The sequence below is a fragment of the Brassica rapa genome, chromosome A08 (genome assembly GCF_000309985.2).
Source record: "Brassica rapa cultivar Chiifu-401-42 chromosome A08, CAAS_Brap_v3.01, whole genome shotgun sequence".
NCBI classification, from domain to species: Eukaryota; Viridiplantae; Streptophyta; class Magnoliopsida; order Brassicales; family Brassicaceae; genus Brassica; species Brassica rapa.
The window spans coordinates 8,757,261-8,826,678 of record NC_024802.2 but is presented as its reverse complement, the minus strand read 5'-3'; the positions used below and the strand labels follow the sequence as shown (position 1 = coordinate 8,826,678).

The 69,418-nt window shown below is 34.2% G+C and overlaps 8 protein-coding genes across 14 annotated transcripts; 3 read left to right on the top strand and 5 right to left on the bottom strand.

The window, feature by feature from the left end:
- Positions 1–5,102: 5,102 nt before the first annotated feature.
- Positions 5,103–6,088, bottom strand: LOC117127498. Its single transcript, XM_033278041.1, has 2 exons — positions 5,617–6,088; positions 5,103–5,563 (listed from the first exon to the last, which is right to left on the bottom strand). The coding sequence occupies exons 1-2, from the start codon at positions 6,086–6,088 to the stop codon at positions 5,103–5,105; spliced, it is 933 nt and encodes a 310-aa protein (XP_033133932.1).
- A 9,171-nt stretch (positions 6,089–15,259) lies between these two features.
- On the top strand, positions 15,260–20,044 carry LOC103833810 (mediator of RNA polymerase II transcription subunit 34). 2 transcript variants are annotated; one of them, XM_033276715.1, is made up of 21 exons: positions 15,592–15,655; positions 15,728–15,957; positions 16,058–16,204; positions 16,291–16,506; positions 16,581–16,685; positions 16,911–17,015; positions 17,103–17,225; positions 17,344–17,432; positions 17,540–17,576; positions 17,652–17,685; positions 17,782–17,834; positions 17,909–17,986; positions 18,072–18,137; positions 18,334–18,400; positions 18,487–18,540; positions 18,720–18,827; positions 18,921–18,985; positions 19,083–19,161; positions 19,336–19,541; positions 19,644–19,879; positions 19,941–20,042. In XM_033276715.1, the coding sequence occupies exons 1-20, from the start codon at positions 15,592–15,594 to the stop codon at positions 19,833–19,835; spliced, it is 2,118 nt and encodes a 705-aa protein (XP_033132606.1). In that variant the 3' UTR covers positions 19,836–19,879; positions 19,941–20,042. The 2 variants fall into 2 exon arrangements, with proteins under 2 accessions (XP_009108119.2, XP_033132606.1); XM_009109871.2 differs by having other exon boundaries at positions 15,260–15,655; positions 19,644–20,044.
- LOC103833809 (pentatricopeptide repeat-containing protein At1g31430) lies at positions 19,863–26,748 on the bottom strand. The gene is made up of 2 exons (XM_009109870.3): positions 24,023–26,748; positions 19,863–20,830 (listed from the first exon to the last, which is right to left on the bottom strand). The coding sequence occupies exon 1, from the start codon at positions 25,822–25,824 to the stop codon at positions 24,139–24,141; it is 1,686 nt and encodes a 561-aa protein (XP_009108118.1). The 5' UTR covers positions 25,825–26,748; the 3' UTR covers positions 19,863–20,830; positions 24,023–24,138.
- A 248-nt stretch (positions 26,749–26,996) lies between these two features.
- On the bottom strand, positions 26,997–29,721 carry LOC103833808 (SH3 domain-containing protein 1). Its single transcript, XM_009109869.3, has 10 exons — positions 29,361–29,721; positions 28,962–29,075; positions 28,811–28,880; positions 28,585–28,733; positions 28,401–28,502; positions 28,126–28,326; positions 27,979–28,041; positions 27,560–27,898; positions 27,407–27,481; positions 26,997–27,340 (listed from the first exon to the last, which is right to left on the bottom strand). The coding sequence occupies exons 1-10, from the start codon at positions 29,418–29,420 to the stop codon at positions 27,212–27,214; spliced, it is 1,302 nt and encodes a 433-aa protein (XP_009108117.1). The 5' UTR covers positions 29,421–29,721; the 3' UTR covers positions 26,997–27,211.
- A 4,000-nt stretch (positions 29,722–33,721) lies between these two features.
- LOC103833807 (phospholipase SGR2) lies at positions 33,722–39,056 on the top strand. The gene is made up of 22 exons (XM_009109868.3): positions 33,722–33,934; positions 34,006–34,224; positions 34,304–34,404; positions 34,500–34,682; positions 34,795–34,950; positions 35,082–35,153; positions 35,245–35,397; positions 35,548–35,598; positions 35,713–35,883; positions 35,973–36,122; positions 36,267–36,332; positions 36,439–36,963; positions 37,127–37,187; positions 37,273–37,391; positions 37,471–37,543; positions 37,615–37,717; positions 37,801–37,894; positions 37,968–38,030; positions 38,115–38,163; positions 38,268–38,371; positions 38,480–38,526; positions 38,609–39,056. Exons 2-22 carry the CDS (start codon positions 34,026–34,028, stop codon positions 38,859–38,861), a joined length of 2,793 nt encoding a protein of 930 aa, XP_009108116.1. The 5' UTR covers positions 33,722–33,934; positions 34,006–34,025; the 3' UTR covers positions 38,862–39,056.
- Positions 39,057–39,869: 813 nt separating this feature from the next.
- Positions 39,870–42,731, bottom strand: LOC103833806 (glucose-repressible alcohol dehydrogenase transcriptional effector). 2 transcript variants are annotated; one of them, XM_033276738.1, is made up of 10 exons: positions 42,479–42,731; positions 42,160–42,275; positions 42,003–42,043; positions 41,748–41,797; positions 41,366–41,435; positions 41,096–41,220; positions 40,907–41,010; positions 40,676–40,814; positions 40,457–40,604; positions 39,870–40,385 (listed from the first exon to the last, which is right to left on the bottom strand). In XM_033276738.1, the coding sequence occupies exons 1-10, from the start codon at positions 42,670–42,672 to the stop codon at positions 40,080–40,082; spliced, it is 1,293 nt and encodes a 430-aa protein (XP_033132629.1). In that variant the 5' UTR covers positions 42,673–42,731; the 3' UTR covers positions 39,870–40,079. The 2 variants fall into 2 exon arrangements, with proteins under 2 accessions (XP_033132629.1, XP_009108115.2); XM_009109867.3 differs by having other exon boundaries at positions 40,676–40,811.
- Positions 42,721–67,172, bottom strand: LOC103833805 (alkylated DNA repair protein ALKBH8 homolog). Of its 3 annotated transcripts, XM_018653440.2 has the most exons (7): positions 67,012–67,172; positions 44,178–44,588; positions 43,857–43,958; positions 43,548–43,763; positions 43,195–43,476; positions 43,035–43,100; positions 42,721–42,956 (listed from the first exon to the last, which is right to left on the bottom strand). In XM_018653440.2, the coding sequence occupies exons 1-7, from the start codon at positions 67,021–67,023 to the stop codon at positions 42,894–42,896; spliced, it is 1,152 nt and encodes a 383-aa protein (XP_018508956.1). In that variant the 5' UTR covers positions 67,024–67,172; the 3' UTR covers positions 42,721–42,893. The 3 variants fall into 3 exon arrangements, with proteins under 3 accessions (XP_018508956.1, XP_009108114.1, XP_009108113.1); XM_009109866.3 differs by lacking the exon at positions 67,012–67,172 and having other exon boundaries at positions 43,857–43,952; positions 44,178–47,868; XM_009109865.3 differs by lacking the exon at positions 67,012–67,172 and having other exon boundaries at positions 44,178–47,854.
- Positions 52,461–56,330, top strand: LOC117127214. Of its 3 annotated transcripts, none has more exons than XM_033276740.1 (6): positions 52,461–53,757; positions 54,021–55,092; positions 55,165–55,276; positions 55,352–55,509; positions 55,577–55,697; positions 55,791–56,330. In XM_033276740.1, the coding sequence occupies exons 2-6, from the start codon at positions 55,031–55,033 to the stop codon at positions 56,022–56,024; spliced, it is 687 nt and encodes a 228-aa protein (XP_033132631.1). In that variant the 5' UTR covers positions 52,461–53,757; positions 54,021–55,030; the 3' UTR covers positions 56,025–56,330. The 3 variants fall into 3 exon arrangements, with proteins under 3 accessions (XP_033132631.1, XP_033132632.1, XP_033132630.1); XM_033276741.1 differs by having other exon boundaries at positions 52,461–54,588; positions 54,658–55,092; XM_033276739.1 differs by having other exon boundaries at positions 52,461–55,092.
- Positions 67,173–69,418: the final 2,246 nt, after the last annotated feature.

The window sequence follows — 69,418 nt, the reverse complement described above, 5'->3', positions numbered from 1 at the left end:
TGGTAAGAAATAAACTGAGGAAGTTATTATATTATGCTATATGCCTATATATATAAGGTCTACTGGTTGCTGTAAAAAAAGGGGTCTATTGGTTCCAACTTCCAAACGAACTAATTTGCTGAACAACATATACATAAAGTAACTCAGTTTAGCTTATTTCTTAAATCACCTTATATATGTTTTATAATACGAGTTAAATGAATTAGTTTTTGAACTGTGCCAAATAAATATTATAACAAGAAAAACTAAACTCAGTAAGAACTCAAAATCCAAAAAAAAAGAGTATTGTTGACCAAACAATTAAATTATCTCGACTCTGAAAATTCTGATTTATATGTTTATTTATTCCCATCGTTTCGTTTGGCACTTCCCATTATACACAATGTGTTGTTCCATTCTCTTCGCTAGCTCTGCATCGTTTGTTTCACTGCGCCGCTTTAATTTGGAGCTATTAGAGGTCTATCGGTTACAAGAATCATGCAATCACGTGTGTTATGAAATCATGCAAAGCTTCGCTGTTAGTTTCAAGTTTCATCTATTCTAAGATTCAAAGGATTAAATGACGCAAGCGATGACGCAGTTAGCAAAAAGGTAGATTTGTCGTTTACTGCTTTTATATATTCCATGAGGTATGGGGGATTAAATCATGCAAAGCTTCGCTGTTAGTTTCCAGATTCATCTATTCTAGATAAGTTTGAAAGGATTAATGACACAAGCGATGACGCAGTTAGCAAAAAGGTAGTTTTGTCGTTTACTGTTTTATATACTCCATGAGGTACAGGGGGGATTGATTACTTATATTCGGTATGGGTCGCAGCTTCTAAAGCTGTCCTAAAGCTGTTTGGTCCCGACATGTTTTTCAATTTTAAAACTATGGGTCTAACTTGTGAAATGTGAGAGTAATATAAGTAGAGTAATGTAGAATAACTGAGAAAAAAGTTAGGAAAAAAGAGAAAAATATAAATAATTATCTTTTGTTATAATTATATTATGTATTGTTTATTTTAAGATACGTAAAACGTCTTTCTTATCTATTGCATGAAGATCATAATTATAGTATATAGAAAACTACGAAAAGAAAAGAAGAGAGTTGAATACCAAAACGAGAAAAGATGAAGTTATTATTATTATTCGAAAGGGGCATCATAAAATGATCGCAATACAATTCCTTATATAGAAGAGGTTTCGACAATTGTTACTGTGAGTTTTAAATGATATGGGCTCCATATCAACTCTCACACGAAAGTGTTGCTGACTTTCGTAACACTCCCCCTTGGAGACCAGTATCATTAATGTCTCATGTATATCATCTCTTGTTGCCTCATTAAAAACCTTTCTTGGAAAACCCAGTAGGAAAACCCATAGTAAGGCAAAAAGAGTACAACTCAGAAGCTCCCCCTCGAATAGACGATCGTTACAGGTCTTGTTGATGACGCATTCCAATGTTGTAAACATGTTTTCTGAATGTCGTAGTGGATAGTGACTTCGTAAAGAGGTCTGCAGCATTATCACAGGATCGAACATATCTCACTTCAATTTCTTTATTCTTCTCGAGTTCTTGGGTATATGAGAAGAACTTTGGTGGAATATGTTTGGTTCGGTCACTTTTGATGTATCCTTCCTTTGTTTGAGCGACACATGCTGCATTGTCTTCATATATGATGGTCGGTTTTGAGTCGACGTTGATCCCACTACTTGATAGGATGTGTTTACTTATTGATCTGAGCCAAACACATTCTCTGCTTGCTTCATGGAGAGCGATTATTTCAGCATGGTTCGAGGAAGTGGCTACAAGTGTTTGTTTCTGGGATCGCCATGATATAGCGGTTCCTCCAACCGTGAAAACGTACCCTGTTTGTGATCAAGCTTTATGAGGGTCAGATAAATATCCTGCATCTGCAAAGCCAACTATTTCTCCGTTAGTATTATTAGGATAAAATAATCCTAAATCAATCGTTCCTTGGAGATAGCGAAAGACATGTTTGATCCCATTCCAATGTCTTTGCGTAGGGGATGAACTAAATCTTGCCAAAAGATTAACAGCAAATGATATATCAGGCCGAGTACAATTAGCAAGATACATAAGTGCTCCTATTGCACTTAAATATGGCACTTCAGGACCAAGTATATCTTCATTTTCTTCGTGTGGTCGAAAGGGATCATTTTCGACATTAAGTGATCTGACGACCATAGGAGTACTAAGTGGAGTCGATTTGTCCATGTTGAATCGTTTCAACACTCTTTTCGTATATGTAGACTGGTGTACAAATATACCCTTTTGAGAATGCTCAATTTGTAGGCCAAGACAATATTTTGTTTGTCCGAGATCTTTCATCTCAAATTCTCCTTTTAAATAATCAGATGCCTTTTGTATTTCGACTTTAGTCCCAATAATATTTAGGTCATCAACATATACGGCAATGATAACAAATCCAGATGATGTTTTCTTGATGAAAACACATGGGCATATAGGATTGTTTACATATCCTTCTTTAGTTAGATGTTCACTGAGACGATTATACCACATGCGTCCAGACTGTTTTAAACCGTATAATGATCTTTGCAATTTTATTGCACATAACTCTTTAGGTTTAGAACTTAATGATTCTGGCATTTTAAATCCTTCAGGGATTCTCATATAAATATCAGTGTCCAAAGATCCATATAAGTATGCAGTAACAACGTCCATTAGACGCATCTCTAGATTTTGATTAGCCGCAAGACTCATCAAAAATCTAAATGTGATTGCATCCATAACAGGAGAATATGTTTCTTCATAATCGATTCCAGGTCTTTGAGAAAATCCTTGAGCTACAAGACGAGCCTTATATCTCATAATCTCGCTTTTCTCATTTCGTTTCCGAACAAAAACCCATTTGTAACCAACTGGCCTTACAGCTTCAGGTGTGATTATAATAGGACCAAATACCTCTCGTTTGTTAAGTGAATCGAGTTCAACTTGTATTGCATCTTTCCATTTTATCCAATCATGTCTCTTTTGACATTCCAAGATAGATTTTGGTTCAGGGTCATCATTCTCTTCATCTATTTCCTTCGAAACAAAGTATGAGAAAAGATCATCAACACCATTCACTTTGTTTCGATTCCATAATTTTCTATTATGAATGTAGTTAATAGAAATCTCATGATTTTCTTCAGAATCATGATGTTCAACATTCTCATTGACCTCGCTGTTAATCTCTTCCAACTTTTCTGCTATATTGGAAGAATTTTGTTTTTCTGACTCCTTTCTTTTTCTAGGATTCTTATCCTTAGAACCAATAGGTCTACCACGCTTCAAGCGTATTTTAGACTCTCGTGTATTATCTTCTACTCCACGTTCATGTGGCATTTCTAAGCGAGCAGGAGTATTTGCAGCCGGTATATGGGATTTTGTAACCAATTTGGTGTCTGCAAAAGCATCGGGTAGTTGATTTGCGATGCTTTGTAAATGCATAATCCGACGGACCTCTAATTCCGATTGTTTTGTAGGAGGATCAAGGTGTAGTAAAGATGGTACACACCATTTGATATCCTTTCCTACTTGTTTATTTTCTCCCCCTAGAACTGGGAATACTTTTTCATCAAAGTGGCAATCAGCAAAACGTGCCGTAAATACGTCACCAGTTTGTGGTTCTAGGTATCGTATAATTGATGGAGAGTCACAACCAACATATATCCCTAACCTCCTTTGAGGTCCCATCTTTGTACGTTGGGGAGGTGCAATCGGCACATATACAGCGCAACCAAAAATTCTTAGATGAGAAATGTTTGGTTCTCGTCCAAAGGCTAACTGTATTGGAGAGTATTTGTGATATGCACTTGGTCTTATTCGAATCAATGCTTCTGCATGCAAAATAGCATGTCCCCACACAGAAGTTGGGAGTTTAGATTTCATAATCAATGGTCTTGCAATCAGTTGCAGACGTTTAATTAATGATTCGGCCAAACCATTTTGTGTATGAACATGAGCAACAGGATGTTCAACATCAATTCCAGTTACCATACAATAATCATTGAATGCTTGGGAGGTAAATTCACCAGCGTTGTCCAGTCTAACTCTCTTTATCGGATAATCAGGAAACTGAGCTCTTAGTTTGATTATCTGAGATAAAAATCTCGCAAATGCCATATTTCGAGAGGACAATAGACAAACGTGTGACCATCTACTCGACGCGTCGATCATTACCATAAAATAATAGAATGGTCCACAAGGTGGATGTATAGGTCCACAAATATCGCCTTGAATTCGTTCAAGGAACTTTGGTAACTCTTTATCTATTTTGGTTGGCGATGGTCTTATAATCAACTTTCCAAGAGAACACGCAGTACATGTCATTTTATTCCCTTGATAAACTTCTTGGGGTTTCAGTGAATGACCATGTGAGTTCTCGATGATTTTTCGCATCATTATAGTGCCTGGATGACCAAGACGATCATGCCATAGTGTAAAATCACTAGAATTTTCCTTAATCACCAAATGTGATTCAATGGCACTTATATATGTATGATGTAGACCAGAAGAGAGTTTTGGTAATTTTTCCAATACCTTTTGTTTTTCCGATTTCTCAAGAGTAATATACATATACTTCTTTCCATCCTCAGTTGCAGACTGAGTATCAAATCCTTGAAGATATATGTCTTTAAAACTCAACAAATTCCTTTTAGAATTTGGAGAAAATAGTGCATTATTTATCGAGAATTTTGTCCCGTTGGGTAACGTGAAATGGGCTTTACCAATTCCTTCGATCAAGTCTGCAGGACCCGATATTGTATGAACAGTGATATTTGTCGGTTTTAGTTCAGAAAAATATTTTCTGTGCTTCAGAATAGTGTGCGTTGTTCCACTATCTGGTATACAAATATCTCTAGCATTGATCTTGGTTGATGTTCCATTTGTAATGTCCATTTCTGAGACAAACAAAAAGAATTAACATAAGATAATATTATTCATAAAATATTATACATCATTAGCAAACATTAAACACACAATAATTATACATAAGAAGGTGAAAAGCACACAATAATTATACATTAATCTTCCACAAACAACAATTATTTATGGTATAATTGTGGAATTTCAAGAGTCACATGATGGGCACTTAGGCTTCCGGGATAGCGGTCTCCTCGAAATCATTCACAAAGTCAGACGCATCGAGGTGCGTTGTACCCTCAGAATGTTCCGCAAAGTTTACTTCCTTTTCTTTTCCTTTGACGGACTCTTTGTATAGAGCGCAAAGGTGTGCAGGGGTACGACATAAACGAGACCAATGTCCCTTAGTACCGCATCTGAAACAAGCTTCTTCTCGCTTCTGGGAGGTATTTCCTTGGTGTTCTTTTCCCTTAGGGGTTTGCTCAGAGCGGACCCACTGGAATGACTTCCTATCTTGTGGATTGTACTTTCGTCCACGTCCACGGTAGTTTTGACGACCACGACCGCGACCCCAATAGGCTTTATTTTCCTTGACTGGTTTCTTTGCATCTAACGCGTTTGCTTCAGGAAACGGTTTTGAACCAGTTGGACGAGTCATGTGATTCTTGATCAGAAGCTCGTTGTTTTTTTCTGCTATGAGAAGCGCCACAATTAATTCTGAAAATTTGGTATATCCCCGCAACCTGTACTGTTGTTGTAGGGTGATGTGGCTCTTATGAATGTGGTGTATGTCTTCTCAAGCATTTGAGATTCGGTGATTGTTTCACCACAATATCTCAATTTGGCCACAATTCCTAACACAGCCGAGTTGTAATTCATCACTTTGTCGAAATCTTGAAATCTCAGACTCTGCCATTCATCCCGAGCAAGTGGAAGTGTTATGTCTTTCTGATGATCAAAACGATCTTTCAGAGACTTCCATAGCTCTTTAGGATCTCTCATGTTGGCATAGTCATAAATAATACTTTCATCAAGGTGTCTTCTAAGGAAGATCACCGATTTAGCCTTTTCTTGAGGCGTTGAAGTATTAATCTCTTTAACGGTCTCGGATAGACCAAGAGATTCAAGATGAAGTTCGACATTTGTAACCCATGAAATGTAGTTGGTGCCGGTGATGTCTAGAGCGGGGAATTGGAGCTTCTCCATGTTTGCCATTGGATTTCTAAAATCAAATAATATATTAGAATTTCATAATTTTAAAATGAACCATTTATATTAATAATACACGCAATTACAAGGAGAAACAGCGCATAGAAAAGTAAACCGACATTGAGCGTAAATTCTTCAGGAGCAAATTCTCCAATAAAAAGACCGTACATAGAAGCAAAAATTAGAATTGCACATACAACCAAAAATATGCGAATCATCTTTTTTGTAATGAAAAACCGGAATGGAGCGATTTGAAAATATTTTAGAGAAGATGAAATGTTTTGGATGAAGTAAATGAGTAAGAAATGAGTATATTTATAGATAAAAAACTGTTCATAGCCGTTAACTAGCCGTTTAGAAAGTAAAATTTTTTTTTATTTTTTATTTTTTAATTTAAATTTATATATGACCGTTGGAGGTAAAAGAAAAACACAAGATAAAAAATTAATCATAAACAATCAGTGAGCAATTATAAAATTTATCAATTTAAACACATATATAAATATATGTGCCTACTTAAATGTATTTAGTTATCTATGGTGATAAAATTATCCGTCAAATTTGAAAGCAAAAATATTAAGGTGATCAAATCTGTAAAATAATAAATTATGATAATGGACTCAAATATAAAATAACAAGTTAAATGTTTAGGCGGTATACCAGCCATTATGGTGCCTTAAGCAACCATTGTAAAATTAACAATAAAAGGCGGGGCGGCAGGGCCGCACTCCGGTAATCATAAACAAATAAAATGGAGGCCCCACTCCGAACATAATAATCAAAAGAAAGAATTATAATAATAGAGTGATCGTGCTGATAACGTGTTATAATTATATTATGTATTGTTTATTTTAAGATACGTAAAACGTCTTTCTTATCTATTGCATGAAGATCATAATTATAGTATATAGAAAACTACGAAAAGAAAAGAAGAGAGTAGAATACCAAAACGAGAAAGGATGAAGTTATTATTATTATTCGAAAGGGGCATCATAAAATGATCGCAATACAATTCCTTATATAGAAGAGGTTTCGACAATTGTTACTGTGAGTTTTAAATGATATGGGCTCCATATCAACTCTCACACGAAAGTGTTGCTGACTTTCGTAACATCTTTGGATTTTTGTGTTATTCTGGATTTTTTATAGAGAAGAGGAAAATATTGCCATTAAACACAAAATATAAACATTTTTTTGTCATCAAAAGAGAAAACATTTTTCAAAAATAAAATGAACTTTTTTTTTTCATTTTACCTTGTTGGTAAAATTTAAGGGGATCGAAACGAAGTAAAAGGATTTATTACTCTAAACTTTTAGATTAAAAAGATCTATAAGAATAAAAAAGTTATACAGCCAGACCTTAGTTATATAAAATAATTCTAGTGTCTTGTCTCTGTTATTATTATTTTTGTTTACTTTTAAATATAAGAATATAAAATTATCTGGTATTGATAAATAAGCTCATGAAAATTAAAATAAATTTAATTTGTGGTCTGTTTTAGAAAAGTTGGATCACTAAAAGCAATATTGACTTCATTGGAAATATACGGATCCAATAAATTTAGTCTTTTATATATTATGAAAATATATAGACCTTCAATTATTTTATTTTAGTTTTTTTTTTTGCAGCAAACGGCTATTCTTTTATTTTAGTTATTGTTGTTTTCTTATATATTGCTACTAATTTACTATATACTAGTATTAGCTCCCATGCTATGCATGGGTCAATTTCATTGTTTTCTAAATTATCTGATCAAAACTTAATAACTATAAAACATCAAAACAAATTATTATTTTAGTTACCTATCACTGTAATAGATAAACCAAGAAATATAAAATCTCACTTATATAAGTCAATATCAACATGATTGTTTTTTACTTTAAAAGTTATATGAATTAGAATCTGTTCTCATTTTTTTCTCAACATTTCTAGTAAAAAACCAAGAAATATATAATTCCTATTCAAATGGCCTTTCAACAAATCTACGAAGTTGTCGTATATCAGTGTCATGGAAACCATGCAAAATATGATCATTCGTTAGGACAAAAAAGTTAGTAAATACTATAATATACCTGTAATTTTAGTTTGCTGATAGTTTTCTCGATAAAGCGTTGGAGTTTCTCTCTTTTTACATTTTTCAGTTTCTGCATCAATCAATACTAATTAGTAATGGGATACGATCTCTTCAAGCATATAAACGTTAGAAAAAACCAGAATAGAGATTTTTGAAAGGGAGCAAAATAGAAAGTAACTTTTTCATATTTTCAGAATATAAGCTTGATCTTTTGAAGAAAACCTTGAATGCGAAGAGTGACACTTGATTAAAGGCCGTAGAAGAAAATAGATGAAGCAAGAGCATAAAAATGACACAAATTAACTATTTACCTTTGGGAAGAATCAATCCATACCCACATCAGATTTGTGATTAGAGAAAGAGACAAAATGTGTCAGTTAACAATCGGTCATTGGATAACTTCAAAAAGTATTTAAAGGAAATAGAGATAGTTATTAGGAGAGTGAGTGGTGATCATGGAGTTTAGAAAGAGGAACTGCTCCGCAAAATGGAATGATAATATTTTTGATTTTTGTCTCTTGCGTAAATATTTTTGTTTTGCATTTTTTCATTTTTGTTTTTGTATTTAAACTCTTTTATTTCTTGATCTATGTGGCAAAATATTATTGGTGTAGTGACTTGTGATTTAGTATATAAGAGATAACAATGAATATGTTTTCTTTGTCAATGAATATGTTCATTATTTAGAAAAGCCCCTTCCTTCAATGAATATGTTTTCTTTGTCAAGATTTTGATCCGGTGAGAGTATTTGTTTTAATTTTTAAAAAATACAATTTATTGTACATAAATATTGTTATATTAGCATTGGATTATTATTTGTATTGGATGTTGTTTTATTTTATTATTATATACTTCTTCCGTTTCAAAATAGATGATGTATAATCAGAGCCGGTCCGCATATTTACCGGGCTTGAAGCAGAACTAAGAAAAAATGGCCTATTTATGTTTAATTATTTAAAAAAGAAACTACTTAAAAAAATGTCACTGCATATTGTTTCGAACCCTCACCTTCACATAGCTCAAATTTCACCATTTTTGGATAAATATTTTTAAAATGTGGCTGCTAACCTTGATAAATTAATGACGGCTGGAAGCAGTCGCTTCTCCCGCTTACCTCCAAGGACGGCTCTGTGTATATAATGGAGTTTTTGATGTTTCAAAATAGATGATATTTTTATATTTTAATATAACTTTTAACTTTATCAAAAATTAGTAACCAATAATATTTTGTAATCAATTTTGTAACTGTTTAAATAGTTTTTAATTTATAATTAATCTTACTATCTTATATATTATTGAATATGGCTACGCAAAAAACCTGAATTTAAAGACCCGAACCGTACCCAATCCGAAAAAGTAGTACCGAACCCGAACCAAAATTTACATATCAAAACGGGTTTAAATTTTGGTATCCAGAGAATCAGAACTAAATCAGATCCGAACCGAAGTATTTCGAGTACCTCGAATATATCTGAAATAGATTTATATACTTAAATATATTAATTATATTTAAATTTAATATATTAAAAATATCTAAAGTACATAAAATATTTTAAAGTTTTCAAAAATACTTAATATATATATATAAATAATAAAATATAAATATCTAAAATAGCTAAAATATACTCAAAAACCAAAAAACTGAGAAATATCTATTGATTCTCTATCCAAACATTCAAAGCCAAACTAATTCATATGTTAAGTTTAGGTATTTTATTCAAATTTATATGTAATATATTATATTGATTATCAATTTTGAGAAATTTAAAGTATAAAATGATTTAAAAAATTTTAAAATAATTTAAACGGGTTGTCCGAATCCGAACTAAACTTGAACCGGAATTTATAAATACCCAAATGAGACTGAAATATTTAACCCCAAAAAACTGAAACCCAAATAGATCCGAACCAAACTCAAATCGATACCCGAACGCCCACCCCTAGAACTATTGAATATTGTTTTGTATTGAATGTATTTTTAAAGACATAATTGATATATTTTTGAAATTATTTATCATTTATAATATAAATGACAACTTAGTTCTGGACAGTAAAATTGATAAGTTTTAATCTTTAAGTAATGGAAAAAATAATTTATATCATACTATATGTTTTAAATATATATATATATATAATTAATTACAGGTAAAACTAATTAATTATTTAATTTATAAAATATTTTGTTAAGATATGTTGTCATTTGAAATAATCGTTAATGTTGACCATATATAAAATTAATTTATTTTATATTTTTAAATCAAGATTTTCTTAATTTTAATTAATGCTGAAAATTATGATTAATTAATTTCTGGTGGCATTAATCATAATTAAATTGTTAATTAAGGGGTTAATTTATTTTTGTACTTCGGTTTTAATAAGATAGATAGATAGATATACACGTATCTTTCAAAAATTAATAAATATTGCTTTAATTTTTCTAGTTAATGAATATTTGGTTAGTTGATATTTTACTATATATTAATTGAGAAGTCACTGTAGTGATTTTTGCTTACGTGTCAATCATATGTGAACTCTTACAAAATTGTTATAATTTGATTGGTCAATCATTTTTTATTTATTTTAATTAGATATAAAAATAAAATGTAAATCTTTAACTAATTAATATCACTTGCCAAAGAAAAAAACATAAGTCTATTAACAGTTAAAATCTATATAATATTATAAATAATTATTTATGGTGACTAATTGTTGAAACTATAGAAAGAGTAATAATGTGTGATCATTTTTATATATTTATAAACTTCATAAAACAGTATACAAAAACTTTATTATTAGCCATATTTTGGTTAAAATATTAATATAATAATAATAATCAAGGTTATCATGAAAGAGTATTCAAGTGGTAAAAGTGTGTTTTTTTTTTAAGTTTTTATGCTCACATTGTAATCTGAAGAGTTACAAACTAATGATATGTTCTTTGTTGAATTTCGTTGGCTGAATATATGAGAATTATATGGTTTAGGTTTACCATACAAAGGTTATAAGTTTATAATGGAGCAGTGTACGGTAAGAAAATGCCATTGTACGTACTCGTCCTTGCGGCTTGAATCGTGGCTTCTTGTAGAATTAACATTTTTTTAACTTCTCATCATCTCTCCGGTAGATCATGCAATTGTCGATGCAAATGTCTATCATCTCCCAAGGCAACCCAAGACTATAAACTAGTTTCTGAATCTCATAATAAAAATCAGCAGACACAGTGTCTTCCGGCAAATACTTTTTAAACAAGTCTACCCATTCATTCATGGAACTTTCATGTATATTGTGATTAGTTTTAATATTCATCATTCTAGCAGCCAACGATAATTTAAAGAGACCTTCTCTACAACCACTGTAAAGTAGCTGATTCGCAGCATCTAACATTTCATAAAACGTTTTTGCATCTATGTTAGGTTCTTCATCTTCATCATGCGCTACATATGCATCAGCTACCATATCATGAACCCTATCATAATCTACCATCTGCTCCTTCTCATGATAACTATATTCATTATGCAAATGATGATCAATCGGTTCTTCCTGAAAATTGCTATTACTACTACTAGCTTAATTCTCATAATTATAACCTTTTCCATGTTGAAACCAGATATAATAATTTGGCGTGAAACCTCTATTTATTAAATGCTTCCAAACATTTTCACGATTTGCCAATTTCGAATTATTGCATTTCCGACAAGGCCAGAACATCTTACCGCTTTCTTGGGTGAGCGGTGTGGAATCTGCTTGATGCATAAATGTCTCCAGCCCTTCGAGGTATTCTTTCGTCACTCTCCTGTTAGCATCTCTGTGCATATACATCCACTTCCGCATCTCGAAAATATTTCCGGAGCCCGACATTTTTTTTTCTTTCACTTTTTTTATTTTTTTCTTGTTGGTATATTTAAAATGATGTTCAAACGTCCATATTTATAGGAAATTTTTGAATCTGGTAGTTGAAATTTACGACGAAATTTAGTTAGGTAGCCGAAACAAAAAACGTGTTACAACTAAAAAAATTGGTGGACTCGAAATTTTGTCGTTAAGTAAACGTAAAATATTTCCTCGTAAAGTAGACGCTATTGTTACGTTGAGTTTACGAGGAAACCATTTTTCCTCGTAAAAACCACGTTATGTTACGTCGTTTTTACGAGGAAATCGTTTCGTCGATATTTTACATCGAACTAACGTTGATTTTAAATTTCCTCGTACGATACTCGTAAAGTCGACATAAATTTACGAAGATTAAATTTTCTCGTTAATTTTTGTCGCTATAGTTGTTTTTTTTGTAGTGGTTAAACATGGTTTAGGACAATGGCATAGACTTGTAATACTTGGAGCTAATTGAGGGTAATTCCAACATGTACTTCAGTTTTAAGAGATCTAACGTCCTTCGACTTGGACTATTGTACCAAAAAATACATTTGATTCACCTAAATTAACCAGAGTTATGATTTGATTTTATTCACATGCCCATTCATTCATGGAACTTTCAGGTATATTGTGATTAGTTTTAATATTCATCATTCTAGCAGCCAACGATAATTTAAAGAGACCTTTTCTACAACCACTGTAAAGTGGCTAATTCGCAGCATCTAACATTTCATAAAACTTTTTTGCATCTATGTTAGGTTCTTCATCTTCATCATGTGCTACGTATGCATCAGCTACCATATCATGAACTCTATCATAATCTACCATCTGCTCCTTTTGATGATAACTATGTTCATTATGCAAATGATGATCAATCGGTTCTTCCTGAAAATTGCTATTACTACTACTAGCTTAATTCTCATAATTATAACCTTCTCCATGTTGAAACCAGATATAATAATTTGGCGTGAAACCTCTATTTATTAAATGCTTCCAAACATTTTCACGATTTGCCAATTTCAAATTATTGCATTTCCGACAATGACAGAACATCTTACCGCTTTCTTAGGCGAGCGGTGTGGAATCTGCTTGATGCATAAATGTCTCCAGCCCTTCGAGGTATTCTTTCGTCACTCTCCTGTTAGCATCTCTATGCATATACATCCACCTCTGCATCTCGAAAATATTTCCGGAGCCCGACATTTTTTTTCTTTCACTTTTTTTTTTTATTTTTTTTCTTGTTGGTGTATTTAAAATGATGTTCAAATGTCCATATTTATAGGAAATTTTTGAATCTGGTAGTTGAAATTTACGACGAAATTTAGTTAGGTAGCCGAAACAAAAAAACGTGTTACAACTACAAAATTGGTGAACTCAAAATTTTATCGTTAAGTAAACGTAAAATATTTCCTCGTAAAGTAGACGCTATTGTTACGTTGAGTTTACGAGGAAACCATTTTTTCTAGTAAAACCCACGTTATGTTACGTCGTTTTTACGAGAAAATCGTTTCGTCGATATTTTACGACGAACTAACGTTGATTTTAAATTTCCTCGTACGATACTCGTAAAGTCGACATAAATTTACGAAGATTAAATTTTCTCGTTAATTTTTGTCGCTATAGTTGTGTTCTTTTGTAGTGGTTAAACATGGTTTAGGACAGTGGCATAGACTTGTAATACTTAGAGCTAATTGAGGGTAATTCCATCATGTACTTCAGTTTTAATAGATCTAACGTCCTTCGACTTGGACTATGTACCAAAAAATACCTTTGATTCACCTAAATTAACCAGAGTTATGATTTGATTTTATTCACATGTCCATTCATTCATGGAACTTTCAGGTATATTATGATTAGTTTTAATATTCATCATTCTAGCAGCCAACGATAATTTAAAGAGACCTTCTCTACAACCACTGTAAAGTGGCTGATTCGCAGCATCTAACATTTCATAAAACGTTTTTGCATCTATGTTAGGTTCTTCTTCTTCATCATCCGCTACGTATGCATCAGCTACCATATCATGAACCCTATCATAATCTACCATCTGCTCCTTCTGATGATAACTATGTTCATTATGCAAATGATGATCAATCGGTTCTTCCTTAAAATTGCTATTACTACTACTAGCTTAATTCTCATAATTATAACTTTCTCCATGTTGAAACCAGATATAATAATTTGGCGTGAAACCTCTATTTATTAAATGCTTCCAAACATTTTCACGATTTACCAATTTCAAATGATTGCATTTCCGACAAGGACATAACATCTTACCGCTTTCTTGGGCGAGCGGTGTGGAATCTGCTTGATGCATAAATGTCTCCAGCCCTTCGAGGTATTCTTTCGTCACTCTCCTGTTATACATCCACCTCCGCATCTCGAAAATATTTCCGGAGCCCGACATTTTTTTTTCTTTCACTTTTTTTTATTTATTTTTTCTTGTTGGTGTATTTAAAATGATGTTCAAATGTCCATATTTATAGGAAATTTTTGAATCTGGTAGTTGAAATTTACGACGAAATTTAGTTAGGTAGCCGAAACAAAAAAAACGTGTTACAACTACAAAATTGGTGAACTCGAAATTTTATCGTTAAGTAAACGTAAAATATTTCCTCGTAAAATAGACGCTATTGTTACGTTGAGTTTACGAGGAAACCATTTTTCCTCGTAAAAACCACGTTATGTTACGTCGTTTTTACGAGGAAATCGTTTCGTCGATATTTTACGACGAACTAACGTTGATTTTAAATTTCCTCGTACGATACTCGTAAAGTCGACATAAATTTACGAAGATTAAATTTTCTCGTTAATTTTCGTCGCTATAGTTGTGTTTTTTGTAGTGGTTAAACATGGTTTAGGACAGTGGCATAGACTTGTAATACTTAGAGCTAATTGAGGGTAATTCCAACATGTACTTCAATTTTAATAGATCTAACGTCCTTCGATTTGGACTATGTACCAAAAAATACCTTTGATTCACCTAAATTAACCAGAGTTAATTCACATGCCCCAAGCCCCCCCCCCTCCCCCCCCCCCCCCAAAAAAAAAAAAAAAAAAAACACACACACACACAAAATGACCCGAAAAAATTGTGGAAGCCTCTTTAGTTCATTAGTTTGACTAAATATTCATTAATGCTTTTACAGCAGGAGGTCTGGGGTTCAAATCCCAGAAAACGCAAATTATACAGATCATAGAGAAAAAAAGGTTGTAAGAGGTCTTCATCATAGTGCAAGGGCGTATCATAGAACATGGATTTCATAGAGCGGCTTGGAGCGATGCAGTCAGACTTACATTCTCATATGATGGTAGAATTGTTGGCTGTAAAATCGCTATGTAATATTTTTCATTGTTATAATAGCATAATTAATCAGATGTTAAAAAAAAAAAATATCCGAAAAAACGAATGATCCAAGAACATACTGGGCCACTAAAAGCCCATTATAAAACGTCAGCTCTTATAAGGCCCAATATATTCTGCTTCACCTCATTCTAATGAGCCGCGACGCCGACGACGGAAGGGTAAAAAACACACACACCGTTGATTAAGCCGGTGAACCAATGGAAAGTGAAGCGATTCAGGACGAGCTTCAAAGCTTAGAGCTCGAGATCAACGATGTTCAAGGTTTACACTTGTCCCTTCTTCCAATTTACATCTCAGGTTGCTTCTGATTTTGAATTCGAATTATTGTTATAGGTCAGATAAGTGCTTTGATAGAGCATCAAGACAGGTTGTACGAGAGAAAGTCTGAGCTTAAGACATTGTTAAAAGCAGTTTCAGCTTCAGTAACACCTGTCGCACCTTCTTGTCCTGATGGCTCGAGTGCTGTGGAGAATTGGTCCGAGCCATTCGAGTGGGACTCACGCGCTGATGACATCAGGTTTAACATTTTCGGCATATCCAAATACAGAGCTAACCAGAGAGAAGTAAGTTGCTTTTGCATTTGCTTCTGCATTTGCTTTATGTCTTTCAAGAAAGCAACACAATGATGACGTTTCAATCCTGTTTCCTTGGATGACACGACAGATAGTTAACGTTATAATGGCTGGTAGAGATGTTCTGGTGATCATGGCAGCAGGTGGTGGCAAGAGTCTTTGCTATCAGCTTCCTGCTATACTTCGTGGTGGTACAACTCTTGTTGTCAGCCCTTTACTCTCACTCATTCAGGATCAGGTACACAACTATTAACTTCAAACTACTTCTTTATATATGGAGTGATTACAAGTGTTTGGTTTACTTATTGTTAATGATTGGTTCAGGTTATGGGTTTGGCGGCTCTAGGGATTTCAGCTTACATGCTGACTTCTACTTCTGGCAAGGAAAATGAGAAGTTTGTGTACAAGGCACTTGAAAAGGGTGAAGATGACCTCAAGATACTTTATGTGACACCTGAAAAGGTATCAAAGAGTAAAAGATTCATGTCGAAGCTTGAAAAGTGTCACAATGCTGGTCGCCTCTCTCTTATTTCAATTGATGTAAGTCCTTCCTGCTTTTAATTTCTTACTTTGTAACCAATATTTGAATGTTTAATTTCCTACTTTATTTGCAGGAGGCTCATTGTTGTAGTCAGTGGGGTCACGATTTTCGGCCTGATTACAAGAACTTGAGCATTCTTAAAACTCAGTTTCCCAAAGTTCCCATGGTGGCTTTAACCGTACGTTCTTTTTCTTCTTTTCATTTGCTGCATTCTTTCTCAGCCCTCTTTACATTCCTGAGAGAGAGTTTAAATCAGTCAACACTGGGAGCTTGTTCCACCTTACTATGCTTATCAGAATGTAACAATTTTATTCTAAGTTGATCTCTCCCACCTTTCATATATATATATATATTATGTTTTGGAAGGTTGAATATTTCATTTTTTACTATGTCTCTGATGCAGGCAACTGCTACACAGAAGGTCCAAAATGATCTGATAGAGATGCTGCATATTCCTAAATGCGTCAAATTTGTTAGCAGTGTTAACAGGCCAAATCTCTTTTACTCGGTACTCTTTTAGTAATTTTTTTAGTAGACGATTCTCATGCTGTTGATAGTTTGTAGGCTTTAACTTGAGCAATAAATTGTCTTGCAGGTGCGAGAAAAGTCGCTGGTTGGTAAAGCTGTGGTTGATGAGATCGCAGAGTTCATACGAGAATCATATTCTAACAATGAATCTGGAATAGTGTATTGTTTCTCTCGGAAGGAGTGTGAACAGGTTTGCAACTACAATTGACCCATCATCATATGTTCTGACCTCACCATCATTGTTAATATTATGAACCTTGGATTGGGGAGGAAAGCTTTTATATTTCACTTATAATAAATGGTGATAGATTGCAGGAGAACTACGAGAAAGAGGGATATCTGCTGATTATTACCACGCAGAAATGGATGTAAATATGCGAGAAAAAGTTCATATGCGGTAAGGTCGTCCAGCTCTGATGAAGCATGACTCTGGGCTTAATGATTCAGTTAGTGATGTGCAATTTGCAGCGTTGCCTAATTATGGTTGTTCTTTTATGTTCACAGATGGAGTAAGAACAAGTTGCAGGTCATTGTTGGAACAGTATGTATATTCCTCCTCTTATCATTCGATTATTTTTGTGATGTACACCTATCAACTCTTATTATTGCTTGGCAGGTTGCCTTCGGCATGGGAATCAACAAACCTGATGGTTAGTAGTGCTAAGCTCTGATCACCGTCCTTCACATTTTTTGAATCACCGATTTTTATTTCCTTCTCCAACTGATACATGGGGGCATTTTTGTAGTCAGGTTTGTTATCCACCACAGTTTAAGCAAATCAATGGAGACTTACTATCAGGTTCTAGTCACTTGTCCACTAAAACTAGATGTGGTTATGAGGTTGCTTCTTATCACCATTACTTTATACTGCAGGAGAGTGGTCGTGCTGGTCGTGATGGGCTCCCATCTGAGTGCGTCCTCTTTTTCCGTTCGGGTGATGTTCCCAGGCAGGTAAGCATCAATTTACTCTAACCTGCTTATTTGTGATAAATACATTTCTAAAATTGCATTGATGCTTTTGTTTCTTGTACAACAGAGTTCCATGGTCTTCTACGAGTATTCTGGTCTGCAGAATCTCTACGATATAGTACGATACTGTCAGGTACCCAGTTTCACTTCTTACTTCTTGAAGATTGCATTATCGTTATTCATGTAATATCTGGAGAAAACTTGATAACGAGGCCGCTCTGGAGTGACTTGAATTGTTTTCTTTTGGTGGCTTTAAGGGTCGTGATTTTGAAATGTTCTAAAATGTATGATATCTTATGAACTATCGTTTCTGAATTCCCTTGTTGCAGTCGAAAACAAAATGTCGTCGAAGTGCTTTTTTCCGTCATTTTGGAGAGCCGTCACAAGATTGCAACGGTATTCTTGTTTATAGCTGTCCACTATTGATAGAATTGGTACAACGTCCATTGATATGTGATGATCGTTATTCTGCATTATGTTAGGAATGTGCGACAACTGTGCCTTGTCAAGTGAGGTCAAGGAAGTTGATGTATCGGGTATGTATGTCCCACTTACATTCGCATGTAGTTTCTTTGGACATCATTCTTGTTTGAAATAAGCTTGAAACCTTTGTTTTTTTGCTGCCAAAAGTTTTTCTCTAGTAATTTTATAAGCAAGTATCTGCCAATATGTGAATGATATCATGATGAGTTTTTGGGGTCACGACATTTTGCAGACCTAGCTAAGCTCGTGGTTTCTATGGTGCAAGAAATGCAAGCTAAGGATCAAAGAGTGACAATGTTGCAGCTGGGTGACAAACTGAGAACTAAGCACAAGGATCTAAGTTAGTTTCATTTCATTACTTTGAATTGCAAACGATCTTTAATGCCTTAATCTCTCGCTCTATGATTTTTTTTGGTTGTTGTTGATCGGCTAGGTGCTGAGCTAAAGAGAGAAGAGATAGAACATCTCGTGATAAAACTGATTGTTGACTCGGTATTGGTAAGATCGTTGTCCATGTTTTCTGTCAGATTGTATCTGACACATGATAAGCCAGCTCAAGACAGCTGTATCTGAGTTTTGTTCTGTTTTTGTGCAGAAAGAAGAATTCCAGCACACACCATACTCGACAAACGCTTATGTAACAACGGGACCGTTGGCAAACCAATTGTTGCAAGGTAAGGAGTTGTAATGAATTGCCTTCATCTATAGGCTTCAGGATCTGAATAGAAGTCATAAAAAAACAGTCAATTTTAGAAGAATATATTAATGTTTTGGTCATTACTTGGTCGCTCGGCACTCATAGATAAAACTCTTGAAAGAAAACTTGTCCTACATGTGATCTGGAACAGGAAGAAAGACGATCAAAACGGAAACCTCAAGCAGACAAATAAACAAGAAATCGAAAAGAAGTAGTTCATTTTCTGGATTAGAATCCAAGCTTGACGAGCTAAGGAAAGAGATATCTGCAGCTCATGGAAGCATGCTCCCTCACACTGTCCTCTCAACTCAGCAGATTGGGTTGATAAGTTCCCAAAAACCAGATTCATTACAAGAGGTGAGCTATCTTTTTTTTTACATAACCCCGATTTTCTTTGGTCTTTGTATATATAATCAAATCCTCTCTGTTAAAGCTGCTTTATTGGTTGAATTTTTGCAGTTGGAGAGCATAATAGGAAAACTGAAAACAGACAAGTACGGTGACAAGATTCTAGAAGTGATGAGACATGATACGGTCTCTGAACAACTTGTTGAAGATGGAACAAAGGAAGATACATGTAAAAGCAGATCAAGTAAAAGAGCTAAGACACAGAAGAATGTTGTTTTGTTAGAGAGCAGCGAAGAAGAATGAATCCGGTTTGTAAAATTTCAGTTCTTCGGTAAACACCATTCTTTTATGTCAGAAATTAACCCGGTTTTAGATTATATTAAAAATAGAATTTGGCCGAGTGATTCTATGCATTATGTACTAGGAATTGACGTTGAAGGGATGCTTAATCGATATACCGTTGCACCTTTGTTTTCCAAGTGATAATCATACAAATGATTCTGTTTTCTACTTTTTTTGACACATCTCAACTGGGTTTGCTTAATCTGGGAGTAGTGAAAACTTTGTCCTAAAATCTCGTACCCAAAACGAAACAAATGTCCTGTACTTTCTCCAAAAAGAAAGGTCCTTTCCTTACCGTATTTGATCAGAAGCTGGTATTCCAATAGCGTTGTCTCTGGTAAAAGGTTCCAAAAACTCACACTTAGACAAAGATCTGGAACACCTGAGACGAGGTCTGTGTCCACTTTCGCTCTGGTTTTCTTTGTTTCTTTAGGAGATGCGCCAGGAATCACTTCCCGTATAAAAAAGGGGTAATGATCTTTGCTGGTTGCAAGCAGAATTCTATCCAGTGGGTGGATTTTCTTTGCCAGAGTCAGATATAGCCTTTGGAAAACAATGATAGTTCACAGGTTAGTGTCCACGAATATTATATATGGTAATTTGAGAGACGAGAAGCATTTTAAGAGTTTCAGAGGAATGATTAAAAAACATTAAAGGAGGTGGGTTATCCTATCCATAAGGTAGCCACCGGACTTGGAACAATCACTGTAACATTAGACATGCGTTTTGCGACAGGTATAACAGTACTGCTCCAGCCGACATTGACCCAGAGAATCCCACATTGAAAGCTTTTTAGATAGTTAGTACTGTCAAACAGTCTAATCTGTGAGCAAAAGGATAAGCCAAACATAAAAAAATGGAGTTCGAGTTGTCAGATTCAATCTTGATTGAGTTAGTGAAGCTTAGTTAAACTGATATCGTTTTATTAACTTCACATGAGCATTAATACCATAAAGCAATGAGGAGGATAGGGTATTGCTAAATGAGGAGGCTCTGCAGAGATTTAGCAATGCATATTCTATATTCGAACCTGGTGGATGCTCTGACCACATGCGTCAGTTGTTTCCTCCAGGAGAAAAGATCAAGAGGCCGTTCAAGTACATCAATGTAATTGGAAGTATACCTGATTTCTTACCAATAGTTCAGAGGTATTGGGATTCAACGGAGAGATTATATCACTCTACATCAGCAATGTTCAGATTTTCCAAGAAGCTAAAATTTCTGAAACCGTTGATACGCGAGATGGAGAGAGATAAATTGGGTAATCTGTCGAAACGGGCGAAGGAGGCTTTTGATTTGTTATGTGATAAGCAGAAGGAAACGTTAGCACATCCAAGCGATATTGCAGTCCAAGAGGAAGCAGATGATTATGGAAAGTGGCTGCATATTGCCAGTCTGGAGGAGGATTTTTTAAAACAAAAAGCTAAGCTACATTGGCTTGATGTTGGAGATAAAAACAATAAGACTTTCCATAGGGCGATCAAATCCCGTCATGCTCAGAATATGATAAGAGAAATTAGAAGGGGGAATGGAAGTGTGGTATCTACTCATTCTGAGATAAAGCTTGAAGCAGAACGGTTCTTTGAGGAATTTTTAAATCACAAGCCGGTTAACTATAAGGGGCATCTGAGGGGGAACTGGAGGATCTGTTGCAATTTCGATGTTCTTCTGAAGAATGTGATCAGTTGGAAGCAGAAGTTTCTGAAGAAGAAATCCGAAAAGTTCTTTTTGCAATGCCAAACAATAAATCTCCTGGACCAGACGGGTATCCTTGTGAGTTCCTTAAAACTACGTGGCCGGTTCTATCTCGTGACTTTACCATCGCAGTACAATCAGTCTTTAGATTTGGGTTTCTACCAAAAGGTATAAACTCAACTATACTTGCTTTAATCCCTAAGAAGTTAGACTCGATGGAAATGAAGGATTATCGCCCGATAGCATGCTGCAATGTTATATATAAGGTTGTCTCAAAGATTCTGGCCAACAGACTTAAAAAGATTCTTCCAAGAATTATTACTGAATCGCAGTCTGCATTTGTGCAAGGACGACTTCTTATGGAGAATGTACTGCTTGCCTCTGAGTTGGTGAAAGGATATCATAGAGAAAACATCTCTCCTAGGTGTGTTATGAAGATAGACATATCGAAAGCATTCGATTCAGTGCAGTGGGAGTTTGTATTGGAAATCTTGAGGACTTGGGGGTTTCCGGAGAAGTTTATACATTGGATAAAGTTGTGTATTACGAGCCCTTCGTTCTCGGTACAGGTTAATGGGGATCTTGCAGGCTACTTTCAAAGCTCCAGAGGTCTTCGTCAGGGCTGTTCATTATCCCCTTACCTTTTCGTGATGTGTATGAATGTCCTATCTCTGAAGATTGATAGAGCAGTGGCAGATAAGAAATTCGCGCTTCATCCAGGTTGCAAAAGTCTGGCTCTTACACATTTGTGTTTCGCGGATGATCTTATGGTGTTTGTGGAAGGTTCGAAGCAATCTATTGAGGGAGCTCTGTCAGTGTTTAAAGACTTTGAAAGTTGGTCAGGTTTGAGTATTAGCTTGGAGAAATCAACAATATACATGGCGGGAGTAAAAGAGGCTGAGAAAAGAAGTGTACTGACCAATTTCCCTTTTGCTGTTGGTGAGCTACCAGTGAGATACTTGGGTCTCCCTCTTATGACGCAAGTTATGCGGAAGCAAGACTATCTACCTCTACTGGAGAAAATCAGAGGCAAAATCAGTTCTTGGACCTGTCGGTTTCTATCCTATGCAGGCAGGTTACAATTGATCAATTCTGTTCTTATGAGCATTGCTAATTTTTGGTCTGCTGTATTTCGGCTTCCTGGCGCTTGTATTAAAGAGGTGGAGCAAATCTGTGCTGCATTTCTCTGGTCTGGTCCAAGTCTCAAAACAACGAGTGCCAAAGTGGCGTGGAGAGATATTTGCAGTCTGAAGTGTGAGGGTGGATTGGGTATCAGAGATTTAAAGGAAGTAAATAAGGTGTATGGTCTTAAGCTAATTTGGAGAATGCTTACGGGTGAATCACTGTGGGGTAAGTGGATTGAAGCAAATTTACTGAAGGGTAAAAGCTTTTGGGAACTAAGCTCGAAAATGGTGAATGGATCTTGGATGTGGCATAAAATGTTAAAAATGAGAACTGAAGCGAAGTTGTTTTATAAAAAAGAGTTGGGTAATGGCAGACATGTCTCTTTCTGGTATGATACATGGTCGGTGAGAGGTGCTATCTTTGATATTTTGGGTCCTAGAGGAATCATTGACTTGGGGGTCAGGAGGAATGCAACCCTGGAGGAAGCTGTGTTAAGTGTCAGAAGGAGGAGGAGGCATCGTACTGACTTGTTGAATGATATCGAAAGGGAGTTAAATATTATTGTTAGTAAATTGGATTCTGAGAAGGAGGATATAAGCGTTTGGAAAGGCAAATCAGGGTACAAACAGAGGTTTTCATCACGAGAAACATGGATCATATTAAGGGAAAGAAAACCGCATTGTGCATGGTCATGTGGTATTTGGTTTCCTCAAGCTACTCTAAAATTTGCTTTCATGGCATGGCTAGCGATAAAGAATAGATTGTCTACTATGGACAGAGTGGCTATATGGAGTCAGGGGATAGACACAAGTTGTGTTTTGTGTAAAAAAGCTACTGAAACGAGAAGCCATTTATTCTTCGAGTGTGATTACTCTTCTCAGTTATGAGAATATGTTGCTAAAGGTATTCTGGGATCTGCTTATACTAAAGATTGGTCTGAGATACTGGTGATTATATCGGATGAGAAAAGGGAGAAGATGAGTAGATTTTGTATAAGATATGCATTCCAGGTGGTGCTATATGCTGTGTGGAGAGAGCGTAACAAGCTAAGGCATGGAGAGAAGCTGTTGCCTCTTCCAACTATCAAAACACAGGTTGAGAAAGGAATTAGAAACAAGATCTCTTTGATGAGAAGGGATGGGGTGAAGGGTATGGAGCAACTGATGCAATTTTGGTTTCTTACTAGAATGTAAATAGGAAGCTAATATGTAAGAAGGGGAGGGTAGTTGATCTTGAGTTTTATTTATAGAAACAAATGATGCACTTGATGTATACAGGTTTTTTTGAATGAATTTAACATTAATTCAAAAAAAAATAATACCATAAAACAGGGATGTAACATGTTCATGGTTTAAGGCCAGCAGTTAGAAAATGTAAGATCAGCTTTTGCTATAGGTTGCCTAATAAGTTATCTAACACAAGAAAGTGTCAACTTTCAATTACTTCATGTTCCAAACTCAACATCCAATTTGTAGTTTGATGCAAGCATTGTGTTAATCTCATCCATTTTTGGGTGAGATGATGATGATGATTTATCTCCAACAATGAATTCATGAGGCACCCCATCAACCTCCACAGAGCTGCATCCAGGAAACTTTCTGATTCCCAAATCTTTCATTCTCCTTCTCACATTCGTCACATCTTGCCATCTATTTGCAGATGCGTATACACTTGCGAGCAGAGTATGAGCACTTGAATCACTAACTTCCACTTCCTTCAGCTTCTCAGCTACCCGTTCTGCTACCTCCAAATTCCCATAGTTCCGAGCAGCGCTTAGCAAAGAGCAGTATACAGGAACCAAAGTTTCATTGCTTTCATTTCTCATCCTATCTATCAATTCCTCTGCTTCATCTAAACTACCAGCTCTGCATAGTAGGTCAACCATACAGCTGTAGTGCTCTGTTTTAGGCTGGATCATCGAATAGAAAACTCTACGTCCTTCTGCTACAAATCCACCGTGATTACAAGCTGTTAGAACCGCGACAAAGGTTATATCATCTAATCTAACGCCAACGTTTTCCATCTCGTAGTACAAGTCCATCGCTCTCCATGACATCCCGTTCATGGCAAGACCGTAGATAAGCGATGTCCAAGAAGCAGTGTCTCTCTCTTTAGTTTCATAGAAAACCTCTAGAGCTGTCTCTATGCACCCACATTTTGCATACATGTCCACAAGAGCAGTACCAACGACTTTGTCCACTCTAACTCCGTTCTCACATATGTACCCATGGATCCACTTCCCTTGCTCTAGAGCTCCCGTCTGCGCACAGCCTTTCAAGAGAGAGACAAGCACGAAGTTATCAGGTCTAACACCTTGGCTTTGCATGCACCTGAACAGCTCTAGTGCTTCGTCAAACCGGTTAAACTGAACATACCCATTCATCATAGCTGTCCACAGAACAACATCTTTCGCAGGACTTCTCTCAAACAACTCTCTACCCTCATCGATCCTACCGTTACTAACATACCCAGAGACCATACTAGTCCAACACTTGACATTTTTCCCTTTCATCGAATCGAAAACAGCTCTGGCCTTATCTAGACACCCGCATTTACAGAACAAATCCACCAACGCATTCCCAATCTTAACACTCGTTTCAAACTCAGTGCCAACAACATATCTGTGAATCCCTTCACCAACTTCCAAATTCTTCAAAGAAGAACAAGCCGAGAGAGTGCTCACGATGGTACTCTCATCAGGCTTCAAGTTACTCTCTTTACTCATCCGCTTAAAAACAGCAACGGCATCATCAAACCTCCCGTGCCCAACGTAGCTAGAAATCAAGCCGTTCCAAGAAACAACATCTCGTTCAGGCATTTCGTCGAACACCTTGTGAGTGATCTCCATCTTCCCCAACGCAGCATACATTCCCATAAGTGAGTTGCACACGTAGGGATCGAGCTTAAGCCCAGATTTCACAGCGTAGCCATGGAGTTTCTCACCTTCTAAAACGTTCCTCAAGCGTCCGATTGATTTGAGCACAATCGGTAAAGTGAAATTGTCCGGATACAAGGCGTTTCGTCGCAGTTCAGAGAACAGAGCCAAGACTTTGGTGAAGGTTTTAGTGTCGGCTAAAGATTTGAGCATCTTGTTGTATGCTATGAGTGATGGAGTTTGTACAGGACCCATCGTCACCTCTAGATTATTCAAACTAGGCCTCTAGTTTTTGGTTTTTGTTTTTCAAAAACTACTTTTTTAACCAATCAAAATTTTGAGAAAATGGATTACCTAAAGTTTAGGGAAACTAGTTTTTGAAAAAACTATCCATTTGTACACAAAACCCAAAATCTATCATTTTTCAGTTTTGTAAAAATGTTGTACGATGACTTTTTTATTTTTTTGCTTTATTACAGTTTTATTTAATAGATAGTGACATAACTGAAACTAACTAATATCAAAAAAATAAATGAATAATAGTCCAACTTATTAATCAACACTTTAGACATGTAATTTGAAAATTCAGTTATTACTATTTATGTTGCAATATTTAAGTTGCATAAATTCTATTAGTTTGACCATATTTTTTAAATACAACTTAAATTTAATAGTTTGTTTTAAAGTTTAGTTAATTGTATATTTTTCTCAAGATATAAAATTAAATGTATTTTAAAATTTAGCTATTAGTTTTTGTTTAATAATATATTTTTGAAATAAAATATTAATATAAGTTTGTTTATTTTTAGTGATAATAATAACATTTGTATTTTCACGGTTTTCAAAATAAATATTTTTAATAATTTATTTTACTTTGAAAAACAAAAACCAAAATCTAATGTTACCATTCAAGTTTTTAGAAAATCTAATATCTACAGCAAAATCAAAAACCAAAGATTAAAAACCAAAATCTAAAAACTAAAAACCAAAATCTAAAAACTAAAAACTAAAATCCAAAAACTATATAAACAATCATCACCTAAAACGAAAATGATTCGGTTCGGTTGGATTCGAGGACTTATATTTTTGATTTTGATTAGATTTTGGTTTGAACTTGTTATAAACTTATTGGGGGTGTTACTGAATACAAAATTTCAGTTCAATTCGGTTACTTGGTTATTTATGTTCGAGAGTTTGGCAAAACAAATTTATTTTGAAAACTAACTTAACCGGCTATTGAACTGAACCGAAAAAAAAAAGCTTTTCGAGCACAAAACCGAATCTGATTCTGAATCAAAAACCCAAAATTTGGTTCGGTTATTAAACCCAGAGATAATTCAAACCATATCTGGAACTGGTTACATCTAACTTAGATGATCTAAGGCGCGGTAAGAAAAACAAGAAGAGATACTAAGACAAAAACCAAATTAAGAAGGAAGAAGATATCATTATCATTTTGAGAGTAAATATTACAGAAGAAACAGAGAACCCATCAAACAAAAGTTAAGATAGGAGAAAACGACTCCAAGAAGAGTAGTAAGACTTGTGATGATACATAAACAAGGAAGAAACAACACACATAATGATCATACGTATGTACTCGTGGAAACATCAAACATATCATACATTATCGAGGGTGAGATCATTGCTGGTTAAGGTTTGCTTCCACAATCTTGCTCGCAGGAGCTTTCTCTTGTTTCTCCACGTACGCCGACGGAAACCATCCGGCTTTCCCCTTGTATTCTCCTTCCGACCACCCTGTCCCAGCCACCTGAAACACAACCAGAATCATTAGACCGACCTTTCTCTGTTTTGCATTGTTTAGGAAAGGGTGTACCTGTCGCACGATGACATAATCATCAACCGCTAGACTCAGTTCTCCTGGCGCTTGAGCATCAAACGGGTGCACAACCTGTCCCAAAAAAAAACAAGAAAACATAACTCTTGTTGTTGACCGAGTTCGGAAGAACTGTTTCGAAAAGAGTATTACCTTTGCAAGAAAGTAGGAATCATTTTGACTGAGAAGTTGCTGATGACTGTGATGATCATCAGATCCATTGGAGGTTTTGGTATCTTCCTGTGGACTAGAAGACTTGATTTCTTTCTGAGGTTTGGATTTGATTTCTACTTCGGGACTAGACTCCATGTCTTCCTTTGGATTGGGTTTGGTTACTTCTTCATGGGGAGTAGTATGCTTGGTTTCTCCTTGGTGGTTTGATTTGCTCTCTCCACTGTGACTGGCTTGGGGATGTGAAACAGTATCCTCCAAATGTAAAGGTAGAGGTAGAGACTTTGGTGATGATTCTATAGCTTCTTCCTCAGCAATCATCTGAGAACATGGAAGACATCCAAAATCAGTATGTTCTATTCATTATCTGAAAGTAGTATATCATAGAGAGAGTTACTGACCTCAGAATGTAGCTTATCAAGGATATCAAGAGCATTGCGATGATATGATATCTCAGCTTCAACCTGCAGTTGGTAAATTTCATTTTCATATCCAATCCAGGGACCAACCAACCAGTAAAACAAACAATCATCAAGTGGAGATTTTACCAGGGTACGGAGGCGCTGATAAGTTACGCTCTGCTGCTGATTGTCCACTTCTAACATAGCCTTAGTAGCTTCTTTTCCAAGTGTTTTCATGCTTGATTTGAGGTCAGCCAATCTGGACTCAGAGTTCTTAAGCTTCATGTAAGCCTCTTCAGAAACATCAGATTCCTTCAACTTTGATCTTCTCCTCAGTACATCAGTCGCCTATTCAAGACAATAAATGGTTTTTCAAATTATAAATCGACTCAAAAAAAAAAAAAAAAAAGAGACTATTTTACCTGTGCTTCGACTTCTTGTCTCAACCTGTCGTAATGATTCACTAAATGCCTTGCATCCTCCAAAGGCGCACTATATATCATTGTACGAATTGGCTCACAAACCTAACCAAATCAAACCCTGAAGCTTTATTAAAAAGTGATTATAAACTTTTAAATTGAAAAGAAAATGGTCCAAAAGATGTACCTGCTCACTAAGAACTCCAAGTAGAGTTTCCCTGCCATCCTCCACCGACTTGTAAGAGGTCCCAAAGTGATGTGAAACTCTTGAGAGAGGAGTGTTAGCATCGGGATTCTCATCTCCATATTTCTTAAAATCTTCAGCAAACTTCAACCCTATTACGGATACAACATTCCTAAATCTGATCCCAAGAAGTATATAAATGAGACCAGAGTAAGAAACAAGAACTCACCGATCTCTACAACTTTCGTGCCTGTCGCAATGAACCCTTCTAGCCCACGAACAATGTTCCTTTGCAACCGCTGTGAACATAACAAACTAATTAGATTTCTTTAAAAAAATAAAAAATCTCCCTTGAAAAATACTAAAGATTATCATTTTACCTTTGCAGCCTTGGTGGAGCTGTATAGTTCTTGAAGTTTCTGATGACAATGAAGCTCTTCTTCATCAACAACCACAGCATCCGCGTTAACATGCCCTAAATGCTTCAACACCGCCTGAACAATAACCGGAACCTTTATACAAGACAGAAAAACCCTACACAAATCTTGTCTGAAAAGATAACGTAATCAGATAACGTAATCTTGATTCTAAAACAAGCAAAAGTCTACCAATTCAATACGTCAGTCAATCCTATCTGCTGCCCCCTAAGACTATAAAAATTAAACATGAGCACTTCCAAGATTCCACCTTTATTGAAACCCACATAATCATTTTTTCCAGATTTGTCTCCTGAATAAATTAAGAACACAAAAAAAAAGTAAAAAGGGAAAGAAACCCACTTGCTGTTGCCTAGCAACTTGCTCTCTGAGCTTTGCCGCTTGCTTTCTTATGGCTTCCATGGCTGAAAAGTCGCGCTCTTTGTTTTTTTTTTACTCCTTGCTCAAGTCGGTTTTTTCACTAGATCGAGAGAGAAAGCCAAATCAAAAGAGGGGTAGTTGGAGTTTCTGAATTAGAGAGAGAGAGAGAGAGAGTCGGCAGTTTTGGACATGGATCCTTAACTCCTTTTACAGGTAACAGTCGGCAAAACACCAAAAGGTAACGACAATGGAATATAAATTATAGTGGAGATGAAAGATGAAGCTACTCAACTCTTTCGGTTCAACACTTTCTTTTCTTTATGAGTGGTCTTTATTTTCCTACTCATTTACTAATTTTTTTCTAAACACAGTCGGCTGATTATTTACCAAAAAAAAAAAACAGAGTCGGTTTAGCATTTCTACTTCTACTTATATATATAAAAAGAAATAAAAGGAATATTAATTACTAAATCAATATTTTAAGTTCAGTTCAAATATTTCTCTAACTACACTCAATATTCTCAAACATTTCTACTTATAATTTTTTTAAAACAAAAGGATTGACAAAAAAAAAATAAAAGGAATTATAATTTATTAGATAAAAAAATTTAGATTCAATTCAAATTTTTCTCGATTAAAATGCCTTTATTTATTTCTTTGTTATCCTCGGTTGTCTTGTTTTGTTTATTTAGCTCGAGTGTATTTATGAAGAGAAAAAGACCAAAATAGCATTAAATCAAGTTTTTGTTCCCAAACTAGCATTCAAGGCTAAAAGTCACAAAAATAGCATTCAAGGAGTGGTGTTTATGGTTTATAATTTAGGGTTTAGGATTTAGAGTTTAGGTTTTAGGGTTTAGAGTTGAGAAGTGAGGTTTTGGGAATAAGATTTCAAATTTTGAAAAATAAAAAAATTTAAAATTTTTAAAAGATAAAATGCTATTTTGGTCATTTTAGTTTTTACGTGCTATTTTTGTGATATAAACTTAGAAAAGTGCTATTTTGGAGATTTGCCCATTTATGAAAGTTTATTATAATTTTAATGACAGATATAATTGGACAATAAAAAATAAATTTGTCTTCATTTTCTTTGGTCTATTTGCCGAAGATCCTTTTCAACGTGAGGTAATCATATGATATAACTTTTAGAAAATTCAGTCTATTTCACATGATAAGTCTTTTTAACTAAAAATAAGTAATAAATAACCAGTCAATTTCGTCGGTCTGGCTTCACTTGAATGCTTTTTGGACTATAACTGGTGTGGCCATTTATTTTTGGTTTCTAAAATACGAGAAAAATTAAGAATCAATACTATTATTCGTAAATTATACCATAAATGAAAATTGGAGTTTTCTCAAAAATATCTTTATTTTTATAAGAAATTAATAAATTTTATTAATGACATTTAAATATTTTGATTTTGAGTATACAGTAGGTAGTATACAGATATACCTAAATGGATTATTGGTCAATAGCATTCGTTAAACTGCATTAATTATTCAAATACAAATGAACCATGCACTAGCTTTCATGGAGTGGGTGAAAGTTTGCAAGAGTTTATAAAAACACACGAAAACAAAAGAAAAAGAATACTGAAACGGCAGGAGTTAAGGTTACCTGGTGATTAAAACAGTTATTGATAGTCTTTCTATTTCAAAAAATTATATCTTAGAAAACAATTGTTGCAAAAAGCCATTTTTACAATTGCAATAGATTTTTTTATACAAAATAATTGTAAGTTGTAGATTTAAAAAATAAATAAATAAATAAAATTCTATTAGCTAAAAATATGAAAATAGTTACTTACAAATATAGTCAAAATTTAATGTATTTTTAATATATGTGGAAATTTTAAAACGGATAATTATAGAAGGAGTATATATTAGCTTTAATTTTCATTAAGATTTTGCTAAGTTTATTGAGAGGTTTAGTGGAGGACATTGGGTTGACTAATGGGTAAGAAACAAGGGCTTATGTGTGTTCTGAGTTTATTGCTTTTGTTTCTTTTACTTGATAATATATAAAAATAAAATGATGTCTAACGAATTAACTTTAGCTTTGGGAGTTTGATTTTGATTGCTATCATTTTGATCTTCATTGATCTTAACCTATCAGATAAGCTATTTAACCAAGATTAACAGTTACATGTGGAGTCTGATTTCAAAATTGTATTCTTAAAAAAAGATGTAGTGAAAATCTTCGCCATGACGTACTTATTAGCAAGGCCCAAATAAAGACCGCAAGCCCATTACCTAAGCTCATTGTATCTAGGTTTTCTAGCATATTGAGTTGATATAAATATCTGTGTAAGGTCACTTTGCAATGTAACCAAGGCTGCGTTTCTAGCAGCCAAACTCTCATCTTTATGAATATCAGTTTTATAAACATTTAACTCTTGCAGACAATCTCAGCTTCCTTCTTCTCTTTACTTTCTTGTTCAATAAAGCTTTAATAAGCTATCTCCATTTCTGTTTAAATAAAGCTCTTTGAGCATTTTGTACATTTGTTCTCATGGTATCAGAGCATCAGGGAGTAGATCTTGGTGTTATATCTTCTACTTGAGCTTCAGACTATCTACAAGACCTCTATGGAGCCATTAAGTCTTCCAAGACTTTCGTTTGCTTCCTACGAGATGTCTGTATGAAGAAGAAAGGGTATTGGGCCAGATGGGCCAGAGATACAACGTGAGAAAGAAACAGTCATGTCTTCAAACCCAACCCGCTTATGTCGGACTCCATGGACAAAACTCAGCGGCTACGAAAGCGTTCCTCTGTACGAACCGTGATGAAACCGTAATCAACGACGAAATCACACGTGAACTGAAGGAGGAAGTCATCACACAAATATGTTTATCAATGGTATGTATCTGTCCTTCTTCCTGAGACAGAACAAGTGAATGGTCGTTTGGTAGATTAAGGAGAAGTGATGCATGTGTGGTCGTTTGGTGATTTATGCTGGCTGGTTTAGATTATAGGCTTGGAATCTGGAATAGAATGCTTACGCTAGGTTTGATTTTCTGTAAAAAAAAAAAAAAAAAAAAAAAAAGGGTTTATGGAAGAAAGTCTCTGTTTTTGATGCGCACCAAGTGTTTGGTACAATGTCACAGAGAGATAAAAGATGATAGTGACTAGTGATAATGAAGCAGAGAGTGAGTATAGTTGTATTTGGTAGGTGTGGAAAGAGAGTTCTTCATGAGACAGATTAGAAGAATGAAATGGTTTAAGTAAACCTAGATTCATAGTGAGACAAATAGGCCACAATTATACCTCTGAGTGAGATCAACTAAGCTCTCCAAGTTCAAGAGAAACCTCTGAGTGAAGCCATGTGATACTCTCCAAGTATAGGTCTGAATAGATCTCACACTAATGTTTGTCTACAATGGTGAGTAGAACCATTTGCCAACATCTCAAGCATCCTACTTCATCTACTTATGCTCATCTAAAGCCATCTCCATCTGTGCCTTCAAACTCAGCGTAGCTGCTCCATCCACGCTAAGTTTGCGGGGGAGTATTAGCAAGGCCCAAATAAAGACCGGAAGCCCATTACCTAAGCTCATTGTATCTAGGTTTTCTAGCATATTGAGTTGATATAAATATCTGTGTAAGGTCACTTTGCAATGTAACCAAGGCTGCGTTTCTAGCAGCCAAACTCTCATCTTTATGAATATCAGTTTTATAAACATTTAACTCTTGCAGACAATCTCAGCTTCCTTCTTCTCTTTACTTTCTTGTTCAATAAAGCTTTAATAAGCTATCTCCATTTCTGTTTAAATAAAGCTCTTTGAGCATTTTGTACATTTGTTCTCAGTACTTGATTTCTTTTTCGGATCGTTTTAATTAGCCTTGTTCGAAGAACGGTTCTTACAAGGTTAAATTGCAAACCGTGATATTTTCGTAAAATCCTTAAAGAGCTGAGAAGGTTGGTTTGCTAAGAAATTGAAATCCATAATATAGAATATCAAAACAGTTCAACAATATAAATGTTCGAAAAATATATATATATGGAGATTTTTGGGGTTTCAAAACATTTACTTAGGTAGCGAGCTATATTCGAATATCGAACTCGTCTCGCACTTGTAAACCTTGATTAACTTTTTAATATAAACTGAGATTTCTGACCTACATACTTTGTCCCTTAATAATTCATTAATTATCACATGAACTCAGTATATTAAAGAATGAGCCACTATGTGTTTTCTGTATATATGTCTCCATACCCGTTTGGTACTTGATAAGCCACATTTGTTTAAGAACGAGCTTGGCCTTAAATCGAAACCCGTAGAGCTAAATGGGTTTGGCAGCGGAATGCTGACATGGCATCCACGTGGCAATTGTTGAGAGATGACGACAGTGGGCGCAACCCGCTTAAGCAAAGTTTGGGGTCTTCTTTGCAAAAACAAACCTTCAATTCGATTTTCCCAGCTGTCACTCCTTTTTTTTTCTTTCTTTTCAAACGACCTTTTTCGTTTTGAATTAGTTCTTCTTCTCCGTTCTAAATCTTCCTTCTCTTGCCAGTTCTTCACGTGATTCGTCAAAGATAATCGATCGCTATTCATTCGGTACGATCTTATTACAGAATATCTCGAAATCAGTCAGAGACTTTCTTGTTGATCCTGACTAGTGATTTTAGGGTTTTTTTCTTCTGATGAGATGGAAGATACAGAGCGCACCCCTGCGGTTAATACAACCTCTCCGGATTTGCTGAAGAACACTCCTTCCAACATCGCCAGGTTAGAAGACGTAATCGAGCAATGCCGTGGCAGGCAGAAGTATCTCGCTCAGACCACAAGTCCTTCAGATGGGAGTGATGTTCGCTGGTACTTCTGTAAGGTTCCTTTGGCTGAACACGGTCAGTCTTTTCTTTGCCTTCCATTGTTTATGTGTGCATAAAAGTTTTTATCTTATTTATTTATTTATTTATTCTGCAGAGTTAGCTGCGTCAGTACCTGGCACTGATGTAGTAGGAAAGAGTGAGTACTTCCGTTTTGGGATGAGGGATTCTCTTGCCATTGAGGCTTCTTTCCTCCAGGTTCTTCTTCTTCTTCTCTACATGTTGTTCTTTGCTTCAAGTTTTGGAATGAAACTGTGATATGTAACCATTTTTGTTTAAAATTTGTGCTTTAGAGAGAAGATGAGTTGTTGTCTCTCTGGTGGAAAGAGTATGCAGAGTGCAGCCAAGGACCTATACCACAACTTAATCCTAAAAATAAATCAAATAAGCAGCCAACTGAAACTCTTTCAGAAGCTTCTCTATATGCAGTTGAAGAGGAGAGGGTTGGTGTACCTGTTAAGGGTGGCCTATACGAGGTAAAACCGTAGAGGTTTAAAGATAGAATTTTCTTATAAATTTAACATTGTTGACCCGTTAGTGTCCTTGTATCAAATCAATGTTTCTCACCAAGGAATTGGAATGCTTCAGGTGGACTTGGTGAGGCGGCATTGCTTTCCCGTGTACTGGAATGGTGATAACCGGCGCGTGCTTAGAGGCCACTGGTTTGCTCTTAAAGGTGGCCTCGACTGGCTTCCAATTCCAGAAACTGTTGCTGAACAGTTGGAGGTTTCTTATCGTAACAAGGTTAGCTATCTTTCTGTGCAATACGTTTTTATTTTATGGCCTAGAAACAGTGGCTGCTTTTTCCTTTTTGTTGAGAATTCCTGAATGTTGTTAATATAAATACATTTTTGGGTTTTTGTTTTGGCACGCAGGTTTGGCGTAGAAGAAGGTTTCAACCCTCTGGGCTATTTGCAGCTCGTGTTGATTTGCAGGGTTCCAGTCTGGTATGTACTTGAGTTCATGGGTATAAAAATTGTAATCTTATTTTCAGTTGAAGGATTGCATAGATGATATGATCCCAAGTTGTTAATGTAGGGACTTCATGCTCTCTTCACCGGGGAGGATAATACATGGGAAGCTTGGCTTAATGTTGATCCCTCTGGGTTCTCTGGCATTGTTGGCTATACTGGGAATGGAATTAAGTTGAGACGCGGTTATGCCGGCTCCTACTCTCCTAAACCTACACAGGTTCTTACAAATATTTTGCAACTTATTCTCACATTTCTTTTCTAAGGTCTCATTAGAAATTGTGAAAGTTCACTGAGTAAGCTTTATTTTTTTGTGTTGCTGATTAAGAGCTCCTGTAATTGAAATCATATTTATTTTGCTTCTGTTCAGGAAGAACTACGCCAACAAAAGGAGGAAGAAATGGATGACTATTGTTCACAAGTATGTCTTAGTATACTCGTTTCCAGTGAATTGCATATAGAGCATCTGATCTCTGTTGTCTTAAGTATTTTCAGAATATCTCAAAATTCTCATACTGTGTGCTATTATGTCCAGGTCCCTGTTCGACATCTTGTATTCATGGTTCATGGTATTGGCCAAAAAGGTGAAAAGTCTAATCTTGTTGACGACGTTGGAAACTTCCGTCAAATCACAGCAGGTTTAGGGGAACGTCATCTAACCTCTCATCAGCTCGGCACTCAAAGAGTCCTTTTCATCCCATGCCAGGTAGCTCTATATATATCCTTCTTTCGGGTTTATCTTTGTATAGTATGATTTTACTTCATATATTCTTTCTTTCTATATTTTATGTGTAGTGGAGGAAGGGCTTAAAGCTAAGTGGTGAAGCTGCTGTTGATAAATGTACTTTAGACGGTGTACGGCGTTTGCGAGAGATGCTAAGTGCAACTGTTCATGATGTGCTATACTACATGAGCCCCATTTATTGTCAGGCTATTATTGATTCGGTATTGCAATTTCCCAACTTTGATACTCTTTTTGTTTTAGTTTGTGATTTAGTTTTAGAATTTTTGAACAACCTAATAGCTTATTAGACATTGTTACTATCATCTTCTGCATCATTATAATCTGTGCTTGTTTACATCTTTCAGGTCTCAAACCAGCTCAATAAACTGTATCTGAAATTTATAAAGAGAAACCCGGACTATGATGGAAAGGTGCCTATCTGGTTATAAGTCTATTGCATTTCATCAATCTGTGACAAGTGTAAGCTTCCATTAAATTAAAAAAACTCATGTTCTGTTCATGGACATTATTATACAGATTTCCATATATGGACATTCTCTGGGGAGTGTTCTCTCCTATGACATCTTATGTCATCAGCACAATTTGTCATCCCCATTTCCAATGGATGCAGTATACAAGAAATTCTTTCCAGATGAAGAATCTCCTCCAATTCAAGCTAGCGCTGATGAACCTTGTAGTTCGCATCGATCATCAAAAATTGAGCCAGATAAATCTAACCAGTTGAATAACACCGAGGAAATCACAGGTGAAGATAATGACATGATGGATAAAAAAACAACGTTGTTGGAGCATCAAGATGTCTTTCAAGAAGGTCCTTCGTTGGTCTCTGATTCTGTAGTGGACATCGTGGGTTTGGGAAAAAGAGAGAGCCAGGAAGATGACCATCATGATGATTCTAGTAGTGCTATTTCCTCACAGGATGGACCAGATGGAGCTGACTGTAGAACGCCTGATTCTTCATCCTGTTCTCCAGAACAATCATGGGAGAAAAAATGTGAAAATTCCAATAACGACGAGATGATCAAGTTATTACGGGAAGAGGTAAACATCGACACATCCAACTTCTTAGTTCAGATTACCTAGTTTATATTCTTGCAAGCTTTCATTCGTGTTCACAGCTTCTCATACTTCCTTAGGTTTGTGTTTTTCTGTTGAAGTTGTTGATCAGTTTGTTTGCGTATCGGTGGAATGATTTTATTCGCAGGTTAAATCATTGAGGTCAAAAGTAGCGCAACTGCAATCAGAAAATGCCAGAATAACCGATGGTATTATTTCTGAACCTCGATTTTCTTTTATCTTACCCATATTTCAAGTCCTGTTTGGTACGAGATGAAATGGTGTTATCAACAGAAAAAACCAAGACATCTTTGATACCTGAACAGCACATCAACGAGAAGGCGCCAACTAAAGATGCCACTGCACCTTCTAGCTTTACTCCTTATATCAAATACCGAAAGCTCGAGTTCAAGGTCTGCGATAATTAATATTTTTTGTATCTCATTCGAACCACAATGCAAAATGTGTCAGCCTAACTTTTAACTGTATCAGGTTGACACTTTCTTTGCAGTTGGGTCTCCTCTTGGAGTCTTCCTTGCCCTTAGAAATATACGTCTTGGGATAGGTAATACTTGTTGAGTAGAATTATAAAGTCTCCTCTTTTTTTTTATGTAAAAGCTGTTTAACATGTCTTAGGTAAGGGAAAAGATTACTGGGAAGAGGGAAATGTTATTGAAGAGATGCCAGCTTGTCGTCGAATGTTCAACATTTTTCACCCCTATGATCCTGTTGCGTATAGGTTAGTCTTCATAGGAATAAAAAAGTATTCTAGCTAGTTTTTGGTCTCTCCCTATATTACGTTATTGTGTTTCATGCGTGCAGAGTGGAGCCACTTGTCTGCAAAGAGTACCTTCCCAAACGACCTGTTCTTGTTCCTTACCACAGAGGTGGAAAGCGGTTGCATATTGGATTCCAGGTAATTAAAATCTCATGGTTTAGTGTTCCTGTTTCCTGCTTCTTCTAATTTTGTTAGCTGCAATGTTCTATAGGATTTCAAAGAGGATTTTGCAGAGCGTTCACAGAGATTAATGAATCATTTTGCTTCAGTAAGGGTGTGTGTTCCCAGACTTGTACTTAGTTTTTTTTAATCTTTTGCGATTCAACATACACAAGCCTCATCTTTAATTGTCATGCAGACAAGAGTTCTCACTATTTGCCAATCCAAAAGCTCGGATGAACTAGAAGGTAAAGTTCGATTTGCTCTTTTTTTCACTCCCATATGATGGCTCCAAATGGCATCTCCACAGTTGATGAATCCATCCATCTACTTTCTAATGTTCCTTGAACAGAGACTGAAGAAACCGATGACGAAAAGGATGGAAGGTCCTATGGTTCCTTAATGATGGAAAGGTTGACTGGAACTCGAGATGGTCGAATAGATCACATGCTACAGGTAGAAGAAATCATGATGCATCATCACCTAATTAATAGCCTTTTAATATTCTGTTGGATTTGGCCTAAGCATGCTAGTTTAATTGACTTGACTCTTTGGGTGATACAGGAAAAAACTTTTAAGCATCCGTATCTACAAGCCATAGGAGCTCATACGTAAGTGAAACTTATCATTGATAACACATTACATCTACGTCTGGAAGTAAGAACTCAAACGACTGTAATATATATTGTGCAGAAACTATTGGAGAGATAATGATACTGCTCTGTTCATAATTAAACACTTATATCGCGAGTTACCAGACGAACCAAACTCGCCCATGGAATCCAGAGAAGGAGATGATAGTCCAAAAGACTCGAGTAGACCTCATAGCTGGATAGACAGAGGAGAGACTGATGATGCTGATGAAGAGCTTCCTTTAACATTCTCCAATAAAGAAATCGCAAGAAGCTTCTCTGCAGAAGCCAAGAAATATCTGAAGAAGCCTTAAACACTTTGACCATAGGTTTAAATATCTGAAGTCCAGCAAAATAGCTCCCTGATTTTGTTTTTGTTTACCGTGCATAAGTAACATGTGATGCAGGAAATGTGAAAAAAAAAAGAATACTCAAGACTATTGGTTTGTCTCATTGTAATTTGTAACTATAATTTTACAGATAATAAAGAGAGCTTCTTCCTTTGGGCATATTGTTTTGCTGTTAGCTGTGTTCATCTTTTCAGGTCTGTGGTTGGAAGATTTTAGCAGACATTGGCTTAAAAAATCGAGTTAAGACTCTAAAGCTGCTCCGAGTTCAGGCCACACAATAGCAGAGACCGACCACGAGCCATCATTACAGGCGCTAGGTTGCCAGTTCCAAGTAAGGGAGCGCCGAGTCCAAACTCCAGTTCCGTCGTCCTGAAGACAAGACCAAAGCGGGTCCTTGTCCGAGAAACACCCGAGCTAACATCAGTCCAGGTCGGCGACTCTCGATACAATGTATCAAATCTGTGTATGAGTATTGATTGTCAGTTCAGTAATCCATTTGTGCATTATGTTTGCTATCCCTGACATATGGTTTTGTTCCAGATTTTTGTCGGTGGCTTCACCTACAGCTACAGACAAGACGTTGCCAATGTAGCTCGAGGAAATACATTGCCTCTGTAGCGAGGTAATGGTCTCAGACTCTCAGTCTTCCTTTACCGTCAACAAGTCAGCCCATATTGCAGGTTTTATTGTAAAAATCCAGATTTTTCAGATAGCTATTGGCTCGGCTGGGAGATGTTTTGAGGGGTTTTACGATTCAATCAAAGGTTAATAGTAAGTGAGATTGCTTGGTGTTGAAGTAAAAGTAGGCCACCGGAAAGAAGGTCGAGACTAATAGAGAAAGGCTATGAACTTTTGCGGGTTGTTTCAAGAAGCTTTGACTATGATCCATGAACTGTTCGGTGAAACACACATCAAACATGTTCATTTTGAGTTTCAATAGGTAAAAAAAAAGTTTGTGCAGCAGTACCATACTTAAGGGTTGATAGATAAAACAGATTATGATCGGCTGGAATCTTATTCCACGAGATCATCATATGTAAACATGTCATGACAATAAATCTTTTCCATAGAAAATTCAAATCTTCTTTAAGAACCAGAAAAAAAATGTAACTTTAAAGTCGTTGAGAAAACTAATGCAAGTCTTTCAACACTTGTATTGTGAAGCTATGGAAACAAAACTTTCTATTCACGACTGATCTCAAACTCAGCCCCTATAGGTAAATGGTCACTTGGGTGATGATCATTAGGTAAGAAACCAACAACATCTGGAGATTCGGGTTCAGGTAGTTGGAGGATACTCACAGGTTTGATGAAGTCTGAAGGAGAGAAGAAGATGTAGTCAAGTGTGTTTGTGAAGCCTGGAGTGCAGTTTGTGAACTTAGGCTCTCCTCTAGTCACTTCATAGACACTACACATAGGAATAGGAGCCACTTCTTCTTCTTCTATGTCTGCAGGTTTCTTATAACCTGATACTAGGTAACTATACACCTGAAAAACAACAAAACAATTGAGAAAATAGATTTAAAGTGTAGAACTAAAGGCAAGGAAATGAATCAAACCATATCCCCAGGGATTGAATTGAAGTCACCAGCAAGTAGCAAAGAAGGTGTGCACTCGAATTCATCTGATATTAGCGTCTTGAACTGAGCTAGTCGTGAGAGTAGATACTTGGCTTGTGCAAGCTTCACATCAGCCAGCTCCGGGTCCCTAGAAAGAAAGCAAACATGAGAATGAGACATGCTTTAACTAATAGGTGGTAACAAGAGTTGTTTTTTTACCAGTAAAGATGTGTGTTGGCCACGATGACAATGTGATGAAACGGCTTGTTGATCCTAAAAGCAGCCATTATCCCAACACAATCGCGTTTTAGTCTCACTTGTGGATCATTAAGGTCACGGCTGTCTTTCTGAGAATCTTTTTTGTTTGAAGGAAACATGAGTAGATAAGAAATGGGTAAATGATGTTTAAGATATAAAGGAATCACCACAAAGAAGTTGACATATATCTACCTTTCGCTTCTTTTTCATCACCTTTTGCTTCGTTGGAGGTCTCAATCTTCTGTTCGTCCAAAAGGTCATTGTATTCGATCCGTTCTTTGGTGACCAACTCTGCACTAAATCCAAATAAGAGTCTTGTTTCTATCAGATCAAGGTTTCTGCATTAAAATTGAAACACGACTAGTGTTTTTAATCATATACCAGCTAGGCTTGTAAAAGATTGCACAACCATCACGCTTCCTCTGCCCAGTTCTCTGAATATAAATCCCAGAGTAGCCCAGAGACTCCATGTTTTTTCTATAAAAGCTATCGTACTCATCTACTTCCTGAGAGAAATATGTAACAAAATTAACTACCTACCTAGTGGAGACTGTCCAATGGATAACTAAGAAGTAATTAGGTCTCATGAGAAGAAGGGTTTCTAAATTTCTAACCAAAAACTCAAACGAAGAAAGCTCACAGAGAACAAACCTGCAAACAAAAGAAGTCAGCCTGGAGTTTTTTCAGAACGCTGAGAATGGCATGTGAACGAGCTTTCCATCTGCGGCACAAAAAGGAAGACATTTACTGCAAGTATCTTAACAATTTTTGGACACTTGCAAAGTACATTGTATATTAAAAAGAACACTAGTGTGAGCAAAAAAACAAACATAGTGAGGCTGTTTCTAGGTAACGTTCTTGGACACTCAATAGGATCCATTATTGTTCTAGTACTTCTGGCTTGTAATCATGATCGGAAATAAACTTTTTAGAGGCAAATCTTGACTTAAGTGTTTATATTCTAGGCCATTGATCACAAAGAGGGTTTGACTAATGTAAGAAAAAAACTGGATTTCAAAACTGAGAAACATACTTGAGGCAGGCAGGTGGAGAGTGTGGAAAAAAGGAGCTCTTCACATAAACCTAAAAGAAAGGAAAAGAATAAGCTCAAAGAGATCAGAAATCACATGAACCAAACAAACAAAGAAAAAGGTAAAAGAAACTACATTTATCTATAAATTTTTAAGTCTTAAAACACACAATACAAGGACTCAGTTTTGATGTGAATTAGAATACAAATATATTTTTTTGTCAAATCATTATGAAAGAGCTTTGATTATTTGACTACCTGAGCTAGTATGTTATAGGAAACTAGACGGAATCTGATGCCTGCAAACAATTAAAACTCTCATCACATTCACCACCTCGAAAATTACATACTTAAAGAGTTTTTTACCATCTTTTATTTCTAACATAAGACATTTATAGAAACCACAAGAACATACCATCAGGTTTGCTTATTGAATTAAGATCAGCTCCTTCAACAGACTCAAATTTTCCAACTTTAGGATCCATTGCAGTAGTCATTCTTTTCGAAAGAATCCTCCTGCTGGCTCGACAACTGTTCAATCAAAAAATCAAAAGGGACAACAAAACTATGAAAATTATCAATATTTACGTTGAAATCAAAAGAGGCCGAGTCAGTCCTATTAAGTATCAGCCCAGTAAAATCAAAGATTTGAGAGGATAAAATTTTGTTCATTTTTTTTCTCTCGATTTGGTCACATTAGTGAATTCGAAAGTAGAAATAAGGAAACAACCCACCTGGTGAAAGAAGGAAGAATGGGACGAGGAAGATGAAGCAGAAGAGTATTGTTAAACATCTGTTGCGAACTAATTAAACTCGCTTTTGTTTGGCCTTTGACTCGAGACTCGAGAGGGTTCAAAATGAAATATACAGTCTGCTGAAAAACTAGGAAAATATTTTTATTCCGACCCCTTAACTTTTTAAAAATCATGCAATGAACCTTAAATTTGATATTAGTCAGATATAACCCAATATTTTTTTTAATTAGAATTTTTTTTCTTTGCAATTTGATATTACAAATTACAAAACAACTGTTTGAATCATTTGATATCGTGCATACTGTTCTCTATAATTGGTAGTATTGTTGAGAGTTTGATACTCAAACTTCTACATTTCAAAAATCATTTCACTTAATTTCTCCTTTGCAACCAGTTATGTTTGTTGTTGAGAGTCACAGTATTGTGGGAACTCACACCTGCAAGGATGATTTCTCACCTGCAGCCAAAAAAGTTATCAATCTTTCTGAATTAATTGGTCACACCATCGTCTAGAAAGTTGTCGATAATATTATACCTTCCGCAATGTGAAAGATACCCTTCTCGGACTTCTCCTGATCACTTTATCCTTCACCTTGTCAATCTATTAGAGAACACAGCAGTAGATAGAAGAGTTGAGGTCAAAGTTATCTCAAAGGAGAGATTGAAGCCAAAGACAAACAAACAAAGATACAAACCTTGTGATGTGGAATGTAATGATTCCAAGCGTAACGAGCTTCCCCGGATAATAGGAGCATAGACCGAGGAGGAAGATATAAAGCTTTCTTGATGCAAGTGGAGCTATCTTGCTTCTCGTCGTCATCGGTGGTGGTTGATGCTGCTTTCCATGTGGAAGCAGAGTATCTTCTGAACTCCATAATGCAAGGACCACCTAAGGAAAGGCTGAAAATGCAATCTTCAAACGCTGAATGTGTGTCAATGTGAGGTGATAAACCCACACCACATGGGTACTCATTTACCTACACCAAGAATTCCTCAGCCATCAATGTAGTTCAAAAGCATTATAAAGAATCTAGTGTTGATGATGTACCGTTAACTGGTCTAGATTCAAGCTTGCTGGATCATAGTCAAGGTTCGGGAACAATGAGATTCTTTGGAGTATAGGAGAGACAAACGGTGGAAGCTCTCCGAGACGGTTCTTGGTATCAACATTTCTTGTCCCGTAACAGAACTCATATCCATAGTGTTGAACACGCCGTTTGGCTAGATCGATCCAAGGTTGAGTATCAACAGCTGCAAGCAATTGCTGATAGAGACGAAAACGATAAGCAACAAGAGAAGAGATCATCATGATCATCAAGTGCATATACTAGACCTTAAAGCACATCAGAGATAGTACCTGTTCTTCTTCAGCAGTGACAAAATCAGGTAAAAGGAAGAGCCCTGGGATATTCAAATCTGAATCAGACAAAGACACTGGGACGCATTCATTCACCTGCGTCTAAGCAAGAACAGAAGAGTGAGCAAGTGAATGCTAATTGCAAGACACAAAGTTTCTGTCTTTAACCCAACACCAACATTACAAAAGAACAAATCGGTGCAAGTGAAGTTGAAAGAATGCTAATTGCAAGCGAATCACAAAACAACACACAAAGGTTCTGTCTTTAAACCAACATCAACATTACAATAACACAAAGATCAAAACTTTGAAAGCAAGTACCTGGGAAGGTAACTGAAGAACAGAGTATCGAATATGTAAAGTCCTTCCATCGAGGTCCGGACATGGCCGACCACTCAAGGCTTCTAGAGCGGATTTCGCTGAGAACGGATCCGCGAAAGAGACGATGACACGAACGCCGCTCTCGTCCGCCGGGAAGACGCCCTTCACTTCACCGAAAGCAGAGAACACCGCCCCTATCGCGTCGTGCGAAAGTCCAACCGCCGGCCCGCAATTCGCGACGTACAGATTGGATGAGTTGGGTTCTCCGGTGCCGGAGGAAGGCGATGATGGCGACGGACGGACGAATCGGGGCTGGACCATTTTCGTAGCCAGAGACTGTTCCTTGTGGTTGCTCACTTCCTCCGACCGACTTGGGGTTTTCGTTTTACGGCGCCGTGACTTCGCCGTAGGCTGTATAATGGGCCATCGTAGGCCCATTTAACATTTCAAAATAAGCTAATTTTCCCTAGAGACCTTTTTTTTTTTTTGACTCAACGTTAATTTGTAGGCAGAAAACTAAAAATTGAATTTCCAAAAGTCAAATTTTAACATATTTATAGAATAATCCAATTAATAAATCTATACTATATAAAAATTGAAGCTATAAGCTATTAAGAGCGTTCACGTAGAATATTAAACCACCAATCAAAATATGACAAATCAACATCTTAATTTATTATCTTTTTAAAAATGTTAATATTAAAAATAATCTTTAAAAACAAAATTACTATTATATCAATATACTAAACTAACAAAATAGATATTAACTTTTCATAACTTACTAAAAAATGCTAACTATTAAAGTAAAATGGAAATTTAATAGAAAATAGTAATATTAACAAAAAAAATATGTTAAATTTAATAGAAATTAGTAATATTAACAAAAAAATATGTCTTCTTAGATATATTTTAATGTTAAAATAGTTAAAATAACAAAAACAATTAAAACTTTTTTGACTAATATATAAAATAAGAAACTTTCTAATTTATAAGATATGAAGTATTGTGTGATTATAAATAATTGTCTTAGTTTCCAAGAGAGTCTAAACTATGATTGCTTCTGCTTACTTTGAGAAAGTGATAGATAGTGAAAAAAAAAAAGAAATCAAAATTATGGTTGCTTCTGCTTCTTCCTTGGTATTTCACGACCTCGAGTAGGGTTTTAATAAGAAGTTGTTCATTAAACAAGGTAAGTTAACAAAAGTAAAACATTATAGTTAAATTTACTTAATATATAATATTTCTCAAAATGTAACATTAAAATAAAATACAAAATAAGAATTAATATTGAGAATACAAGACTTTCAAACAATTATAAGTAAATTAATTTAACTCATGGTTTTCAAAGTTTAGGCTATATACTATTGAAAATATTCAAAAATAACATATACTATGTATGAGGATATAAGTCATTGAGAGTATACACATAGGATTAGAAAAAAACAATCAAAATATGAAAAATCATAAATATAGTTTAGTATTATTAAAATGTTAAAATTTCCAAAATTGATAATACAAAATGAAATTCAACATCAAATAAGGTAAACTAATATATAAATCATTAAAATTAAATTGATTCATAGATATAGATACAATATTTTTCCTTCCAGGAACACAAAATAAAAATATACTCTTCAAAATAAAATTTCAAAAGTGTATTTTCAAAATAAGTTAAATCAATATCAAATGTGTTTTCTTTAATAATATTCAAATCGAAAAACCAAACATAATCTTCATGAACAAGGAACGCGTCAAGAGTATATGACTTGCAAGGAACGCATCAAGAATATAGGACTTGAGTAATCTACATAATATTTTAAAATATAATTTAACATTTCAAAAACTATTAATGTGTTTATAAACATAATGATTCCATCTATAAATACAAATGTATTTTCTTAAATTATATCCAAATCGAAAAACCAAACATAATCTTCATGAACAAGCAAAGCGTCAGGAATATAGGATTTGAAGTGAATGTGAACAATAACGGTAAATGAAAATTAGTGCAAAGAAAAATGTAAAACATCCGCGATGGAATGTAGACATACAAAGCGAAAGACAAAATCTAATAGACGAAAAATGTATCACACCGAAAAATCGGATAGAGTAGAGAATAATTTCAATATAAGAAAAATATTTGAAATTTACATTCGTTCCAAAATTTATTTATGAGTTTCAAATTATTTTAATCCATCAAAAAACTAACGAATTTATTTGTCTATTAAAATTTTTAATATTAATCAGCACTATTATTTTATTTTTGTACAAATATTATTTTAGTCAGTTACAGTCAAAATTTTCATAGAAACTAAACAAATAAGATATACTGAAATAAAGCTAACATGATGTGATTCACAAGATTTCTTAAAAATTATATTATTAATGCAAATTAAATGATGAATTCTTATAATCATTAGTCTGATACACCTCATATAACATATAAAGTTTAAGATGCTCCATGTTGAGTTATGTTGAAGAAAATATTTAGAGAACAATGTTTACAAGTTAGAATAAAATAAAAAAATCTAAGAAAGCATGTCAAATAAGTTAGTTAAGATTTTTAATAAAATTATAAGGACGACCAACAATATATTAGCATGAAAGATAACATAAAAGAATGACAGAAAAAATAATAAATATGAATTTATCATCAACAAACTAAAAACATACAAATTTACAAACTTATAACATTTAAAAAAATCTCAAGATTACAATGAGTACGCTATCTAAGACGTTTGTTATCTTATTGCCAGCATTTAGCAACTAGAATTATTATTATTTTATCAAATTATATAATTGTTTATAAATGATCTTAAAAATATTCATGGAAACTCAGATACAAACATATATTATCTATCGTACCAAAATAATATTGTTCAATAAAAAAAAGTAAATTATGATATATTGTGATGCATTATACAATCATACAAGCTTCACTACTATACAACTAAATAACTAGATCAAGTAATAGATAAATATTATACTTTAGGTTCTCTATATTATTAATTCAAAAAATAAAATGTTACTTACCATTTTTTTAATTCATTATATTTACTTTAAATTTATATAATCTTACAAAGATGATTTAATATTAGTTAAAGTTCATCAAAATATTTGTAGCGATTAAATTTTAAATCGAAATATTATTACATATATATATATGTATAAAAATCACACATTAATTATAAAGTTTTTCTGAATATAAAGCAAAATTAGATATTTTGCGGATAGTTTAATCGCTTATTATTCAAATAAAATATATATAATTTTCTGATAAAATATTATAATGTATTAACAACTTACAAGCATTGAGTAATCTACATAATATTTTAAAATATAATTTAATATTTTTAAAAACTATGAATATGTTTATAAAAATGATTATTGCATCTATAAATACAAGTAACTAAATAGATAATAACAGGGTATAATTATAAATAAAAATAAATTTTTAAATAAACAAATCATATTTTAAATAATAAAATTATATAAATCAATTAAAGTGTTAGTTTAAAAGTTATTATAAAACTAAATTAAATTATTAATACAGATTCGCGCGTAGCGCGATTGTAAAATCTAGTCTATACTAATAAAAGAGACCTTTTGAGGCTCCACAAAATAATTAGAATAAATAAATACTAAATTAAACATATATTTAAAAAATTTATAGTTAAATAAAAAATAAGTAAATATACAATATAAAAATATTATATTAAACATCTATTATAATACTAGAATAAGTAAATATAAAATATAAGAAATACGAAAAATACTTTAAACACCTATATGAAAAATATATAATAAAATAAAAAAAAGTAAATATAAAAGAAATATAAATATTACATTAAAAACTATCGTAATATTAAAATTTGATATAAAAGCAAAACAATTAAATAAGTAAATATACAATAAAAAGTAAATATACAATATAAGAAATGAAAATATATTGCTTTACATTTTTATTACTTACAAATATTTTTATAAGTAAATATATATACATTATTGGAAGAAATAAATAATAAGTAACAATACAATATAAAGAATAAAAAATAAAATGTTACATATCATAATAACTAAATATATAATGTAAAAAAATAAGTAAATATAATATATAAGAAATAAAAATATTACATTAAATATATATCGTAATATTATAAGGGAAATTGCCACAAATAGCACATTCATAGTACCATTTTTCATGTTTACACTAACCATTTTTACTCTCAGTTTTAATGAAGGGTAAAAGATAATTATACCCTTAGGGTTAACTAATCTAGACTTAGGGTTTAGAGTTGAGGGGGTGGGGTAGGGTTTTTGGAATATGAAATTTAGGATTCTTATAAATATATAAATAATTACTTAAAAAACTTATATAAAATTTTAAAAAATAGTTTCAAACATAATTTTCGTTTTTCAAAAAAAATGTATGAAAAAATTAAAAAAAAATTCAGAAAAAAGAATTTCAAAAAAAAAAATTTATAAAAAAGTTCGAATTTGAAAAAGTATAATTCGAAAACATAAAAAAAATTATTTTTTATTTTCTCTGTATTTTTTTTTATTTTTTTATTTTTATTTTATTTTTTTATTATTTTTTATTATTTTTTATTTTTTTATTATTTTATTTAAATAATGATTTATTTTATATATAAATAACAAGGGCATAAGAGTCTTTTACCACTTAATGAAGAAAATATTTTTGAAAATGTCTCTTTAGTGGTGGTAAAAATGAAAAGTGGTACTATAAAAGTGGTAAACATGTAATTTTCCCATATTATAATTGATATAGCAAGATATGTAGAATAAGTAAATATACAAAAAAAAAGAAAAACAACAAGTAATATACAATATAAAAATGGAATAAATTAAATTAAAGATCTATATGAAAAATGTATAGTTAATTAGAAAATGTATAGTTAAATAAATAATAAGCAAATATACAATATAAGAAATATATATATTACATTACACATCTAGCGTAATATTACCATCTGATATAAAATAAAAAAAAGTAGAATAAATAAATATACAATATAGAAAAATTTCCTAGGATAGTCATTTTAAAGTTTTGTCACAAAATAGTTCTAAATGACAAAAATGACTAAAAAAGTTTTATTAAAGAGTAAAAATACATGTATATCATAGGATTAACTAATATAGACTTAGGGTTTAGACTTAAGAGGTGAGGTTTTGAGTATAGAGTTTTAAATTTTAAAAAATTAAAATTAAAATTAAAATTTTCAAAATTAAAAGGAGCTATTTTGATCATTTTCCTTATTGAAAGATATTTTTGTGACAAAAACTTAAAAAGATCTGTTTGAGAGAATTGCCCTACAATATAAGAAAAATTAAATAATGAGTAAATATTTAATATAAAAAATGGAAAACTATATCAAACATCTATTTAAAAATATGTATTCACACAAACATACAATTCAAAATTTTGTTGTTTTTCATAATACAACGTCCAAAATAATCGCAATATAGTTAATATTTGAAAATCAAAATAGTTAAGCGCGTAGTGCGGATTAACTCTTAGATGAAGGAGTTATTACCAATTTCAAATATTATTCTAATAATATAGAAGATGTTTAATGTAATATTTTTACATTTTATATTTACTTATTGTTTATTTAACTATACTTTTCAGATATATGTTTAATTTAGTTTTTACCATTTTTTATATTGAATATTTACTTATTGTTTTCTTTTCTTATTATGTATATTTATTTATTCTAAATTTCTTGCTTTTATAATAATGATGATATTACAATTTATATTTAATGTAATATTTTTATTTCTTATATACTTTATTTACTTATTATTTATTTATTCTTATATTTTATATTTACTTATTCTAGTATTACGATTAATATAAAATTTCTATTTCTTATATTGTGGATTGAGTTATTATTTACTAAACTATAGATTTTTTAGATAGATCTTTAATTTAGTTTTTTTTTTCATTTCTTAATTGTATATTTACTTATTCTATTTTTTTATTTTATTATATATTTATAGATGGTCAAAAAAGTAAATATACATCAGCAAAACGTGGAATTATTCTTAATAAAAAAATTTATATTTTTTAAGTATTTAGTTATAAATAATAAGTAAATATATGATATAAAAAATGAAAAACTACATTAAACATCTATCTGAAAAATGTAAAGTTTTTTTTCTGGTTTTATCTAAGGATATATGTGTAAATATACAATATGTGCAATTAGACACAAATATACAATTTAGAATACAACGTCCAAAATAATAGTTATATAGTTAACATTTGAAAATCAAAATAGCTCCGCGCGTAGCGCGAATTAACCCCTAGTGTATATATAAACATGCCTTCGTTGATGGGGTTGTTGTTCCCAAAGAAGAAGGGGATGCCTCCGCAATCACAAGTCGATCAATAAAAAAGAAGCTGGATTTGCTACAAATAGTTACTGGTAATCATTTTCTACCGTTATAATGGATGCGAATAAAATTATAGAAATGACGAGAAATTCTTATTCCATATCATTTTTTTAACGTTGATTTATTAGGATATTACAATTATTCCATATCAAATTTAGTGAGAAACAAATCTATTCTATATTTCTCTACCAAAAAAGAAACGAGAGGAATGAAAAGAAAAAATTATTCTATATGAATGAAAAAATTGTTAGGAATGTTAAGGAATGCATTGTTCCTCATCATTCCTTGGTCACCATTCATAGCTGTAGTATCAAGATCCGATACAAGAAAAAGAGAGCTTGAGGACTATGTTCTGATGATATTTTTTAAAAAATGTTGCATGTACTGACTAGTTAAGTGCGTGCATGTTAATAATACATTTACAATAGTCTCATGCTCAAATAGTTTTAAGACCCTCTAAATACAAAAAGCGGAGAAGCTTCAGGTGGCACGCATCGAACCAAGATAATTCTCTAGTTCAAGGAGAAGCACTAGTCGGTACTTTGCTCATCTATCAATATAAAAGAAGGTTTTATCTCTCCTAGTGAGGCCACCTAAGATGCCATATTATAAAGTCGAGCTCTTTGGGCATGACACGTGTCCCAGGTGAGCAAAACTCAGTGTTTCATTTAATCTGAGGTTTGTTGGGTTTTCTGTGCATTTACGTGTTTGAACTCTAGATTTCGATGTTTTATTGCGGCCCGTATAGTTAGATTTCTTCTCCAACCCTAATTCTACAGACGCGAAACCATGGAGTTCTGATTCCCTCTTCGTGTTTGGATGGCGTCGTATTACACCGGCCAGAATGAATCCCGATTAAATTCAGTTCGATGGCGTCGTATTTGGCTGTTCGATTCGACTTCTTCAACTCTTCATTGATTTTTTGAATTGCTATCAAAGTCTGTTGGATTCGTGCATCCTTATTGACGATCAAATTAACACCAAATTCCCACTACTCACACGATCTTTCATTCAATGAATCCCCTCATTGAAGCCTTCACTTGAATCCTCCACTGTAAATATGTTAGTTTCCTAGCCAAATTCTAATCACTTCATTCCGCTCAATGACTTTTTTTCTTACTTTTTCAGCGAATGTTATAGCGATCTTCGCCCTGATACTCGCCGATATGGAGACCCACCGTTTTAGCTCCAGCGTCGAAGTGCGTCTCCTCAGATTCTAGGAGGCTCTCCCGCTCTCTTTGATCATCTCTCTACCAGTTTTATCATTCTCCATTGTAATCGGTTTCTCTTTGAGGTTTATCTTTCAACCTTGATTTCTTTTGCAATCTGGCTCGAGCTTTCTGATCATTGGAACAATCTTTGTGGATTCCTATTTTCATTTTGATCTCAGCTTAATTATGAGAAGAGCCTTTTCTAATGGATATTTGTTTCTTATGTATGTTCATATCTCTTTCAGATGTTATGTATGTTGAAAGAAAGTATATCTTACATTTATCTCCTTACTTATTGTTGATATGTATGAAGATAAAAGATGTGGAGAGATGTCACAAAATATACATTTCTTCAAAGACCAAATGTCAAAGATTGGAGTTTCTCCAAGAGAGTTTTTAGACAAAGAAGTTGATATTGATTTGGATGTTGTTGAGGTGAACCCACATGCTTGATTTTGTTTTCTAATTTGTGGGACAGCCATTGCTTCCCGTTTTTTTCATCCCTATATTTGATTTCATCTTTTGCCTTTTCAGGTCAATCTTGGAGAGATAGAAACTGAAATTTCCAAAATCAGTGCTAATAATGACAAGCTGCAGCGCTTTCACAATGACCTTGTGGAGTATAAGATCCTTCTTGACAAGGTAATATGTTATCATTTTACGTACTGTCTTTATAGATGCTTCGCCTTATCACACAAGTAATAAAAGGAACATATACTGATTAGAGAGCCTGTCCACGTAGGACATTAAAATCGTCCAATAGAAAGTTGTTTATTTGACACGTCATCTGGACTTCCCGTTTTTTTAAAAAAATCTGGCGTGAATTGATGTTGGGCCATTAAACCCATCGTAAATGATAGACAGAGATACGGAAATTCCTTTTTTTTTAAATGTATCGTGAAATGATGTTGGGCCACAAAGCCCACCATAATTGACAGACGGAAACACAGGATTAATATTACTCGAGCTCGCCTTCTTCGATACGGGAACCTTTGCTCTTCCTCTTCTTTGTTCAGTTTCATGATTTCATCCTCGAACATCAATACTTCCTCCACTTTGTCTCTCTTTAATCTCATTAATGGACTCACTTTGTTTTCCTCCTTCAGATTTTGTTTATAAAACTCTCGATCTGAGTTTTATTTCGATCAGATTTTGTTCTACAGTCTCATTACTACATCGCAATTGCAATGAGTTCGAACGGAGAAACCCTGTCGGAGAAACCAAAAGGCGTTGATGCTGACTCCTTTCCCGGACCGATTAAGCCCACCGGTACATCCTATGTCTCTTCTGGCCTCTCGAACAGCGATCCCCACTCGAAGAAAACCAAAAGCGAAGCGTCTGTCTCCTCCGGTCTGACCAAACCCAGCGGCAAGACCGGTGTTTCTTCCGGCCTCTCGATCGGCGTGCCTAATTCGAAGAACCCCGACTGTAAGAACCTGATCTTTTGGTTATCAAAATTATATATTCCGTTTGATTACCAAAAAAAATAGAGTATGAAGCTTTGTGATCTAAAACAATGAGATGAACAAACTATATATTTATATTGTGGTTCGTTTTGTTATCAAATCATAGAGTCCGTTTGATCACCAGAACAGTTATTGAGTCTAGAGCTTCGTGATTGAAGACACTGATATGAACAATATTTTTTTTTATTATATTGATAGTTTAGTCTACAGAAAATATAAACGCATTGATGAATTCAACGCTCATATTCCACTGCAGGTACAAAGACCGGTGTCTCTTTAGGCGTTAGAGGCAAAGCCGCTGTCTCCTCTCGCGCCAAGGGAAAAGCCATTGTCTCCGCCAAAGCTGTGGAAGTGATGTCTTTCAAGGATGTGAAATTCGGACCTCATGGATGCGAGTTGAGATTTCGGTTGATCCATTTATGGGAAGCTCGAAATGTTGTGACGAAGATGCTTATCGGTCTCGAGATGCTTCTCATCGACCAAGAGGTATAAACTGAACTCTCTTTTGCGGTTTAGTTTAAAAAAACTGTTTAGTCGAGATGCTACTAAATCATTTTATATTCAAACTTAGCGTTCTATTCTTTGGTTCTTTTAATGAATTTGTACCAAGTTTTTGCTATTGGTAATAGAACCATAACTTTATTTCTGTTGTTGATGCATTGCGGTTTGAATATCTTTAATGTTTGTGTTTATTTTTCTAAGAGTTCCTGTCTAGCTTCCTAATTTAATTTCTCTATTGTTGATAACAGGAAACTGTTATCCAGGGCTTCATTCCAGCTGGGAGGATAGATACTTATCTGCCACACATGAAAGTTGGTGGCATTTACAGGCTTAACAGTTTTTACGGGTCTAATAACAAGACTCTGTATCGGGTGGCTGAACCAAGTGTCACCATCACCTTCTCATCGTCTTCTGTCCACTCTGATCTAGAGGATAGTTCGGTTTGTTTCCCTGAGGACCGTTTTCGGTTCCATGGATATGAGGAGTTTGATGCTGCCTGCGACTTGAGAGGGGATCTCTATGGTAAGTTCTCACTGTTTTATAGTATAATGTTTAATCTAACCTTAGATGATGTGTTTAACTCAAACTAATATATTCAGCATTGTTTGGCTAGGATAATGTTCTGATACATTCTTAGATATTAAGGTTTCATGGTGGGTTTATAAGATATAAAGCACTAAGTTTGATTGTTTATTATGCAGATTATGTTGGTCATATCAAGCTTGTGAATGGGCAAGTTCTCAATGACAGTCTCGTGCTAGATGATGCCGAGATAGCTTCATCCCGCCGAGTTTTGCTTCATGTTCAAACACATGAGTAAGCTAATCTATATCTTTTTCATAATCATATATTGACACTCTTAACAAACATTTTTTGATGTTAAAGTGGTCCGGTGATGAAGTTGTACCTCTGGGACAAGGCTGCCTCTGATTTTAGTGGAAAATTTAAAGCATCTGGAAGAGCTGCAAGTGTTATTTTGGTCACCACCTTAAACCCGAAACGTTTTAGAGGTTCGTATCATCAGCTTTTTCCTATGTTTTAAGAAGTTACATAGGATGGTCAATGGATTTTATCTGATTAGTTAGCTTTGAGTAATAGAACTGCACTTGAATGAATTTGGGCTTATTAGCTATAAGACATTTGAAAAAGTTTGTGAGGACTTAAGAGATATACGTAATTCTACATCTCATTTTACATTATAATTTAGCATTTTTATTATAACATTGGATCTGTTATAGATGTCCTAACTCTCTCCTCTATGACATCATCACGGGTATTTCTGGACAGTGATGTTCAAGCAACCCGAGATTATCTCATTTGGTAAGCATTCGTGTGTTTAGATATTGTTCGTAGTTATCCTATTGTTGTCTGATGTTTGGACGTTGTCTTCAGGTTGAACTCAAACATGGATGTTGCTGACAGAGTTGCTGCGGAAATTGTCACTAAGACTGAGACAGTGACCATAGGCGAGTTCTTCTCCTATATGAAGCAGGAAGCTGCCAAGGTAGTACATACCAATGAGTAACGCACCCATTATGATAGACTCAGATTCTAATATAATTATTAAAACGTTTTGCAGGTTGCTTGGTTTGAGTGCATAGCAACAGTTGGTGATGTTGTGCACGGATCAGGATGGTATTACATAGGTTGTGGTGTGTGCCACACTAAAGCAACCAAAGGACCTACCACCCTAATGTGTAAAAAATGTGGGAAGAGTGATATTGTTGGTGTTGCACAGTAAGTGGTTCAGATTTACTTATACTCATACTTCAATGCATTAATTATAAAACTGCTCATGACACAGGTACCTAGCCAAGATATCTGTGTATGACAATGATGATCAGGCGTGTTTTGTGCTCCTTGGTGATGCTGGTCAGGAGTTGACTGGCAAGAAAGCTTCTGAGTTGGTTGATAGTTATTTCGAGGTAATTACAAACCTGTATATCTTTGTTATTTGAAACTGTATTTTCACAAAATAGTTTGATATATATAGTGACAATCGTTTAAATGTATGTTAGGCCAATGAGAATATGGGAGATGATCACTTGGTTCCGGTGCCTCAAGCTCTGATCAATACCATAGGACAGACTCGCAAGTTCATTGTGAAGGTATCAACTCACAATTTGACTTGCAAGACCCAAAGTTTGACTGTGACAAAGGTGCTCATTCCAGAAGATCCAGAAATTGAAGGCAATGTAAAAAAATGTGACTGTACCAGATGCCCAGAAAACTTTGCAGAATGGAGTTGCTGAGGATGGTCCTTCCACACGCTTTGAAGAATCTGGTGGTGAGAGGGTGAAAAGGACTGCTGATAATGTTGAGGCAGAAGATTCAAAGCGAGCCAAATGTGGCTAGGATGTGTGTAAGTGATGGATTTATGGTGACTAAGAGTCTATGCTTTCTTTCTTTCCAATTTAAGACTATATCTTTGCAATATTGAACTATCTCTCTTATAAACTTTGTTGGTTAAATTTATGTTTAATAATTTCTTTCTTTGAGTTTGATGATTTAGTTTGTTGGTTGTGATGCTTTCCGAATTTAATTGAAGCTTTTGGCTTTTTAGTGTGCTGTATATTGTATATAGGCTTTGCCGTATGTTATGAAATAAATCTGATTTTGTATCATTTTTAACTGTTTTACGTGTATATGATATGGGCCGAGTATCGACTAAATGCAATGCATTGCGATCCACACATTACATTTGCTTAAAATTCTGATCTGGGCAAGTGATAAGACTAATAATGGATACAACTAACATATCATTAGTTACACTTACAAGATTAATGATTTTTCTTCTTATTTAAATTATAGTAGATACTTCTTTTTAAAGGATGTAAGTTCATTTCTCTTTTGCAGCTTAAAATTTAGAGTGAAACTATAAACATCTATATGTGGTACATTAGTATTTCTCCACTTTGCAGAAAATTGGACTTTAAAATAGAAAGTTGGGTTTCTTGCAATCTAAGGGATTCATAGTGAGAACTTGATTATTTTAACATATAGGTTAAAACTAATTGTTTAAAATGGACTCTATACTCCGGCTGTTCCAAGATTCATTAGCATCATTAACATGATAACCTTTTTTCTATTCTATAACACAAAAATAAAATTAATTAATTTTTTTTAATTATATTTAACTTTAAAATCCTTAAATTTATAGGCACCCGTTCATGCGTTCTTATGATTTTTTTGCTTCTCTAAATAAAACCACAAACCCTTCAGATGAATATGTATGATTTCTTTTTCACCCTCTTTTCATATATTCAAAATTCTTTCCTCTAAAATTTTGTCAAGATATTGAACTTACATGAAAAATGCGTTGTAAATATAGCTTTTGGCCAAAGGAAATCATCAAAAAAACATTAATAAAAGGATAACAAGATCACTACTTACTTCCCAAGTTCAAACTTTTTAAGTTCTTTAGGGTAAATTTATCAAATGATATTGCATATCTATATGAACTAAAAAGAAAAATACATCACCACATTATCCGCCCGTAGGGCGGACACGGACCTAGTTATTATACAGAGAGAATGATTTAGTTTGTAACTTATTTGACAGCTTTCTGGTTCTGTAAAATATACTATTATACATGATCTTTGCTCAGCACAATTTTTAATGACTGTACATGAATTTCCATAGTGCAAATTGAATAAATGTTATCTTAAAGCGTTGGATATCTATCTCATGCATTTATGTGTCTGTTGGGTTTTTTAGGCTGGTGATTTTTTTTTTCCTTAAGCCCATAGAAGTCCTACCGCTCAACAGAGTGAGATAGAATCACAAAAAGTGGGTGAAAGACACCTTCGAGACTCATTTGCTGCAGGAGGTGTCCTTTTTAAACTTCTGTTGATCCAACAATCCAAGTCTGTTGAAGTCATGCCGTGATAAAGTTAGCTGTTAGCTACTCTTTTCTGATTCAAGGATTGGAAGGAACCCTTCCTTTAAGATGATGATATGAATGCTACAGTGTGTATGTAGTATGTACGTTGTGTAGTTAGTAATCTGTAATGTATATAATACTAGGGTCGGCCCGCCCTACGGGCGGAAAGTTATAATAAAAACAATTTTATATAATTTTATATTAATTTATAAAGCATTTAAAATCATTATAGAAATGATATTATAGAAAAACAAACAATAAAATAATTTTGAGATCATATTATTGTTTTTAATAAATATTTTTGGTTTGAATTAAGATGAGAGTAACTTTCATTGTTCTCTATTTTTAGAGGATACAAAATTAGAAAAAAAATAATTCAGAAAATGTAATAATATATATACAAATTATACTAATAAACTATTTTTATTTAAAATTATCCTAATAATTTTTTTTTGATTTTTTTTGATTTTTTTTTTGAATTTCTTTTTTGAAAATTATGTTTGAAACTATTTTTAAAATATTTAAATATATTTTAAGTATTTATTTATATATTTTTTAGAATCTTAAATTTCACATTTCAAAAAACCTATCTCACTCTTCAACTCAAAACCCTAAGTTTAGATTAGTTAACCTTAGGGTATAAATGTTTTTTATTCTTCATTAAAAGTGGGGGTAAAATTAGTTAGTGTAAACATAATAAATAGTACTGTGAATATGGTATTTGTGGTAATTTCCAAAATTGAATAGAGATAAGTTCTATTTTATTATGGTTGTGTGGATATTTTAATCTATTTGTTTTAATCATCTAACTAGATTTGGACCCGCACAACCGTGCGGGTATTAATTTTCATGTTTATATATATATATATTACATAATTAGAATATATTTTTAAAGTTACTTATATATTTAAATGTTTATATATAACTATCTTAAATATAACAATTTGATAGTTTTCATGCTGTAAGTTAATTGATTATTTCAAATCATCACATATATTTGGTATTTTTTATTATACATATTTTAAAATTATTTTTTATTCAATTATTATGATCCTGATCCGTAATTCAAAGTGCTAGATTTCCTTTATCAGTATTTTTTTATGTTTATTCATTTAAGATAATAACTATATATATATATAAAAGTTTAAGATAAGTTAATTTTATACATGAATTATCTAATTTACTAATGTTAACCCGTTCTACCAACATATAATATTTCTAGCATAAATTTTTAATGTTTGTCAAAATAAAATATATTAATTTAAATAATTTTATCATATTTAGTTAAATACAATTTTTTATTTTAAAATGATAGATATAACTATAAAATAGTAAAATTTGATATAATGTTTTTCATTTTATAAAACATAACTGATTATTTGTATAATAAAATTAATATATAATAATATATATATATTAATGTATAATAACATTAATTTTATTACTAATTACAAAATTAGAGAAAATATTTATATACAATTTTTGATAATTAAGATATTGTTATAACGTTTTTCAACACATTTGTTAAGAAAATTAAATATTTATATTTATATTTTAAATTAAAAGATATCAAATTATATTATGATTTCAGCAGTTAAAAGATTATATATTAGCATTAAGGAAATACATTTACTACAAATTTTAAATGATGATTCAAATAAAAATATCACATGAATCAAGGTGAGTTTGTTAACCAATTCGGGTTTTTAGGAGTCGATGTTATATTAGGAATGATATTATTAATCCATATTATTAGTAATTCTTCATTAAAAGTGGGGGTAAAATTAGTTAGTGTAAACATAATAAATAGTACTGTGAATATGGTATTTGTGGTAATTTCCAAAATTGAATAGAGATAAGTTCTATTTTATTATGGTTGTGTGGATATTTTAATCTATTTGTTTTAATCATCTAATTTTTCTTTTGTTTTATGTGTTTTTTTGCCGGGTTCTTTTATATTGGTCTATCGTTCGTACTATGAAACTATATATATTTTCTATTTTCATATCATTGCTGAAACTATAGTTGACCTTTTTAAACCAGTACATAATTTCTATAAAAAAATTATATTTTCTAGATACAATAACATTTGATATTTCGATATATCACGGTATTTTCGGTTTGAAGTAATAAGTGGCACATTTTATCAACAAATTAAGGGCCGTTAGAGATATTGGACTATTACGTTTGTTAATGTAGCCTTGTTTGGGCTTGACAAACGTGTATAACGTTTTTAAGTAGCCGGATATTGTGGGATCAAATTTTTTTGGTTTTGTTATATTCATCTTGGTTTAGTAATAACTTATTGATCAAGCAATCGGTATATAATTTTAGTGCAGTGCACTCTCGCCTAATAGTGTATTTATACAGATGTTCTTAAACAATTTGCATATATTTCTATTTGCTGTATTTTTTTAGCCATACTATTTAAGAGTATAAAGTTAAAGAGATTCGTAGTAAAACATTACACAAATTTTGATCATGAAAGAAACTTAACGAAATGCAAGAGCTATGCATAAAAAATTACAATGATCAGTTTTTTTATCAAAGCTATACACAAATATTTTTAGTTTCTTTTTTTCATATATTAAAAAAAAACTCATTATAGTTCAATCTATCTTACTTGGTCCCAAACATGTTTATAGTTTATAGACATCTTTCATGTCCTCAGTTCATGCAAGTTTGATAAAAAGAAAAGAGCGATAGAGGAACAATAGAAGAAGTAGAGTGAGGTTCTCCCCTTTGAGCTTTGTATCTTTAACTTCTAAGTCTTAAACTCAATGCTAACTGGGTATTCTTTTTGGTCTTAGCAGGATCAGAATGGCTCTGGCTGGTTGTCAAAGAAGAAGACGGAGAGACTTCAGCAGCAACGGTTCAGAGCCACCACTTGTGTTGTGGTTTTGAGTTTTCTTGGAGCTCGAAGAGTGAAGCTCTGTGCGTTTTCATCTGAGGATGATGATGATGGAGCTAATGTGCTGAGCAATGAGGACTCAAGAGGGTGCTAATGTGCTGAGCAATGAGGACTCAAGAGGGTAAGGTGTGAGGGGCATGTCAATGACTGAAGAAACCATCGGGCTGTAGCTTAAGGAAGAAGAATGAGAGCTCATGGAGTGAACAAATTTGCAGGTATGCCCAAACTTGCCAATCACACATTGCGGATACTGGCTGCATTGTTACCACATAGCTGTTTCTGTAGACCAAAAAATGAAATGGAGGATAGAAAAACAGAGCTTCATAACCAAATAAAGAAATTTTAACTTTTTTGTCAGCACAAATTATAACTTACCTTCAATTATTAACCAAAATATTATAGGTGAATCATGAGAGTTTCAAGACAGTAAGGTTTAAGCTAATATATCAGATGCTTGGGTAATGAGACTTACATGACACAGTGGGAGGCTAATGTCAGTTGAGCATGAGACCATACCGAGAGGAAGAACCATTTTTGACTGTAACCATAGGTGCTTTGAACATGTAAGCCTGGTAAAAGCTTAGGTCTTGGTAACTACTCTGAATTCCTGCTATGAATGAACGGATTGAGACTGAAACCAAATAAAAATAGTTAGACCAGTTGATGAAGTCAACAGGTGAAACCAAATTTACACTAACATGTTCTCAACTAATAACAGCATTCTTTTCCATATGTGAAGTCCATTACTACAGAAATATTTGAGAGATCATACAATACATTACAGCTACGACACATATATGCTAGATCACACATAGAGAGAGAGAGAGCGATTGAAACCAGACGTAACGGAAATCCCATGTACTACACAGATAAATAAAATATGCTGTTTGGAGTGATACTCTTCACAAGTTTAGAGTGAAGATAGATTTTAGGAAATCAAGTTTTGTAATCCCAGAATAAAGTATGTTCGCTTAGGACCATCATTAGAATAAACACTGTAGAAGTATATAAGGACACATGTGTTCAGAAGATTCTTCAAAGATGCACCAGGAAAATTAGTGAATGAATAGCATTGTCTATCTTACCTAAAAATTTTGGGACAATTAAAAATATAGAGAAAGAGAAAGTCAGAGAAAGACCTGAGAAATATTATGATAGCTGAGAGCCTGAGTTGATGGTTTATGCTTTTCATCATTATCTTCCTCAGCTTTTGCAACTGAAAACTGAGATTCAGACATTCATCTCTGCATTATCTTAATGTGCACATTAACTATAATAGCAACTCAAACGTATGTAGCTGCAAAAAGAAGATAGTAACACTTCATTACTTGAGAAAGTCTTATTGTGGAGGCTGGAATAATAGAGAAGACTATGAATGCTTCACAATTCGTATGTATGTATGTTCACAAACGTATGTATGTTCACACTGTGAATTACGATTTGTTAAAGGGCAATGTAATACCGATCCAATTATGACCAATAACATTTAAATCAATTCACAAAAACTCAAGAGGAATACATTCCAATTTTAGAAGCACAAATACACATGAGATTCATCAGTAGCTTAAAGTCCAGAAAAGCCTCAGTAAGAAGCTCATAAATTAGACACAATAAGGTCTTACTAAGAACGTGAATGGAAATAAAGAGATCTGAGTGTCCACAAAGGATATAAGTTGACACTGAAGCACAGTAACGACACTTAAGGGAAGATAACTTAAAGGCAGAAACTATCAAAGCCACTATGCGCATTCGAACACACCCGCTTATTCTATCTGCAACAGTCTTTAGTATGAGATATCATGAAACAATTTAGTTCAAGAAAGTAAGGGAATGATGATGATGAGTCACCCGATCCTTGGGATGCAGAAAATGGCCTTCTTATTAATCATACATTTAACTATAAGCAAAGGGTGACTCAGATAGTCGATACCAAACAGAGCAGAGATTTTTTTTTGTGTGTACATAAGATGGTAGATATGTGTACCTTTGTAAGCTATCAGAAGCAGATAATCTGCAAGTAGGGTCTTTAGACTAAAGGCTTAATATAGACTCAGTTTCTGATTCTCTCCTTGATCATGGTCTCTCTCCTGTTCTGTAAGAAAAAAAAAGAAGAACATGTTGAACACTAAACCTGAGCAGAACACAACAAAAAACACAACAAAAACAAACAATTAAAGGTTTTTACTAAGAAACATGATCCATACATCTGCAGAGAACTCTCGAACTGTTTCTTAAATCTCTCAAAGACTTTTAATCTCAAGGTACGACACCTATGGAGTCAATGAAAATGGGTACATAAACTACATAAAAGGATACAAAGATTCAACCTTTCTGGATTTCTAGGAGCGATCTTCACCATGTCTGAATCCTTCGACGATCTTCCTGAATATTGATTCTTTATGCTTCGCAAAAAAAAGTGATTCAAAGATGTAGATGATTTGGAGAGAATGAAAGCATACCTTTTTAATGCGATGAATCTGGAAGAATTTGTTCAGATTGATGGAAGAAGGTGTAAGGACGTGATCGAAACCCTTTACAAACCGAAGCGTCATGCCGATTTAAGCAGTTTTGTCTCCTTTAGATCGAAGAATCAGAAAACCCTAGAAATGGATCACATCTCTTGCATCAAATCATTACATATGAGAAAAGAAACATGTTGATATCAGATGAGGACATAGCAGATTTGTCCTAATAAACAACAATTTTTTTTTGAAGTTTATTCTATAATCTAAAGAAAAGAGATATTCACCTACGCGATAGATGGCCGGAGAAAATAGATATTATCAAGCCGGTCAGAGCCGCCGCTGCCGAAAATGGAGATTCCGCAGGCCAAGCAAAGATGTCTGTTTCTAGATTAACTTGTTTTCTTTCTTGACAGGGAGACGAAAGTTGGATCTCTCGGGAGGTATCCATAGTTTGTCACCAGTTTCTTCGTCTCAGGCGCTTCAAAAGAAATCGGAGGATTGAAGAATTCTTATAAAATCGAAAATCCAAAAGCAAAAAGAAACGAATTGGAGAAGCTGTAAAGGAAACTTGAAGAATCTAATGAATACATTAATAATAAGGGAAGTCTAAGAGTGCTCTGTGATTTTGTCAGTTCTATGCTTTTAAGAAAGAAATAATGGTTGAAGTTAATGGCGAAATCACCCGAAGTGTAGGAAGACACGTGTTGACACCAGAAGACCTGAATTTCTTAGGTGGAATCTGACGTGGAGGGCCCTGGAGAGAGGGAACTCTACTTTATATATAGGGAAATTGCACCCTATATACATGAAAAAAAATTAAATACACTAACTAACCAAAATCCTCCCCTCTCTTCTACTTTCTCTTCCTATCTCTCTCTACTCTCTCTCCCAAAATCTAATTTTTCATTTTTTTTTTGGTTATTTGGCAAATAAGCCCTTATATATATAGATGTAAACAACTTTCGTGTATTTTATCTTAAAAGAAACACAAAAAGGTCCTGAAGCATGCCATGGACTTTATGATTGACACATCCTAGATATCTTTTTTTTTTTATAAATCTCAAAAAAAAAAAAAAAATTTTAGTAAAATGTTAAATTTATTATACCAAATTTTTAATTTTATACGGAAGAACGAAGAAGACAAGGAGCGGAAGAACAATAATTAAACTAAACAGAGCACTTATAAGAAATTCTGATTCTAAATGGAAGAAGAAAGATCAAAGAGAAGGACCGGAAGTAGCGTAGTGTCGATGGTCCAAAGCAGAGGTATGAGCGGACTAAGCTCCCGGTTGCCGCGAGCTCCCGGAGAGAAAGGCACCCCTAAACCTTGAAGCACCGGGCAAAGGCCTACAGCTTCCAAGAGACTCAATCATCAACACTAACACAAAGAAACCCATCACGGAACCGCAAGTCCGTTCAAAATCGCCTCACCAGCAACACGAGGAGGAGTCCACAGACCGGCAGTGCCGTCGTCCGGGATGGTGAAGTGGAGATTGCTGCCTCCAATCCTCCAACCCCAGGACCGTATACACCCATTTAACCCACCGCACATATAGAGCAATGGGACACATCGGGCACACCTCCTCCGGAGAAAACGACCTTTAAACTAGCAAGAGGACCGATTGCCAAACTAACTCCTATCCATACTCAACAGACCAACACTTCCAAAGAAGCATTACCTCCTACAGATGATACTTTATTGTGGAGAGAGAGAGACGGACGAGTTGCCACAGTCAAGAACTTCCTCCGTAAGACAGAGACCACAAAGAGACGAGGAGGACCGTAACTCTTCCATACTCAACAGACCAACACTTCCAAAGAAGCATTACCTCCTACAGATGATACTTTATTGTGGAGAGAGAGAGACGGACGAGTTGCCACAGTCAAGAACCTTCCTCCGTAAGACAGAGACCAACAAAGAGACGTGGATGCTGTCTCGTGACTCTTCACGTGCTGCCACAGAAACCAACTAAACTCGGGCGACAACACCGAGAACAGAGGCTCCTCACACGCACCCACATCTGAGAACCAGTAGTAGGATCTTCCGAGAGCAAAGTGGATATGGCCGAAGCCAAGAAACCGAGACCTAAACCCAGCCATAAGGCACAAACCTAACAGGAGCCACTCGAAGGAGACCCAGCAATGAAGATTCGCCGGGAAGAAGTCGCACCTTGACTCCACGCGCCCTAACTCTCGAGGTCGAAACCCTAGATCTGGGAAAAAGTAACTGAGAGGGATCTCCAGCGATTTGAACAAGCGTGAGAGAAGATCGACGCCGGTCCAGACGCTCTCCTCTACCTCGCCATGGTACCAAGTCAAATCAACTGAGAGAGCTCCAGCGAAGATACAAACGGCGCCGACCACCCTCGTATCCGACCCCAACCGACAGTCCCTCACACAAATTGTCGCCGTCACACCAGATCTGCCTACGCTAACGCCCTAGCCGCTGGATCTATCGCGAGTAGATGAAGGACCTGAGGCAGCGTGACAAAACCAGGGCTAAGGCAGGACTGAACGAGGAAAGAGAGGAGTCGATGGAGCAAACAAAAAGAGGAAGAAGCTAACGGGAGCCTCCGACGCTGGTCTAAGGGACCACCAGTACCGGAGCAGAGAGATGCGGCGTTAATGGAAATTTAGACTAGAGAGAAGGGGGAGAAAACTTTTTAGGAGAGTGAAAGTCTCTTTTTCAAATCTCAAAAATTTTATTATGTCTTTCTTTCTGTTTCCAAAAAATGTTGAGGGTTCTCTAAATCTGTCAAGAACACTTACCAGTTGTAAAGGAGAGTTTTCTTATTCACATTTGATATCATGACATCACTTATATATAACTACGTAGTATGTAACCTACAGCTATATACACTATAAGTTACCGACCTATGTATTGCCAAGTACTTAAAGTTAAGGTTACAAACATCCAACTTGAATAGAAAAACACTTAAGATTTTTATTTTTCAAAATCTGTAAACCAGCTTCAATTTATAAAAAAGTACTGCTAACAAATTCATGCTAAAGCACAGGATGCACCATGTATAGTTATTCGATTGCATATTAAATATGATAAAAATAAACATTATATACTTAAAATGTGTGAAAATAAAAAGGAACATATATAATTGTGGGCTTATATTAACATTATGTTAATGTGTCATTATTAGTTCTAAAATGAATAGTAAAATATCATCTTAGAAAGATTCTAAAAGTCTTTAATAACTAAAAACAATGAATTAATATCCCTATGTAGTGCAAGTTCTAGACAGACCCACCACCAAGACTTTTAATCACTTGTCGAGAGGCATAACATTTTTCAAACTTCCATAGCATGTAACAAAGATTGTTTAATCAAACAAAAATAGTGTTTTGATTTTAATTAATGCTTATATCTTCCCTTGAAATTTGAAAGAGGATATGGATTCTTCTTCCTTGTGGAGTTATTTATGTAACCACATTTTACTTCAATTTGAATTTTCTTTTATGAATTATTTAGTCTTAGTGACCATGTGAAACCAATTAACTACCTACTCTCGGCAGTTTCTGAATAAATATATCAATGATCTTTAAACAAATGAGAAAACTTAAAGGACCCTCACTACTACTTAACCCCCACTTCCAAAGAAAGTAGGACACTGAATCCCACAAAATGTTCTTGAATCAAATTGAATGTATGCACTGATGTATCGTGGAAAGCTACATAATTCACGTCCGATTTAAGAGTCTGACATTGGTCCCATACCAATCCTAAACCGGCCACAAGACACAAATGGAGTGGCCACTCACTTGTATTTGAAAACTATACCCAACTGTTATAGTCTTAAACATTCCATATCAGTAGACACCTACAATTGAAACACCTAAAAGCTAAAATAAAGGTAAGGTTTTAGTTTTTCTTCTAGTTTGTAATTCATATCAACTAAGATTCAGACTTCAAGGAATAATGGTTAGTGTAAGAATGATATAATAAGGGTGGAGAGGGTAGTACTTACTATCTTGTTCATCAAAATCAATGCGCATCTCCATCTCCCTGCTGCGGCAACCCAACCTTCTTCTCATTAGCATCATCCTTTCTTCTTCTCTATTGAAATTTCTATTGCTTCTTTTTCTGAAGAGAGAACAAACCCAAGTTTTTTTTCCTTCTTTGTTGCTATGAAAACAAGTTTCTTCTTCTCATTCAGGTGATATTAATAAATATACCAACCATCTGGTCCCTGCCTCAACTATGCATTAACTTTTTTACAGCCTCATAAGGATAGGTAAGAAGACTGGCATTATCTTTTAAATAGAAAGAGAGACAAATATTTTAAAGAACAATGACTTAATGTAATTTTTGTTTCTTCATCACCAACTACCAAGAACCTGCAAGAACAACCAATGCAATCATGGAAGCCATTCTCTATATTTTGAAATATTAATTAAGAAAATTATACAGAAAGGGACAAGAAGAAATAATTTTTCACTGTACAATGAAGATTAGGAACACCCACAAAAACAAAGATGCTATTTTTTTCTTAACTAATCAGCTTCTTTTAGAGTACTATTACTAATGATACTTTTTAAGGAAATGATTAAAATGAGTAATGATTTACTAAAAGCAGGTGCCATTAGCTACTTAAAATGGTAAATCACCTCATTTTAGTAAGAAACAAAGTGAAGTCCAAGTTGAAGATGAACCTCCACTTCTGAAGCGAGGTCCAGGACAAAAGATATCAAACAGAAGAAGACAACTCTATATAGAGAGAGAGAGAGAGAAAGAATCTGAGCTTCAGAAGCAAGAATGTTCGTCCGTACAGCTGAGATTACGCACAAATACACAGTAGCTATGGTATAATAACTGTGGTAAATCAAAGAAGAAGAATAATGGACTTTAAGTGATGTGTCAGAGCAAAGATCATTTATTGAACCGGGACGTCTAGCTCTCTGGTGGTAAAGAGCTCACAGCTGTGAGTACCGCCACTTGGATTCGATTCTCGACCACTATAGATTTCACATTCGGGCCGCAACGACACAGATTAGTCCTTTGGACCTAGGAAGTTTTTGGGAAAACTGTGTATAAACAAAAAAAAAAGATCATTTATTGTGGAAGAATATTTTGTTGACGATAGCAATAACACCAGCCGTACAATCTTCATCGAGTTGATCATGTTAAAATTGGACGGTTGTGATTCAGTGAAAGGGGGTGATTTGACAAAAGATATAATAAAGTGGTTGATTTACAATTTTTTTTCAAAAGCTATAACGATTGAAATTCAACGGCCATTAGCGCCGCTAGCTAGTGAGAGACAAAAATAAACTCTTTTGAATTTCGTGCTAAATGACATACACTGAAAGTGCGGTTTTCGACCACCTTTTTTTTTTAAAAAAAAAAAAACTCTTTTGAATCATGTATTTTTGTTCATGATTTGCGTTTTTGGAAAATAAAAGAGAAACCCCTGTAGCGTTTTCAAAGACAAGACTAGTATCGCACTTACAAAAACTACAAAATTATTATGATATTGTTATTCTCCATTTCATATTATTTGTCGTCTTAGGATTAAAATTTTGTTTCGTTTTAAATATCGTTTTATATTTTCAATATAAAATTAAATAACAATATTTTTTATTTTATTTTTTTATTGATTGAAATATGATTAGGCTGGTAATGAAGGTTTTATTTCTAAAATATGCAAAATTAAATATCTTTTTAATTTGTATGCATAAATCTAAAACGACAACTAAAATAAAACAGAATGAGTACTAAAAACAAGGCTAAATTTTAATTTTATTACTTATTTAAATTATTTTTTTTAATCAAAACCGCACTACTTTTCCTATTAAAATCGCACCATTTTTTTCTAAAACCGCAGTTGAACCGCACCACACTTCAATTATGTCCCGCTTATATTACCAAATCCACAGTTACCATTCGAAACTAAATTTCGTCTAATTAATATCACGAGATTTTTTGTGTTACAAATTTGAATCTTCATCATTTTATAATAGTATAATCCGTTTAAAATTTTGCATAGTATTCTTTTTTTATATATAACACTGATTCATTCAATAACTGTAAAGGCGTTTAGGCAGTCCATAAACAATAGTGCAGCCTTGGAATAAAACAACATTCACCAGTAGGTGACCTTAAAAACAATTTCAAACTATTCGGCAACCCAGACAGTAATAAATGAAACATGAAAATATTAGAAACAAAGATTTTTTTTGAATTGTAACAAAGATTTAAACCATGTTTTAGATTCACATTATCATGTAATAAAGATACAATTCTAACTTTAATTACGCAAATAACCATGACAACCGAAATTGCATAGTTATCTTTGCTCTTCCAAAGTAAGCACCATGAAAGGAATCAATTATCTTCCATCGGCACTTCTGGAATGTCAAGCATGTCTTCTTTAA

Coding starts and splice junctions, on each gene's coding strand:
- LOC103833809 (XM_009109870.3), bottom strand. CDS start 25,824: ATGGGTCCTGTACAAACTCCATCACTCATAGCATACAACAAGATGCTC.
- LOC117127214 (XM_033276740.1), top strand. CDS start 55,031: ATGACATCATCACGGGTATTTCTGGACAGTGATGTTCAAGCAACCCGA. Junction 55,093..55,164: donor ACCCGAGATTATCTCATTTG/GTAAGCATTCGT, acceptor CGTTGTCTTCAG/GTTGAACTCAAACATGGATG. Junction 55,277..55,351: donor TGAAGCAGGAAGCTGCCAAG/GTAGTACATACC, acceptor AACGTTTTGCAG/GTTGCTTGGTTTGAGTGCAT.
- LOC103833808 (XM_009109869.3), bottom strand. CDS start 29,420: ATGGAAGCCATAAGAAAGCAAGCGGCAAAGCTCAGAGAGCAAGTTGCT. Junction 28,881..28,961: donor GCTCCACCAAGGCTGCAAAG/GTAAAATGATAA, acceptor TTATGTTCACAG/CGGTTGCAAAGGAACATTGT. Junction 28,327..28,400: donor GACAAGAAGTCGAAGCACAG/GTAAAATAGTCT, acceptor TGTCTTGAATAG/GCGACTGATGTACTGAGGAG.
- LOC117127498 (XM_033278041.1), bottom strand. CDS start 6,088: ATGGCAAACATGGAGAAGCTCCAATTCCCCGCTCTAGACATCACCGGC. Junction 5,564..5,616: donor ACCCTACAACAACAGTACAG/GTTGCGGGGATA, acceptor TTCTCATAGCAG/AAAAAAACAACGAGCTTCTG.
- LOC103833807 (XM_009109868.3), top strand. CDS start 34,026: ATGGAAGATACAGAGCGCACCCCTGCGGTTAATACAACCTCTCCGGAT. Junction 34,225..34,303: donor GGTTCCTTTGGCTGAACACG/GTCAGTCTTTTC, acceptor TTTATTCTGCAG/AGTTAGCTGCGTCAGTACCT. Junction 35,599..35,712: donor TGGATGACTATTGTTCACAA/GTATGTCTTAGT, acceptor TATTATGTCCAG/GTCCCTGTTCGACATCTTGT.
- LOC103833806 (XM_033276738.1), bottom strand. CDS start 42,672: ATGATTTTTAAAAAGTTAAGGGGTCGGAATAAAAATATTTTCCTAGTT. Junction 41,798..42,002: donor CCTATAACATACTAGCTCAG/GTAGTCAAATAA, acceptor CCTTTCTTTTAG/GTTTATGTGAAGAGCTCCTT. Junction 41,436..41,747: donor TCTCCACCTGCCTGCCTCAA/GTATGTTTCTCA, acceptor TTTGTGCCGCAG/ATGGAAAGCTCGTTCACATG.
- LOC103833805 (XM_009109865.3), bottom strand. CDS start 44,615: ATGGGCCTACGATGGCCCATTATACAGCCTACGGCGAAGTCACGGCGC. Junction 43,477..43,547: donor TGAATCTAGACCAGTTAACG/GTACATCATCAA, acceptor TTCTTGGTGTAG/GTAAATGAGTACCCATGTGG. Junction 43,101..43,194: donor ATTACATTCCACATCACAAG/GTTTGTATCTTT, acceptor GTTCTCTAATAG/ATTGACAAGGTGAAGGATAA.
- LOC103833810 (XM_009109871.2), top strand. CDS start 15,592: ATGGAAAGTGAAGCGATTCAGGACGAGCTTCAAAGCTTAGAGCTCGAG. Junction 18,401..18,486: donor GCCGTCACAAGATTGCAACG/GTATTCTTGTTT, acceptor GCATTATGTTAG/GAATGTGCGACAACTGTGCC. Junction 18,541..18,719: donor CAAGGAAGTTGATGTATCGG/GTATGTATGTCC, acceptor GACATTTTGCAG/ACCTAGCTAAGCTCGTGGTT.